The sequence below is a fragment of the Lynx canadensis genome, chromosome C1, assembly GCF_007474595.2.
Source record: "Lynx canadensis isolate LIC74 chromosome C1, mLynCan4.pri.v2, whole genome shotgun sequence".
Classification (NCBI taxonomy): Eukaryota; Metazoa; Chordata; class Mammalia; order Carnivora; family Felidae; genus Lynx; species Lynx canadensis.
Window position 1 is genome coordinate 80,865,036 of NC_044310.1, and position 72,089 is coordinate 80,937,124.

Below are 72,089 nucleotides of genomic sequence, written 5' to 3' on the forward strand. Positions count from 1 at the left end.
TGAGTCTTATCTCCCCTACTGAAATATAAAAAATCATCGATAATGGCAGATCCCATTCATCTTTACATACCTCACAGTGCACACAGTAGGCCTTTATTAATATTTTAAAAAGCAAAGAACATGCACTCACGCATGTACTTGTAAAGTTCTGCCGAAAACAAACACAAAAGACAAGGTGCTAGCCCTAATCATAGCTTTTCAATGTCCTTCACCTGGAGTGTATGAGTAACTGTGAATGTAGGTTGCTAAAACATTATGTAATCGTGCATAGCACACTTGCTTCACAGAGCCAAAATGCTTTTCAACCTCCTTTGTCACTTAGCTTATTTGAATATCTGATCTAGGCGTTAGAGATTGAAATCAGCTGATTTCTTAGTGCTGTAAAAGAAATTGAGCTGTAGCCACAGCCTTAATAAGCTTTCATTCCAGCTGAATGATCCTATCCAGAGAGACAGCTTTTTTTGAAGGCATGTTTACCTAGTTCTCAGTAATTAAAACCTCCTATACTCCAACCAGAACTTTGGAAAGTTCTCAAAAGAAATTCAAACACCTTGAGGTGCTGTGAGAAGGTCACCTTCTATAGCAAGTCGTTTAAGGTATGTGGGTTCTTTTTGCGCAGTGAGAAACAGAAAGGCAATAGGTGGTGATTTTTGCTTAGTATCCTCTTCCAAGAAGATTTAGGATTCAGTCACACAGTGCTCAACAAGGCAGAGTCTTTTCTTAGAGCTAATGAAATTGTCTTTCCAAGTCCCAGTTGTATAATAGTCATGAATTTAATTTTATGCCTGGATCTTTAGCTTGAGAGTAATGGAGAAAATATACTATGGGTTGGGAGGAGGATGCTTTAGGCATTGAAATGGAAATGTGGACTCTCAGCTGGGTTTGGAGACGGACTTCAGGTGAACATTGAATCCATCTATAGCTTATGCAGAGTTATTTGTGGATGTGCACATATAATTTTTTTTAGGTGGATGCATGGTTTTTATCAGATTCTCAAAGAGAATGCTCCCCAAAGAATTAGAACTGCTAATTCAAGGGACTCAGCTTGGTGGAGACATTCTAGTGGTTTGACAAGTCTCAGAAGTAATGTTCCTAGGGTTCCTTATGGATAATTGTAACACACTCCATGTGGATATTTTGATTAATCTGGAAAATAGGTAATATCACGGCTTTTGTGTATAGTCATACTCAGAGTGGTGCTGAGATCATGACTGTCACGAACATAGTCTTAAAGGGACAGACATTCAGGGGAGCAAAGTTAGGTAGGAAGACAGAAAATTCATGTGGAAGGTCAACAAAATGGAATCCAGTCAGAGAATAACAATTCGGGTGGTAGAGGGTCTAGAAATTATAGAACAGGATAAACACAACAGAGCAGAGAACATTTAGAGACCAGAAAGCTTTGCCTGAGAGAGGGGAAACGTGATAGCCATCTTCAAATGTCTTTCCGAAGAGAAGCTGTACTGTTTTTATTCTGGGGGTCTGAGAGGGGCAGAATCCAGGCAAGAGTGGGATTTGTAGGTTTGACATTAGCATAAGAAAGCTCTCCTGGTAGAACCATTTAACTGAGATGCCCTGTGGGAGTGAGTGTGCACGACCAGCCTGGGCAATTATCCCCAGGGAATGTGTTAGAAGGGACTCTTGCATTCAGAAGACTTGGACTGGATGATTTCCAGATTCATTAGTTCACTGCCAAGTCATCATCTCTACCTGGATGTCCAGAAGTCACCTTAAGTTCATTATATTGACATCAAACTCATGCATTTCCTCTTCAAACCTGACCTTCTCTAGTTCTCCTTTTTTCATTTTATGAAGATATTTTTGTTGTGTTTTTGTTTTTTTTAATTTTAAAAATTTAAATTGTAATTAATTCCAGTATAGTTAACATACAGTGTTATTATATTATTTTCAGGTGTACAATATAGTGATTAAACAATTATATACATAATTCAGTGCTCATCACGATAGAGGTACTCTTAATCCCCTTCATCTCTTTCACGCATGCCCCCTAACCACCTCCCCTCTGGCAATGATCAGTTTGTTTTCTATAGTTAAGAGTCTTTTATTGCTTTGTCTCTTTTTTTCTTTGTTCATTTGTTTGGTTTCCTAAATTCCACATATGAGTGAAATCTTATGGTATTTGTTTTTCCCTGACTGGTGCAAATGCAAGATTTCATTCTTTTTTACAGCTGAATAATATTCCATGCTCAAAGGTATATAGATCTATATCTGTGTCTATATCTATCTATCTATCTATATCACATCTTCTGTATCCATTAATCTATCAATAGACTCTTGGGCCGTTTCTATATCATGACTATTGTAAATAATGCAGCAGTAAACATAGGAGTGCATATATCTTTTGAAATTAGTGTTTTCATATTCTGTGGGTAAATATTCAGCAATGAAATTAGTGGATCCTGTGGTAATTCTATTTTCAACTTTTTGAGGAAGCTCCATACTGTTTTCCGCAGTGGCTGCACCAGTTTGCATCCCCACCAACAGTGCACAAGGGTTCCTTTTTCTCCACATCCTTGCCAACACCTGTTATTTCCTGTGTTGTTGATTTTAGCCATTCTGACTGCCATGAGGTGATATCTCATTGTGGTTTTGATTTGAATTTCCCTGATGATGAGGGATGTTGAGCATCTTTTCATTCTAGTTTTTTGTCTTAATGCATGGCACCACTATCCACTCAGTTATGTATGCCAGCAACCTGTCTATTGTCTCTCCTCCAATCCTCATTTCTGACCATCACCAAGTCCCATTGATTTACCTCCTTAATCTATCTCAGAATGTCGACCTCAAAGGGCCGTGGACCTGGGGCGGCTAAGGAACTGAGAAAAAGAGGACGGTCAAGTGAGTCACAGGGGACCCCGAGCCAACAGCCCGAGGCACCGAGGTTTATTGTACATCTTCTTATATACATTTTCAGGAAAAACGGATCAGCAATGATTAACAACAGAAGCTTAGCAAAGCATGTCAACAACGTACATCTGATTCAGCTATGTACGTATCTTGTGTATGAGAGCAGTCTTGCAGATACATATGTTCTGATAAGAATCTTTACGATAGAAGCAAAGACAAAGAAGGGAGTGAATGCACTGTGCTATATACAGCTGGCTTCCTTTAAGCAAAACATCCCTATCTGCGTACTAAAGAACAGACCACATTTTCCAAGGGCCATTCACTCAAGTCCTTTCAGGTTATTTTTAACCTTACGATCTCATTTTCTCGGAGATCTTGGAGCCTGAATGAATATGCACCTATGGTCATTGTGGTGTTCTGTTTCCCACAGTTCCCTCTTTCTTGTTTCCCACATCAGAAGTGATCCTTTTGCTCTGTTCCTATTGTTACTCCTATATCTTGCCACTAACATCTCTTCCAGGCCACTGCAGTAGCCTGCCCATTGTTTGTCTGCATCCACCCTTGCTCTTTTGAGCCATTTTTCATACTTAGCCAGCATGGTCCTATAAACACAGATCTGATTAGGTTCCTTCTCCATCCAACTCTCTCCTATGTCTGGTTACTTCTTAAAACTTTGGTGACTTCCCACCACTCTCTTTCTAGCCGTAGGACCTTGGTACATGTAGTTTCCCCTGCCTGGGATGCTCTTCTCACCCTGATGCCCCATCCTGCCACTACCCCTTTACTGCTTAATATCTACTTTTCTTTTAGAATTAAGTTCACCCATCACCTGTCCAGTTCATTTTCTGACCTTCCTGTTAAGCAGTTATCCCTCATGTAGCCCTCATGACATCCCACTGTATCCCTCATGACAGTGTGCTTTTCACAACGTGTCCCACAGGTGCCATGTAACATTTATTAGTGTGAGCCTTTGATTGATGTCATCTTTCCCAATAGACAGAAGTTTTATGGAGTCAGGGACTGTATATTTTAGTTGAAACGGAGCTTCATAGGTTCCTAGTAAATAACTGAAGTTTTATAATCCTAATCCAGGAGCTTGGGAATAGGACTGAGGTACAGGGGCACTGAGTGAGCCAAGGCTTGAGGAAGGGGCCTTGGACAAGAATAGTTGTGGAAGCTGAGGACAAAACTCACCCAATTCCCAGACTCACAGGAGATCCTCGTTAATGGCAGCCTCAGAATGGTTATGATTCTAGTAATTCCCAAGTCTACTGTTTGGTCCCTGCTCCCATCAGGGGTTTAGTGAGATGGAAGATAAGATCTTTCCTGTTTCTAAGACAGAAAATGAAGCTGGGAAGAGGGTACCTCCACTCTCAACCTGATGTGCAGTGCAGCCCGGTATGGCCCCCTTAAGTTCTCCCAGACCCCTAGAATAGAGGTTCTATTGGCTGCCCTGGGTCTAGTTCCTGAATTGCACCCCCCCCCCCCGACCCCATTGTACACCTCTGCTCCTTGTTTTGGCTGCTCGCCCTGGTGCCTCTGCTCCTGCCACACATCCTCTTAGACTCTTACATTTCCTGCAGGCAGAACTTCCAGCCAGTGGTCTAGCCTGGCGGTCAGGACCCCGAAACATCCCACCTGAGTCTAGCACCAGTCTATCTCCATTTCACTACATACCTTCATCAGACAAAGACCCACGGCCATCCATTCAATTCAGCTCCTGTAACATGCTTATTCTGAGAAACTTTCCATTTGGATTTTACTAATAAAGAAACAGGGACCTGAATGGGAAAATGGACTGCTGGAGGCCACTGGGGGTGATGAGTACTGAGTTCCATTTGTTTTTTGAGTGTTGCTGTAGCATAGTCACAGAGTTATGGTAAACCGCAGGCCCATCATTCATATCCTATATTCAGGTGTAAAGTGACTCTTTTCCCAGATTTCACAATGCAGTGAAATCTAGTGCGGCACACCGTAAGTCAGCCGGTAGCATCTGTGGCTCACATCGGAGTGTAGTGAAGTTCGGATTATATCCCTCAGGAGTGAAATGGCAGCCCGAGGACAAGGGTCCAAAGGCACTGCTCTCTAGGAGGAGACTTTGGAGGTGTTCACTCTGCCCCTGCTGGCTGCAGCTCCCCGTGTCTGGTCTGGTGGAACAACTGGTTTGTCCTGGGGGAAGTAGCAACGTGATTATTAAGGAGCATCTTTTGCTTCTCTGGGAGGTCAGAGATGATTCTTTGGGGTCAGAAGAAGCTCTGGTTTGGGTAGGGCATAGCCATAATGCCATGGCTCTTGGATGGTGTCCCCCTAAATGCAGATGATGGAGACGATGGTTCAAGTCAAGTATTTCATTTCAGAGGTAATCCTAGGACATGCTATGAGGCAAGACAGAAAAGTGAAGAAAGAGTTATTACTGTGGATGTAGGGCTCAGTCCCACGGGAGAGCCCTGAGAGAATGTAGAGTGTCCTGCGGAGCAACATGGAAACCCAGGAGGTTATCCTCTGACTCCTACCCCTTGGCAGCAGAACCTCTACCAGGCTGGCACACCCGTGCTCACTTGTCTTCTGCTTCTTTGCATCTACACAGGGCAGGAGAACTGGCACACTGCAGCTAACACGGCTGGGATGCATCACTGGGGTGTGGTAAAGTGGGCCCGTGTTTGGATCTCGGACTCTGCAACAGGGGCAGGAACTGAAGGAGCAGAAGGTGGGAGGAGAGATTGGATTGAGATGATGCTCTCAGGCAATGCTAAAGCAAAGGCCACGAGTGGAGATAGAGGTGTCTTTCCAGCTAACGACTACCATACTGCTCCCAGGCTCCAGTGAGGGGCTGGGGGCCTGGGGCTGACTCCCTGTTCATGGCACCCTCTTCAACACGTCCCCCTCAGGTTGTGCTTTTTTGTGACATTGCTCTTTATGGCCACCATGTTCCCTTTAACTAGATTCCCAGAAATACCAGGGAGAGAGGGAACAAAGAATGGGTGATAAGGGTAGAAGCTGTTTTGTGCTTTGCCACAGGCCTGCATCAGCCCTGCTGGGCACGGTCCTGCCTGTGCTGTGCTCTCAGAGTTGACCTAATTGAATTTTATCCAGGGAGTTCCAGGCAAGAAAACAGGCGTCCGCTCAGCTGGATTCTCGCTTATCCACGTAGCAGGTCAGCTAATGGAATTTATTCAAGCTCTTTAATAAATTTGTACTAACAACGACTGCCCCCTAAAACTCGGCCGAGGAATCAAACCAGGTTAAAGTGGGCCTTGTCAGCAATGTTCATTTTTCTTGTGGTTTTGGGATAAATATTCAAGGTGAATCAAGAAAATGGAACTAGCAGTGCTCACTTTTCATCAGGACTGCCATGTATACTTTTCCCCCTGCCCCACTCATGCCATGCCTCTCTCTTCCTGTGCCTCCTTTCATTCCATTCTTCACTGAGCGACCCTTTCAGAGAAGATATTTCAACGTTTATTTATTTTTGGGACAGAGAGAGACAGAGCATGAACGGGGGAGGGGCAGAGAGAGAGGGAGACACAGAATCGGAAATAGGCTCCAGGCTCTGAGCCATCAGCCCAGAGCCCGACGCGGGGCTCGAACTCACGGACCGCGAGATCGTGACCTGGCTGAAGTCGGACGCTTAACCGACTGCGCCACCCAGGCGCCCCCAGAGAAGATATTTCAAAAACGTGCTGACACAGAAACCGGAATCCCATGTTGCTTCTCTCCCCCAACCAAAAATTAGACTGCTCACTCCATTTAAAATGTCACTAATAGCAATTCAAGCCTCAGACAGAAGAATATAAAAATATTTCTCGACCCAACTTTTATTCAGGTGCGTAGCATACAGTGGAATGTTCTGGAAACTAGACAAAAATTCGAGTCATAAAAGCCTACCGTGACTTTTCTTGTGTATTATGCCTTCTAAATTTCAGGCCTCCTGACTGGCTTCATTTTAAGTAGCTGAGGAAAATATAATCTGCCAAAGATGGTTTCCAGTGTTCAAAGTCAACTGAGACTGAGCTGGTGTTCAGTAATTACAACCTTGCAATTTCTACGAGATTCTGTCCCCACCAGACCTGCCATCTCCTGTCCCCATTTGTAACATTGTTCATTATATTCAACCTGCTGCCATCACTCTAGAGCTTTCAAAGGTATTCTGGGGGCTATCTTGCTGTAGGACACGGATAATGAAATAGTTAGATGTGACTTGTATTATAATCGCCTCACCTAACCCCCATTTAGGTTGAAAAGTAGACTTAATAAAAGCAGGAGTGAAAGGCACTTTATGTTTTTAATAAGGAGTCTCGTATGGTATTACCTGCTGTTTTTCATTGTGTGTCTCATCACATGGTTTTCCTTTGAGATACATGACAGAAGAAAGCCAAGCACATCTCTTAATCTTAAAGCACTTTAAGAATCTATTGCAGTAATCTACCAAAATTGATCAATAACTTCCAGCTAACAGGGCTGATTTCTAAAGTACATATGTGTACTTACAGAGACAGGCACATTCGTTCACTAGCAAGTAAAGGCCATCTTATGTCCAAGAAACTAGAGGATTCCACTGTATAATAATTTAATGTTCTGTTTGCAAAAGGTAATTATAAAACTCTCATTCCATCTCCTGCTCTGATGGGCTCAGGATGAATTTAAAATGGATTAAGAGGAAATGGATAAGACGTTCTGTATTGCTGAACTCTGCCCGGTGTCATGATATGCAAACAGTGAGCAGAGCGCGGAAACTACTAAATACACACTGAAGAGATGACAGGCTCAAATGCGAGAACGCCCGGATCTGCCAGAGAAAAGGCCTCCTAAAAATAGTGCTAACAATTTACAGAAGAGAAAAATCTAACTGTGGTGTAAAAATCTTTGAAGGCAGAGCTGCTTGGAGCTGGATGCTATAAACAAATTCATGATGTGGTGTTTGGAGAGGCATCTATTTTCTATGCATTAATCTCAGATGAGAAAGGGTAATAGCATCTATGGACCTGAATATGTGAAGGATAAAGAATCGGGCTGATGGCACAAGGCTTTATTTCCAGATGAGTCTTTCCCACTAATGAGTTCTGTGACATTCAGCAGGGCACAATACCTCTTTAGGCCTTACCTATAAAATGGGTCTGTTAAACTGATCCGTGTGCTAAAAGATGTAGGCAGACTGGATATTCAGGAGTTTCCCTAAGTCTAGTCTAGTTATGATACAAAATTGTTTGTCAATGTTTAGGGATCACATTTCTCTAAAGATGTTTGGCACCTCCCTTTTTTTGGTCATTAGGTGTTTTTAAAATAAAAAAGAAATGCAGTCTCATTGTAACACGTCAGTAATATAGAGACACAGAAAGCAAAGGGCTCAACCTTAAGTGTCCCTCCCAAACCTTTCTTTAGAACCACCCTCTTTCACCCCACGTAAGGTCATCAGTGATAGCAGCTTAATATATATTATTCCATTATTTTCACCATCCTTTTAATATATGCTTATATATAGGTTGGTCTTTAAATAATTTCTTTGATTAAAATGACGTCACTTTTCTTTTCATAGTTCGTCATGGACATTCTTCCAGGTCAAGGGTAGGCAAACTATCTGGCCATACTAAATGGATTGTCCGTGGTGTTTTCGCACTAAAAAGGCAGAATTGAGAAGCTGTGGTGGAGACCACCTAAAGGCGGCAGAGCCAAAACTATATACTGTTTATCCCTTTAAAGAAAAAGTTTGCCAACTCTTTTCAATATGGGTAGTTCCATCTCCTTGCTTTTAGAAAGTTGCATAATATTCCATAGAATGGATATGCATCATCTATTCAATCTGATTGGCCCAGGTAGTTGAAAAGTGCAAAGGAATATAGGCTTTGGTACTGTTAGATCCAGGGACTGAAATGATGTATTCAGGAGTCTGTCTGCCTCTGGTTCTTATTTCAGCTTTCTTCTCTGTAAGCTCAATGCTCAATCTTTCCTCTTTTAGTTTTGACAAAATGGACTTCATCACTTCCAATCTTAAATCTCATTCTGCGGTGCTAAGAGAGCTTTTCTTTCCCAGTAGTTTTATCCAAAACCCTGGGTAGGATGTTCACTGGCCAGGTTGCTCAGCCCTGAACCAGCCTCTATGGCTGGGGCCAGTATTCTATTGGCCAGGCATAGAACACATGCTTTCCTCTGGGTCTTGGAGTGTGAGACCAGCCTTACCAAAACATATGGAGTGAAAATAACAGAAGTATGGTTACCCAAAGATTAACTGGGGTGCAGTTGTTGAAGAAAGGGAATGAATACCAAGAGCTTGAGACGACCAACTACAAGCAAGGATTTCCCAAAGTACGTTGCTCAGTTGGATATCTGTACTTTTAAAATTTCAGTCAACATCGCTAAAGTAGTTTCCAGAAAGTTTGTTGTGGTTAATCATATTCTGGCCAGCGATCCTTAGAGTGTTGAGTTTTCTGTATTTCCACTTGTACTGTTAGTACAACAAAAACATTTTTTTACTGATGTTTGGAAATGGCATCTCTTCCTTTTAAGTTTGCATTCCACTGACTACCAGTGAGATTGGGTATCTTTTTATAGCTATATTATCGGTAATATGTGTTTATTTTTATATGTCATATTAGTTTTACATCCTTTGCCCATTTTTCTATTGTTGCTTATCTTCTTAATGTATAGTAGAGGCTCTGAGTATATTAGGGATACAAATCTTCTGTTCACCATATATGTTGGAGAAATTTTTTCCATCAGTTATGTCTTGACCTACTTATGACATCATTTACTACATGTTATGTAGTATGTTATATGTATGCTAAGTCCTGTGAAGGAGTCTTTCCAAATGTAGAAATCAATTCAGTCTCCCTGGCCTGAGAGAATTGAAAGTATTATTCAAAGTTATGTTCATCTCTGTAAATATATTTAAAATGCTCATCTTCAGAAGTTACACGATTTACGGTGTGGAAATACAGCGTCATCCAGATTGTTCTATTGCTATGTGATGTTCAGAAAGAGATCTGGGCTCAGACATTCAGTCCCCTTCATTCCCAAGGGCTCATCTGTGCCTGGCCTGGCTCATCTCTACCACTTTTGCCAACTAACAGAAGCCAAGGAATGTTTTTGCTTAAAAGTAAAGACCCTGAATATATCATCTGTCATTCAGATCTTCAGTCTAAAGAAATTACTTCTGGGGCGCCTGGGTGGCGCAGTCGGTTAAGCGTCCGACTTCAGCCAGGTCACGATCTCGCGGTCCGTGAGTTCGAGCCCCGCGTCGGGCTCTGGGCTGATGGCTCAGAGCCTGGAGCCTGTTTCCGATTCTGTGTCTCCCTCTCTCTCTGTCCCTCCCCCGTTCATGCTCTGTCTCTCTCTGTCCCCCCCCCCAAAAAAAATAAACGTTGAAAAAAAAAATAAAAAAAAAAAGAAATTACTTCTAATTATGTAACATCTTTGCTTAATCATCCTACAAGACACTTTTCTTAAAGCTTTTTTTTCATTTAATTCTGAATAAAAATTATAATAGAAAAGAGTGTGTTAAAAGTAGAACAGTTTTGAGTCATTACTGTAAAGGTACAAGTACAGCATTTCTGTGTTCAGAGTAGATGTGCAATAATATACATTTACTTTAATTCTGGATTGGACGGGGTGCCTGGGTGGCTCAGTCGGTTAAGCGTCTGACTTCAGCTCAGGTCATGATCTTGTGGTTTGTGGGTTTGAGGCCCCCGTCTGGCTCTGCTTTGACAGCACAGAGCCTGGAGCCTGCTTTGGATTCTGTGTCTCCCTCTCTCTCTGCCCTTCCCCCATTTGCATTCTGTCTCTCTTAAAAATAAATAAATAAACAGTAAAAAAAACAATTCTGGACTGAACAATTGACATCATTGCACAGGAAACTGATAGACAAAAGGGATGTGGATCGTTTTTTTTTTTTTTCTATTCTTAATGACCTAAATTTCAAGAGTCTTAAAATAGTTTTAATTATCCAACATAGTTGTACTATTTCATTTTAGATTATGATCTTGTAGTGTTGACACAAGAACTTAGTGAAGAATTTTTTTCCGAAGCAGTGCTCATCCATAGCGTATAAATAGATACATTAAAAGATTTAGTTTCCCCGAAATAGATGAAGCTCACTTTTATATTGGATGTTGTTTTCCTTGACTGATTTTTTCAGCTCATTAAACAACCTGGTCGAAATTGTGGGTGGGATTTCCTCTACTGAAAGAGACAAGTGCTTTGCTATTAATCACAAACCAACACAGGGTAGTTGGCCAAAGGCCAACTCTATCTGTAGGCAGTCACTGGTTAACTTATTAATTAAGTGATGCATATTATGTATTAAGTGATCTCTATTATGTATTATGACCACAAATTAATGTTCTAGTCAATAGAATATCATATAAAGAAAGAATTATTGTAAAAGATAAACATAGGTCCCCCATCAGAAAGAATTAGATGACTGAATTGGAAAAAGTGATAAATGTGAATACGTTTTGCCTGATTTGTACCTGAGGGGCTCATGGTGTCTATCTCAGAGACATCATCAGCATAGACATCTGCATTTGGTGCACTTGCTCCAAGTGATGGTGAAGGGAGAATTCTGAATATTAGGATCTTGAAGCAAAATATGTCAGTCCTCAACCAAATTACATTCCTCCAATGCACATGCCTTCTGATTGAGGAATAGTAATAATAACAAATGTGTGAGCACACACACACACAATTAAACTCATTAATCCTCTCAACAACTCCATAAGACAAACACTGAGATTTCCCCCTTTTTACAGACGAGGAAGTAGAAGAGCAGACAGGGGAAGTGCCTTGTCTAAGGACACCACACCAGTAGGGAAGAACCAGGATTCAAACCCAGGCAGCCCTAGCTCCAGACACATTTAATTTATACACATCAGGATTGCCACACAAGTCATCGTAATGGTCTGGGTGGGATGCAGACTTATGCTCAGTGCTTTTAGGAATACTCTCTCCCTCCTTCCAACACATGTTCATTTGTTTTAGCTTCTGGTGGCGATGACTCATTTACCTCGACCATTGCCCTACTTTACGGATTGTGTGGATTGAAATATCACAACTGGTTGCTATACACACTGCTGCTCCTGACTTGCTAAGCTGTTGGCAGCCTTAATCTTCATATTTAGTTCCACCTGTTTTCTCTTATTCTGTGCACAGTAGGAATGAAAAGCAGCCGAGTTTCTATTTTTGTCTATTAATCAGCTCCACTACTTGGAAGCCATTTTTAAATAGACCGCCCTCCTTTTCCAAGTTCAGCAATCTGTTCATTGTTGTCCTTGTCCAACTCTTTAACCATCATCAGGGCTCACCTTCCAACCCCCTCCGACATCTCTTTATTCCTATGGAGCCCAGGATGGAATGAATATTCCAATAAGGCCTGACCACAGAGAATGGGTCAGCACTTGTGGCCCTCACGAACTATGTAATTCTTTGTAGTTTCCAGGTTTCCAGTTGACATTCCTCCCCTGCCTCTGTCTTCTGCATCTGTGGCGTTCTTATTCAGCAGCAGCCCTTTAACAATGAAATTATGCAAGATTCGCTGCATGGGAGAGAAGTTGCTCTGTTCCTCAACTCCCTACACATACCAGATGCAAACGGTGCCTGCATTGTATTTTGAATTTTGCTAAAGGGGTTATCAGCAGAACACATTTCAAAACAATAATTGGAACCACAACTATTCTAATGTCCCAACTGGGGGGTGTTCATGAATTCAGAGTCTCAGCTAGGATTTTTTAAGATTTTTAAATTTGAAATAGTTAATTTGGAAAAAAAAAGTGGCCAAATACTGTGATTTATTTTTGCATAAGTTATTTAGTTTGATGGCCAATAGTTATTTAAAAGGACTAAAGTTTAAACTTTGTGTGTGTGTGTGTGATTATGAGATTTTGCTATTATTACTTAAGTTTTTGGGTTTTGGTGGGGAGGGTGGTTCATCATTTGGTGAAATTGATAAAACACTAAAATCTATCTTTGTATAATCTAAGGCAAAATAATTAGCTTCAAATCTTGCCAGAAAATTGTTCAATGTAAATAAAGAGCTACTTGTCTTAATGAAGGAGTTTTTTAATACCAGAGGAAGTTGAGTAGAGTATTAAATATTTAAGAGACAGTGGGTAAAATTCTATGCCACAAGCTGGGTCTACATCTATAGGTAGCAAAATCTTTAGTATAGAACTAAAGAGACTGAACAGAGTAAGGGGTGATCATCAATCCAGATAATTTAATATGATTCCCCATTTATTGTCACTAATTTTTATGAATTGTCCTATATTTCATTTGAGAAATGAGAATATATATTTTCCTTCTCCTTACATTCACATCATTCTTTGTTGAAGGATCTGGAATTTACGACATCAGGTACTTAGAGATTAACGAGCAGTGCAAGATATATGGATCCTTTAAAATATCAAAGATAATCTCTTGATAATTATGTTGGTTATTTGGCAGCTATGTTATAGATGACAGACTAGATTATAAATTTTTACAGAGTAAAATAAGTCAGCATTAAGTACAACTATTATGTTTCATGTCTTTAAAACACTGTTTATTTTGAAAAATTTGCCCATACCGTATAAAGATACAATTAAATTAATCAGTTGCGTTAGCTTATCTGTGTTAGTTTAGTTTAAAAATAGTTCATTGAGGGGCGCCTGGGTGGCTCAGTTAAGTGTCGGACTCTTGATTTCGGCTCAGATCTTGGTCTCTCAGTTCTGTGGGATGAGGCCCCCGTGTGGGACTGTGCTGACAGCACAGAGCCTGACACGGGGATCGAACCCACAGACTGTGAGATCATGACCTGAGCTGAAGTCGGACGCTTAACTGACTGAGCCACCCAGGTGCCCCGTCACATAGGTATAATTAAGTAAAAAAAGAAATTGCCCCCTTACCCTTTTAATTTTAATTATCAAAATGAAAAGCCCACAAAAAGCAGGTTGATAATATCCACTGTAGAAGATACATAGGAAAGGACTGTGCTGTTGGTGGGTATGTAAATTGATGAAAATTTTCTGGAGATGAAAAATCAAAACTTTAAATGTATGTGCTGTTTGATCCAGAAATTTCACCTTAGTAATATACCCTATACAAAATTTCAAGGATGTTCATTACAGTATTATTTGTGATAGAAAAAAAAAGAACAGGGATAGCTGAAATATCTATCATAGTAGGGATGTTACATGAATTGTAATACATTCTTACTAAGAGATATGGCTTTAAAATATGTGGTAGGTCTCCATGTACATATGTGATGAATTATCAAGAGAAAAAACAGTACCTCATTCACGTAGTATGCCATAATTATTTTTCCTTTCTTGCACAACTTTTTGTTTTTCTTTTGGATTAATAATTGTCTTTTTTGTGTTCTTGATCTTCTGTGTACTTAGCCCTTGTTCACCTTCAATTACTCCCTCAATTGTTTCAGTCTCCTCTGATGAAACACATTGGATCATGTAAGCACATCTTTCCTGACCTCTCCAACTCTCAGCTGGCTGCTGTCTGGTTATCATCTTATCTCCATCTACCATCATCCCAAGAGGAGCCCTTCACCTTTCTCTAGAGTCGCATCCTCTGTTTCCTGCATTTTGATGAAGCATCTGCTTTTTATAACTTCGTGACTGTAGCAAATATTGTGGGTGCCCTCCCCAGATTCCTTTGATATTTGAAATTTTGTATCCATTGTTGGATAGACAGGCACCTCTGAGGGGTTTTCTTGGTCTATTCACCAGAGAAGCCCTCTCAGCCAGTGAGGGCAATTTTGGTGCCTGTTTTGTCTCTTGCAGTTTCTCATAAGGATTGAGTCCCAGTTGTCCATTGAGGTGACCTATCCAATAAAGCATTCTTGTTTTGTTTTTTTCTCTTCTTTGTCTTAGTCTACTATTCCCCTAACAGTGCTCCCTAGGATCACCTCCCAAATAAACTATTTGTACTAAAATCCTTGTCTCAGAGGTTGTTTCTGAGGGAACCCAAATTGGAGATATTTTGCATGTTTGGGAAAAGTCTTTAGTATTGATATAGTTGGATATAGAATTCTAGGTTGTAAGTCATCTTATGAAAGTTGAAGTCATTACTCCCTTATATATCAGCTTCTATTATTTTTGAAAAACTGAACACCATTCTGATTCTTGATCCTTTGCAATATAACTTGATTTTTTTCTTTCTGGAAATTTTAGATCTTTCTCTTTGTTTCAAGTGTTCCAAAATTTCATGATACTATGCTATGATGTAAGTCCATTTTTTTTTTTTTTTTTTTTTTTTTTTATTGTGATAGGTACTGGGTGAACTCTCAATTCTTGAAACTCCTACCTTACAAGTCTGGGATATTTGTCTGATTTATTTATTTATTTTATTGATAATATTCCTCATTCCATTTTCTCTGTGATGTCTATCTGGAACTTTTATTATCTGATGTTGAAGTTCCTGATCTACCCTTAATTTTCTTCATATTTTCTACTTCTTTTTCATCTCTCTTCCTCTCTCTCTCTCTCTCTCTCTCTCTGTGTCTCATTTTTTGCTTTACCTTTTTGGAGAAATTTTTTGAACTCTAATTTTTTTCCTTGAAAAATTATGAAATAATGTTTGTTCTTATTTTGTGGATGCTATTATCTTTCGATATCTCTCTAAGGTTATAAATGATAGCTTTTTATTTGAGGCTTTCCTCTTTCATAGTGTCTTTCCTCCAATCAGTTCCCCCCCCCCCTTTTTGTTTTGAGTTATGCATTCTATGTTAAAGCATTTTCTCAGCCATCTGATAATCCTTGGTTGTCTTTTTAGGGACACTCACAAGTTGATTGAAGGCTCTGTGTGCATGAATGAAGTTGTCACCTGTGTGTTTTGCTCTAGTATCCCATGGTCAGGCCACTATATAATCTTTGTGTTTGCTACTTTTGATAACTGAAAAATCTTTCATAGAGTAAATATAACATAATTGATTGATATTGAGCTACTGACTGATCTGAGTATGCATTTAAAGTTGTTACTAGAGGGGCGCCTGGGTGGCGCAGTCGGTTAAGCGTCCGACTTCAGCCAGGTCACGATCTCGCGGTCCGTGAGTTCGAGCCCCGCGTCAGGCTCTGGGCTGATGGCTCAGAGCCTGGAGCCTGTTTCCGATTCTGTGTCTCCCTCTCTCTCTGCCCCTCCCCCGTTCATGCTCTGTCTCTTGCTGTCCCAAAAATAAATAAACGTTGGAAAAAAAAAAAATAAAAATAAAGTTGTTACTAGAAATAATTCTCAGATGGACATCTTTTTACACGTATTGGATTATTTCCTTGGAAGAGAGTTTATTTTCTGAGTCTGTCATCTTCATGAAGATGCCACAGAGCAGAAAAGGGTCCACTGGCCTCCCATTGGGCCGCTATGATGGCAACATTGTGGTAAGGTTGTTGTCTGTCTTCAGAGTAAACATCCCTGTGGGCCCAGGTCAGTGGGGGAATGAGTCCAAGTGTCTTCAGACTTTTTTTAGATGCAAAGCCCAAATTCATCTTGATTTGATGCATTGCAGTATCATCCTCTTGTTCAGCTTTAGAGAGGAAGATATTTTGCTACTTTTTTAGAATGCCTAGGAATGTCAGTGATAGAGAAAATTTAATGTAGAATTCAGTAGTTTCACATTATTAGAACTTAAACATTTGGTGAGTTGTAATGGTCATAAATGACATAGCATGTGGTGTTATTTTCCCTAGTCGGCTTTACTGAGGCAATAATGGGGTTCATCTACAGGAAAATTACCTGTTAATATTTTTGTCCTTAAGGAACTGGACTGGCATTACCAATTCACTCCTCTTAGCTATTGAACTCCGTGGTAATGTATCTCTGATTTGTCTGTTTTACCTTGTTACCTGGGGAGAGTGGATAGCAGATAGCAGGTAAATGGATGGACTTGATGCCATTCATTTTCTCTCCCCCAAAAGATTATTCTAACCATTGTTATGGATTGAATTATGTCTCCCAAAAAAGAAATGCTAGAGTCCTAACCCATGGTACCTTAATATGTGACCTTATTTGGAGATAAGGTCTTTACACAAGTGATCAAGTTATAATGAGTCACTAGGTGGGCCTTAATCTAATGTGAATGGTGTCTTTATAAGTTGGGGAAATTTGGAACCAGACATTCATAGAGAGAAGATGGTGTGGAGAGACACAGGGAGAGATGCCCATCTATAGGCAAGGAGAGAAGACCTCAGAAGGAGCCAACCTCGGTGACATCTTGACTTTGGACTACTAGCTCCCATAGCTACAAAACGATAAATTTCTGTTGTTTAACCCACCTTGTTTGTGGCGTTGTGTTACAGCAGCCCTAGCAAACTAAAACAATCATTTATTTCATCCCAGTTTATTAATCCAGCTCTTTGTGCCATAGCCTCTGAGCACCTTTCCACGGAAGAAAATCTTAGCTTTAGGAGAATGTCAGGTTCATTTATGCTAAACAGACAATAATTTTCTAACCTCCTAATAGTAAGTATTAAGAAATTTTAAAACATAACTGTTGCTTTTTTTCTCCCCTTATTTCTGAATTTAGAAAAAATAATCTCATTCGAAATGTCGTTTTCATATATGTTAGCAAGCCAATTAAAATATAGGCTTCTGGGTTTTGCCTGGATTGTCGTGATAAAGTTAATTATGAACCCAACACCCCAACTTTCTAAGTTTCCTCTTCTCAAATCAAGCTGGCAGTTCTGTGAGTGTAAAAGCACCGAATGGTCATTACCAGTGTGTGATGAAATCATCGATGAAGAGTTGACAGTTCGTAAGGCAGAGTAATGGTACTCAGATGTTTTGTTTTCTCCTTGTGACATGAGCAAGATCATAATTACAGCATATTTCAAATCATTGCTTACACGGAAATGACTCACTCCATTATACAGTACTTCGTTGGGTCCCCAGCCATGGATAGAGACAAATATCTTCCTGTCCATGGTTTTCTCCGAGACAGGTGAAAGGCAAACAGAGGCTTATGTTTGGAAATTTTACAGTGTATTTTTCCTTTTAATGAGATGCCTGGTAAAATTCAAAACTAATATTTTGCACTGACACTTGGTAAGCAGTGACACATCATCATGTCACACACGTGCTAGCCAGGACTTAGAAAACACAACTCCAGAGTGGTCCCGGAGTCTCCAGATAGCTATGGAATGAGCATTATGCATGAGTAGGTGGAGCCTCTTTGCTTGTGCTCTTGCCATTTTTTACTGACCTTGTTTGGAGCTGAACACTGCTGCAGGCACCCTTAAATTGGTGCCTCATGACAGATTCTCAGTTGAGTAGTCATACAGCCAAATTTACTGTAAGTTCTTTTTCTATTCTTTCTGGACCATTTGCCCAACTAATAATAGTTACTGTTATTCTTTGACTCGACTAGTAACTGAACAGTCACTTTTTATCTAGTTTTTTTTTATTCGATAAAAATTCAATAAGAAACTGCCCACTTTATGGGAAAACTGATTGCATGAAGAAAGGAACTAAAATTTGATATTTTTATTATTCATTATGGTCAAAGACCTATTGCCATTTATATCCTCATTACATGTTATTTATGACGGCGTTGAAATTTACCATTCTCTGGGGCTGGTCTGTTGTTAGTTTTTACATTGGTCTCCCTTCCACCAGCTTCTCACTGTTCAATCCTTCTATCATGTAGATACCTGCCAAGCATCCTGAAATCTTTTTGTCTTTCAGTGGGTCTCCAGCATCAGAGGCTATAGTGGCTCCAATCGCAATCATCCACCTGCATCCAGCAACTCCTTAGACATCAGAGTTCCCCAAGGTGTCTTCCTTCTCTTCTTGTCTTTCCATTTGTTCCTGCTGGGCAATTACCACCCATTCCCTGGGCTCCAACAGATATTGATGACTCCCACAACTGCATCTCCTATTCCCAACTGTCTCCTCAACTCCAGACCTATCTCACGATTACAAAAAACATTACTGACTGCTTTCTGTGTCCCACAGGTATGTCAAACTTAACACGTCCACACCAAATATGTCATGTTTTCTCTGAAACTCCTCCTCTTCTCAAAGAGCAACCCTCCGTGAATGGAATCTCCTCTAGTCTCCTGAACTAGAATATCCAGCTCGTCTTCAGCACCTCTCTTTGCCTATTCCCCTCATGTGCAGTTATCATCAAAATCTATTGATTCTTTCCCCTAAGTCTCGATTCTGTTCCTTCCTCTGGAACCCCACTAGGCAATAAGCTTGCCTGGACAATTGAATTAATCTATTGTTTCATTGTTAGCCATTTTCTCTTTCAGTCTTCCTTCCACACTGTCTCCAGAGTTATCTTTTTACTTGAAATCAGATCATTTCAATCTCCTGGTCTGAATCTGGCAGATTCTGCCTTTCAATCCACTGCCTTCACATAGGCATTGAAAGGCATGTGCAATCTTAGCTGAAAACCAAATATCAAGTTTCACCTGCCTCCAGGTAGAGCTCCATTTCTTACTGTGTTGAGGGAATCTGGTTCTCTGCATATGTGATTCTTTTTTATTTTCATTGACTTGCAAATCCTGTGTCCCTATCTCACTGAATGGCACTGCTACATGTCCACTGGTCAAAATTTGAAAACAAAACTTCACAGTGATCCTCAGCTTTTCTCTATCTCTTCATACATAGCTCCAAATAAAATTACATCACTACTCTCAGTACTTCTCAAATATGCCCACGACTTTCTACCTCTACCGTTGTCTTTCTCCTGGATCCCTACAAAAGCCTCTGACCTAATCTCCCTATCTCTGGGTATGCTTCTTTGCCATTCTCCTGTCTGCCACACAAGATGTCTTCTAGAATGCACAGTTTATCATGCCCTCCTTTAAAAAATATTTCAGAGGCTCTCGTCAGAGTTTAGGATAAAAACTGCACTGCAGTTGGCTCCTGCCCTTTCCCCAGGTGCATGGTCCTCTACTGTCCTCCCCCACTTTAGCCACACTGGGCTTCTCATTTCTTTAGCATTGTATACTTTGCCTTATTTCCAAGTCTTCATGTAGGTGGGTCCTTTTCCCTGGAACTATCTTCCCTTTCCTTGTCACCTGGCTAGCTCCTATTGAGCTTTTAGATGTCAGCTCAAGGCAACTCCCTCTGGCAGTATTTCTCCTTGCCCTTTGACTTCATTAGGTGCCCTTGCTATGTTCTGGCATAGCTTTCCACTGTCAGAACACATGTCACAAATGAGTGCAATTACTTGTTTAATCAATTATCTCCTGTTTCCCAGGTGGAATGTGAAGCGAGGAAGGATATCCAAGTATCCTGAGCCAAACACAGTACCTTGCAGGTAGTAGGTGTTTGATAAATACCTACTAGCCTTGTAGTGAGACAAACACACAGGGCACTTTAAGAAAATGCCTACATAAAACTGATGTTGAAACAATGAGTAATGAATTGATATTCTTCACCTTGAAATATCTTTCCTTCCCTTATCTGTGTGCTAAATAATCCTTGAAGAATCTGTTCAAAAGTCATGTTTTATTTTGAAGCCTTACCAGATCCCATCATCTTCTCCTCATTTACACCCTTCCCTCTGTGTAAATCAACTCCTTCCTGGCTTGGATGTTTCTGGTAGCATAAACGTTTATAATAAATTATAAGCTTACCATATTGGGATCATTTGTTTATGTGAACCCTACAAAATGATGAGATCTAAATTAGTGATCATAATTCATTTCTTTTTGGTTTCCAAGCATCTGGCTAGCAGAGATCCTAGCTCATAATACTTACTGAATACATGAATGAATGACTGAACGAATGAGTGAGTAAAGAGGGATGAGTAAGTTAATATCAACGCCTGAGCTCCCTTGTCTGCATCCCCCTTTCAATTGCCTTTTCTTCCCCCCTCAAGTATTTCTGTTGTTAGTTCTTTGCCTCAACAAACAAATGTGGCTTTGCCACATTTCAAATGTGGCTTTGCTCATGTGACTTGTTTATTTCCTCCTTTGCACCTTTACACAAACCATTTCACACCTCCTCTTATTCCCTGTGCCTCCTGGATGCCTCACGTTGAAATTGCTCCCCATGTTTAACTGCCAACTATTATGATTATTCATTTAGCTATTGCTTTCCTCTTTTATCTTATGTTTACATAATTTCAATTTTCCATTTTTATTTAGTACTTTTTAAACTATTTTTTCCCCTTGGTGTGTTTTTAAAATTTTAAAAATCTCTTCAGAGACTTAACGGGTCAGAGAAAGTCATATCAGTCAGGATACAATTCCCAAGACTCAGTGGCTTAAAGCAACAGATAGTTTTTGTTTTTGTTTTTAATGATTCATACAGTCTCCCTGTTATAGGTCATTTAGGACTTTTTCCCACTTGGTCTTACTTTAAGACCCAAGCTGATAGAACACAGCAGAAAGAGAGCACTGCAAATCTCATACTGGCTCTTCAAATTTTACCTGGAAGTGACGCTGCTTATTTGCGAAGCAAGCCATTTTACCACGCCTAACTCTGAGGGGTAGAGAAATGCAACGTCACTGTACACATGGAAAGAGTAGAAGTCTTTGATGAACAGCACTAACGATCACATAAGACTTCTTTCTATTCCTTTTGAAGGTTTGTGTAGGTTCTAGTATAGAACAGTAAATGCTAACTCTTTGCTGGACCTAAAGGATGTTCATTCCACAGCTCTGCCTTGACTTGATTTTGAGTGGTGGTTCTCCTGGAGATGAAAGTTCTGCAAAAGCCAGAAAATGAACTGCACCCAAAATACAAAGGCAAAAGAAAACCCGTTTTAAATGCTTTAGCACTTTCTGAACCTGGCAGTGATAAAGACCTCACTAATAGTGTAGATGAACTTGATATTGTGGCCGTATTTAAAAGCACTAAATCCTCCCAGCTGGAGATAATTGATGAAATGGCTATATCTCCAAGTTTCTCTGGCCGCCACTAACAATGTTAAATTAGATACCTAGTAGCAGCATTTTGAGGAGACGGGAAGCCATCTGATACCAGAGAATAGAAAATAGAAACAGATAAAAGCATCAGAATCCTGAAAGCTATTGTGTGAATTTTCTGAAGTTCAAGCTGTACTACCTTAAGAAGTTGAGTTGTAAAGATAATGAACATGGAAAAGGTGATATATATTGTATAGTTCTTTAATTGTGCTCCATGTGGGGGGGATAAACATGATGTGAATAGAAATCTCCAAAGATGTCTTCCCTGTCTCGTCCCCTGATATGTCCATTAGTAGCCAGTAAGTCGTGGTAAGAAAAACTGGGGCAGTTGTGAACAATATAGTGTACTGTAGGGTTAAAACCCTCAATTCGATCATTTGTAAAATGGAAAATGTACTTTGGGAAGAGTACCTACCTCCTAGGTTTGCTGTGATGATTTAGTAAGATAAGGAATGCAAAGCATTTGCTCCATGCCCAGCACAGTAAATGTTAGCTGTTAGGATTACTGTACAGGTATTTTTTTATGCTGGTTATTGATTTGTTTTAAGATAGTGGCATTTGCTCTATTTCAGAAACAGGAGAAATAAACATTTTACCTTTGATAGGAAAAAGAAAAAGAACAAGGCAATTCCATATCACCACACAAAGATCAGCGTTTTTCCAACTGTCATTTGACTGGTTAGTGGGTCATGAAGTTAGTTTAGTAAGTCATGGCCAGTATTTAAAATAGGAAATAGGGGTTCTGGGTAGCTCAGTGAGTTGAATATCCAGCTCTTGATTTTGGCTAAGGTCATTATCTCTCAGTTCATGGGATTGACCCCTACGTCGGGCTCTGAGCTGACAGCACAGAGACTGCTTGGGACTCTCTCTCCCCTTCTCTCTGCCCCCACTCTCAAAATAAATAAGTAAACTTTAAAAAGTAAAATAGGAAATAGAGTACAAACTCGAGGGAGTATTTGACATCCATGAACAGATACTTTTTCATGAAAATGTTATTTCACGTGTGGAGCATGTGGCTTTGTTAATGTGTACTTACACTGAGTTAAAATGTAAAATGTATTTCTAATCCTGGGATGTGGTCAGAAAGCCCCCAGAGTCATAATTCTAAATAAATGTACATGGCTTCCAGCTTAGGAAAGACCCCACATCCCAAGGATAATTTTCTAAAAATGTTCTTATAAACCACATTTGACTTGTATAAGTGTAAAATACTAAATATGATGACAACTAGTTTTATAGGGTTTCTGGGGTCAAAAAAACAGTTGAGGAATTTTCTCCCTGTCTCCTTTCATACTCCCCAATCCGGTGAGATTTCTGTTATAATAATGTAAACTATAACACATTTCAAATATGAGAGTGCAAGCGCCATTCTGAAATCCTGATGAAATCTGCCTGGCTTAAACCCTTGGCCTAGCCACCCGGTAAGCATGCTAATCTAGTCAGCTCTCATCATCAGATGGCCTAGTCACTACTTGGGACCCAAGCTTCCATTTTATCTTTTTTAAGTTTTTTTTTTTATATTAACATTTTAAATTTTAAAAAAAAAAATTTTTTTTTCAACGTTTATTTATTTTTGGGACAGAGAGAGACAGAGCATGAACGGGGGAGGGACAGAGAGAGAGGGAGACACAGAATCGGAAACAGGCTCCAGGCTCTGAGCCATCAGCCCAGAGCCCGACGCGGGGCTCGAACTCCCGGACCGCGAGATCGTGACCTGGCTGAAGTCGGACGCTTAACCGACTGCGCCACCCAGGCGCCCCTATATTAACATTTTAAAAAATGTTTTATTTATTTTTGAGACAGAGAGAGAGACAGAGCATGAGTGGGGATGGGGCAGAGAGAGAGGGAGACACAGAATCTGAAGCAGGCTCCAGGCTCTGAGCTGTCAGCACAGAACCTGTCACGGGGCTCGAACTCCCCAACCATGAGATCATGACCTGAGCCGAATTCGGACGTTCACCTGACTGAGCCACGCAGGTGCCCCATCTTTTTCTTAATTTTTAAAGAATGTTTATTTCTATTGGAGAAAGAGAGAGAGAGAGACAGTGTGCAAGTGGGGGAGAGGCAGAGAGGCAAAAACAGAATCTGAAGCAGGCTCCAGGCTCCGAACTGTCAGCACAGAGCCCGACATGGGGCTTGAACTCACAAGCCGTGAGCCCATGACCTGAGCCGAAGTCTGACGCTCAACCGACTGAACCACCCAGGTGCCTCCCAAGCTTCCATTTTAACAAGCACTTCCCAAATATAAAACAAAAGCAAATGAAATTTGGAAAAAAAAAAAAAAAAAAGGTGATGTATCAGAATGGCCCCTGAATTGCCAAGATCGTTCACTAGCCTTGCAAGACTGGACATTCAGGCCTCAAATTTTCCTTGGCTCCTCTTTCTCAGAGTATGAAGAGTGTAAGAAAAGGAGTCTCAAATGGTTTTGCAGTCTTTTAGCACGTTTGAATGCACTGCTTAGTCATGGAAAGCATCGTGAAGCACCATTTAGCAAAGGCATCCCGCCAACTCCTGAAAGGCTATTCACGCAGAGAGAACACAATAGTCCGTCATTAACAAAATCTGCCATATTTTCCTGGTTTTCCCCTGAAGATGCTGCTCCCTCTGCAGCTCTATCATTTGGTGTCTGTTTTCTCTCACACACGTTTCCTCCCTCCTTGTATTTTCATTGATGTTTGCAAACCATTCTTAGCCCTCTAGGAAAAGCAAGCTTTGAATCTCATGTCCTCAGACTCTACCCACTACCCCCACGTCTCCGTGGCTGGTTATCTCCTGAGCCCTGGGTTCCTGTGTCTTTAGTTCCTGACTCCCTGTCAGTTAGCCAGCACCAGCTCTGCCTTCCTTCCTCACGAGTGGATTATTTGCAATATAGTCTTCCCAGTCAACTGACCTCTTAGTTGTTGGTCTGCTCTTCTCCAACCGTCTGGTCCTCGGTGCTGTCCTGGCCACTCACCCCATGACCACATCCTGGACCTTGTCTTTACTGTGACCTTCCATCAGACCCCTCACCTCAGCTTTACTGACACATGACTGACATGCAGAAATTGTGTATATTTAAAGTGCGCAGTGAGACGGTTTGATGTACGTATACTTTGTGAAATGATTACCACAGTCAATTTGTTAACACGTCAGTCACCTCACACAGTTGCCTTGTTTTGTTTTGTTTGTTTTTGGTGCGTGTGGTGAGAACACTTGAGATCTGCTCTCTCAGCAAGTTTCCACCATCACGGTTTTAAACAGCCCACTCGCGGATTCGCACTTTTTCTATCTGCTTCATGATACTGCTGTTAATCACAGTTTGATAAAGGGTGTTTGCTTCACATAGCTCTCAAACATCATTTTTTGTACTTATGTACCTCTACCCACAATCAATCCTTTTCTCTTGCTCTTTGGTTGTGTTTAACAGGTATAATATCTCATATTTAAACTACAGAAGGCAATGAACGACGTTTGGAATCTCTTTTTCATTCTTTCTCCAGACCACTGCTCGTTTGGTTTGCGGATTCACAAACCATGCCCCTCGTATAATTTTTTATCCATATATCTGAAGTTTCACCTCCTAAATTGGAGATTGAGGTGCCCCTGTAGCAGTTGCTATGTTTGAAGATTTATCTGTTTGGTTGATTTATGGGATTTGGATTTATTACATTAATGGTTTGCTGCAGCATACGTGCATAAACCTCACCTGATAAATGCTGCTTCTTTTGAGGCAAATTAGGAAATTACCAATTCATTGTATCATTAAACATTTCCTGCATGTTTCTATTCTCTTAAGAAAAATGAGAGAATGCTTATGTTTTGCAGTCTTTACCATTGCTTTTGCATTCAATAATAAAACAAATATTGAAATTCACTAACTCAGCTATTATTCGGAGTAACCAATTATGGGTTCATTGTATTGTAGTTATTTTAATAAAAATATAATCAGTTCAAAAATACTTGGCTTGATCTTTTCATTGAGGGAAGAGGTTATTTTTCACTCTGGTAGCTGCATTAATTTGCTTTTGCGACTAGAATATAATTAAGTAAATTAATTCCTTCAAGTTTTTTCTCCAACACCTCGTGTGCAAGTGAAGGAACTAAGAAAGCAAAGATATTTAAGCCATGTTTCCTGTCCCACAGCTACTTGCGGGCTAAATGATGAGATAGAGCTGAGCCAGTGGTTGACCACACTGCAAGTGTTTCACATTTTTGTCCTTAAAAAAACTTTAGGGGCGCCTGGGTGGCGCAGTCGGTTAAGCGTCCGACTTCAGCCAGGTCACGATCTCGCGGTCCGTGAGTTTGAGCCCCGCGTCAGGCTCTGGGCTGATGGCTCAGAGCCTGGAGCCTGTTTCCGATTCTGTGTCTCCCTCTCTCTCTGCCCCTCCCCCGTTCATGCTCTGTCTCTCTCTGTCCCAAAAATAAATAAACGTTGAAAAAAAAAAAAATTAAAAAAAAAAAAAAACTTTAAATAGCACTCTCGGGGCAGCTGGCTGGCTCAGTCAGTTAAGCGTCCTACTCTTGATTTCAGCTTGGGTCATGATCTTGTGGTTCGTGAGATCAGGCCCCACGTGGGACTCTGCGCTGACAGTGTGGAGCCTGCTTGGGATTCTCTCTCTTTCCATCTCTCTCTCTCTCTCTCTCTCTCTCTCTGCCCCTCCCTCTCTCTCTCTCTCTCTCTCTCTCTCTCTGAAAATAAACATTTACTAAAAACCCTTTAAATAACACTCTAAATTATGGCAAACTGGCTAGCTGTCCACCAAACCAGTTTTCCCTACCTCCTTGGCAATTTGCTAGACTGTATTTTCCAGATTCCCTTTATAATAAATGTGAACATATGACTATGTGAAGGCCAATGGAATGGAGATAGAAGTGATGAGGGGCAGCTGGGTTGCTCAGCTGGTTGAGCAGCACACTCTCGATTTTGGCTCAGATCATGATCCCAGGGTTGTGGGGTTATGGGATAGAGCCCCCGCATTGTGGTCGGTGCTGAGCATGGAGCCTGCTTGAGATTTTCTCTCTCTCCCCCTCTCCCCTGCTTGCACTCTCTTTCTGTCTCTCTAAAATAAATTAAAAAAAAAAAGTGATGAATCCCACTTTTTTTATCTGTCCCAGAAGACCCCCATACAACCCTTTATTCTCTCTTACGCCATCTGCTGGCCGGATGTCCACACCTGCCACTACCTGAAAGTCAAGTATTGAATGAAGATAGTAGAACCTGTTAGCGTAGGTCCCTAAATGAAGCTGAACTTTCTACACCACCACTCCCTGCTGAGCAAGCGATAAATCCATATGTGTTAGGCTGATGAGATTATAGGATTTATGTATTGTATATTCTAGGGTACAATAACTAATATGCTAAGGAACTTAAAGAGGTGATCCTGCTCATCAGAGTCGAGTGTACTTTTATCTTGTGAGAAAATGAGGCTCATAATATATTTGAGATACATCATTATGGAAGCTAAGTATGGACTCGGTTGTACAATTGAAGACTGCCATGAAATCTAGGAATCATAGATTATTTGTTATTGTGTGCTAGAGACTATGAGAAAAAGGAAAACAGTGAAGTCACAGAAAAGTAAGGAGCGAATGGGAACATTAGAGGTGTAGTAAATTATTTCTGTAATGATGTTTCTGTATGTTCAAATACCCATAGTTGGGGCTCCCTGGTGGCTTGGATATACTCTTGGCTGTCCTTATTCATTGCAAGAGAGGGTGGAATTAATGAGTTTTCAAACCTTTAAATCAATAATTCAAAGGATGCTTAATTAAATAAATGTCATTGCCAGGCCCCAGCTGACTCTATTTCCCAGTTGTGATATTCGGACTTCTGTATTACTTTTATATTAGTAATATTACTTAAATATTATAAAATTTCAAAACATTTAACTTCTGGTCTATAACTATAATTAAATTTTCTGTGTGCCATATGTAAGTCGATTTGAAAAGCTGAATACCCTTTAAATAGCATTTGCAATTGTATTATGATATACGTATTATTCACTGAAGAGCTAAGTAGTTTGATGGTATCCCAAAAGAAGGAAATGTAATCCTATGTCATTATATATGTGCATTTAATGGCACATGCTCCAAGCATCAAGGAAAAGTGGCATCTCTTGTCTTGAACTCAAAATCATGCCACATTATAATTTTATTCATACTTGAATGACTTTTAGATAAAGCATTTTGTTTCCCTTTCTGAGTTCCTAACTATTCTTCCCCTTTTTTTTTTTTTTTTTTTTGGTTATTGACAGAAGAGGCATATGCTTTTAGCATGGCATATCTTTACAGAAATACATGTGCAAATAATTTGTTTTTAAAGAGTATATGTGGGTGGTAAGCTTTTTAACTTCTTGCCTGTCAGAAAATGTCTTGGTTTTGCCATTACACTTTATTGATAATTAACTAGTTATAGAAATATAGGTTCAAAATAATTTTCCCTAGGAATCTCAAAGGAATTGTGACACTGTTTTAAACATTCAGAGTTCATATGTGAAGAAAGCTGATCCCACCCTGATTTCCAAATTTTAGATTTTCTTTTTATATTTGGATTTATGAAACCTTATCAGAGTATTTCTAAGTATGTATCTTTACTCTGTGCTTGGCACTCAGATGACATTTCAATATGGAAACTTAGAGAGAGAGACAGAGAGAGAGAGGTGTGTGTATGTGTGTGTTTGCATGCATGCATATGTGTGTGTATAAGCTCAGGGAAATGACCTCATTTCAATGCTTTTTTTCCTCCCTGGTCATTTATTGCTTTGGTTTCCTCTTTTTGTAATTGCTCTTAAATAGTTCTTGGATTTTTCTGGGTTTGTTGTCTATATTTCTTTAAAATTTTTTTTTTCATTTTATTTATTTGAGAGTGGTAAGAGTAGAGGAGAGGGAGAGGGAGAGAGAGAGAGAGAGAGAGAGGGAGAGAGAGAGAATGAGAATCTTAAGCAGGCTCCACGCTCAGTGCAGAGCCCAATGTCAGTCTTGATCCCACATTCCTGGGATCATGACTAGCTGAAATCAAGAGGTGGATGCTCAACCTACTGAGCCACCCAGGCACCTGAGTATTTCTTACCATATTTTTTCATCTTTTCTTTTTGCTTAATGTTCTGGGAGATCTTGTCTTTATCTGCTGTCATTCATAATGATTCTATCTATTAAGACTTTCTATTTTAGTTTTTAATTTCAGCAAACCTAACTAATGTCTAAACCCTCTTTCTTGTCTTTGGATTGCTCCTTTTTCATAGTAGACTATTCTTGTTTTATTAATGCCAGATCCTCTTGAATGTCTCTGAAATTAAAATGATCCTAAAATTTTCTCCTGTTATTATATCATTTTTGTTTCATAAGGGCCAGTCATTATGTTTATTTGGCTTGAATTTTTTTTTTCATGCTCTTTGTTTTCTACAAACACTAGCATTTTCGGTTCCCTTGTTATATGTATAAAGGGCTGTGCTGACTTTAATAAAGGTATTTGACATGTGCTTCCTGTGCTCGGTATTAGTCCGTTAGATTAAAGTCCTCTTTTGTGAGTGGAAGGATTGCCTGCAGACTCTGTATAGGTGGGTAGAGTGAGTCAGAAGATTGTAGAGGATGCAGAATATGTTGAAAGTCCCATAATAGCTAAAGGAAGACTTCATTCTGGGACGAAGTGCTTTCATGCATTTCACTCCTGTGTAGTGTGGCCATACTTCTCAATTTATGCCCATTGTTATATCATAATTACTCATAGTGCCCCCCTTCTAAAGAAGACTGATTCGGGTGATAGCTTACACAGTCACCCTCTCCTTAAGTGGAATGGTCTTTTTCCCTGTTCCAAGTCTCTGGTGGGGTCTGGAGTTACCACAGGCTCTGCTGCTGTGTATCTTTCCCTATTTCTAGCACATCATCTTGGGTCCTTTCTAAACAAAATCCCACTTTATTAAAAAACTATTTCTGAGGGTTTAGCTGGGCAAAATGCTGCTACTAGCTGTCTTATGTATACCAAGGAAGGGGAGGGAATCCCTGGCCCAGCGTTTCCATGGCCATCTCTCTATCATCGCTCCTGATTGCAGCCCCACAGCTCTCTCCTGTTCTATATTATCTATTGATTGCAAATTTGGAGCCTCTTTGAGACTTTTCCAAAGCCACCATTTCCTGTCTCTTCACAGCCATCTTCAGTGCTTGTTCTGGGTCTTGGCTGTCATTATTCATTTTTTTTATCAATATCATCTACCCCAGGCTGTGTTCTTGTATTAGTTTTCTGTTGCCACATGGCAAATTACCACAATGTTAACATGTTAAAATAACATCCACTTAATACGTCAGTTTTTGTGGATCCAAAGTCTGGACTCTGGACTAAAATCAAGAGTAGGGGTGCCCAGGTGACTCAGTCAAGTTAAGTGTCTGACTCTTGGTTTCAGCTCAGGTCATGATCTCATGGTTTCTGAGTTTGAGCCCCACATCAGGCTCAGCACTGACAGCGTAGAGCTGCTTGGGATTTTCTTTCTCCCCCCTCTTTCTGTCCCTACCCTGCTTGCACGCTCTCTCTCAAAATAAATAAATAAAAAATAAAATCAAGAGTAAAGTATGGTCTTATTTGGGTTGTATTCACCCTGGAAGTGTGATTAAGGAGGAGTCTATTTCTTTTTTTTTTTTTTTTAATGATTATTTACTTTTGAGTAATAAATCTGGGGGGAGGGGCACAGAGAGAGGAAGACACAGAATCCGAAGCAGGCTCCAGACTGAGCTTTCAGCACAGAGCCCAACATGGGGCTCTAACTCACTGACTATGAGATTATGACCTGAGCCTGAGTCAGATTCTTAACTGACTAAGCCACCCAGGTGCCCCAGGAGGAATCTATTGTTGAGCTCATTTAGGTTGTTAGCAGAATTCAATTCCTAGTGGCTAAAGGACAAAGAAACCTGTTTCTTCCTGGCTGTTGACTGAGAGTTGCTCTTGGCTTGAGGCTGCCTTCAGATCTTAGCCACATGGCTCTGCCACAGCATGGCAGCTGTCTTCTTCAAAGCCAGCATGAGGACATCTCTATCAAGGACTCACCTGATTAGGTCAGTCCCATCTGAGGTAATCTCCCTTCTTATTAATTTAGAGTGAATTGATTAGTGGTCTAATTACATCTGAAAAACTCCTTTACTGTTGCCATATAGTATAACCTACTCAGGACAGTGACATCCCATCACATTTCACAAGTTCTTTCAGCATTCAGTGGGAGGGGGTTATACCAGGTATGTATGCCAGGTGGCAGAAATCCTAGGGAGGACATCTTAGAATTCTGCCTACCACAGATCCCTACAGAGTAGACTCTGGGACAGACATTTCCATGCAGGAAGTTCACTTCTGAGTGCTTCAAAGATGACCGGTTGTGGAGTAGCATTGAGTGACCTGAGAAGTTAGCTATGTTATTGTCATAAGGCCTTGGCCAACAGCATGGGAGCTTCAGAAGCTGGGATGGCCCTTTAGATTTGTACTGAGTTGGGGGAGAGGCTGTGTTTTTATACCCTGTACTTGGCTAGTCATTGGATACAAGCTGTCCTGAGAGCTGACCTTGTAAGTTGAGAGTGGAGTCTACAACCTTCACAACAGCTGGGGGAATAAGGTTTCAGTCCTAATAGGGTGCTATGGTCTGAATGTGGCCCTCAAAGTTTATATGTTGAAATCCTCAAGCCCAATGTGATAGTTTTAGGAAGTGGGGCCTTTGGGAGGTGATTAGGTCATGAAGGCATTAAACAAAATTAAAAAAAATTTTTTTAATGTTTATTTATTTTTGAGAGAGAGAGACAGACTGCAAGCAGGGGAGGGGCAGAGAGAGAGGGAGACAGGATATGAAGTAGGCTCCAGCCTCTGAGCTGTTAGCGTGACCCAAGGTGGGGCTCAAACTCACAAACCACAAGATCATGACCTGAGCTGAAGTCATATGCTTAACCGACTGAGATACGCAGGCGCCCTGGCATTAAATAAAATTAATGCCCTTATAGAAAAGGTCCAAGAGAGCTCCCTTGGCCCTTATGCCATGTGAGAATATGAGAAGTTTGCATGCTTGGAGAGGCCCTTATCTGACCATCCTGGCACACTGATCTTGGACTTCAAGCCCCAGAACTATGAGAATAAAATTCCGTTGCTTATAAGCTATCTAGTCTGTAGAATTTTGTTGTAGCATACTGAATGTAGTCCATTCAGATACAGGGTGATCTGGGGTGTGCAGTACAGCATCTATAGCTTAATTTCACTTGTTTTACTGTCTTCAGGGCAATTATCACCTATGATCTTATTCACCTATTTACTTCTTTATTTAATTCCTACCGCCTTCACTAATTATAACCTTTATGAGCACAAGGTTGTTCTCTGTTTTATACTGCTCAAACCTCACATCCTACAATAGAGGTTGGCACTTAGTAGATGTTCAATAAATATTTGTTGATTCCACAAATGAATTGGCTTTCTATAGTTCAATCCAGAATGTATTAAAAATCTCTGGTCTTTGTTTTTTTTTGTTTTTTTTTCATTTAACGTATCTTTTCTTTCATTTCATGGAGTACGAGATTATAGAAAAATATTGAGTCAGCTATCTGGTACCTCTTTCCAGATCTCTGTGATGCTGCCATCAGCCTACAGCCTATTCATCATCTCTGACCTCCATGGACTGGTTTCCTCTTATCTCCCATCACCGGTAGCTAAGTCCAACTCCAAGAACTGGATTCTCCCCAGCGTGCTCATTTAGTTTATAGACCCAGGATCCTCTTAATCATTCCTGTTTAGATTTTATCACAAAATACAATTTTCTACCCCAATTTCTAGAAATTAATCCTTTTTTTCCTTCCCCCCCCCCTTTTTTTTTTTTGGACTGGGCTTAAACAGTTGTTTGGAAAAGTTGGCTCAAGTTCCAAAATACTGAATAGTATGGAAATGCTTGTTATCACTTATTGAGAGGTATCTATAGAAGTGACATTGTTGTAAGTTGTTCCATAAATCATTTTTAGTTTTTCAACAACCTTTCAAAGAAGAGCTCATCATTCCTATATTATAGGTGAGGAAACTGAGGCTTGGGAGCTTTTTGTAGTGTTAATATGTAGCGTAAAAAGTGTTGATGCTTCAAAACCTCAGTGTAACAGACTCCAATATCAATGGTCTTAACAACGCTGTTTCTGTTGCATGCCTCTCTCCCAGTCTGGAAGTCTGCTGCTTATTACCTTATTACCTACCTGTAAGAAACAGGTTCTTACAATTTCATGCTCATCAGTGATCAGATGCTCAGATATAGCTTAGCACTGTTCTTCCTCTGTGGAGGAAGAAAGACGTGGACCTGGTTGATGATACCGAACCCCTCCAGCCCCATGCAAGAACTGTTCTTTATGAATATCATCATTATGAAATGAGCTAAAGTTCCTTTTTGAGGGATCATAAGTGGCTGAAAGCTCAGGAACATTCTCTCTCTCCCTCTCTCTCCCTATATGTCTATGTCTATGTCTGTCTATGTCAATGTCTCTATCTATCTATCTTTCTATCTATCTATCTACTTTCACTGAGCCCGTATCACAACCTTCTAATACCTAACATATGAGTGTATCATGCTACTTTGCATCCATGTGCCTCTTTTGCAGTGTAAATCCAAGATCTCAAACATTTGATAGAAGCTTCACCGATTATTCAGCTGAAACAAATAGTAGAGTATCTCAGCAATAGATGTTAGTAGGACTTTTTATGAGAGCAGAGGTTTAACATATAAATTGTACTATGGAAAATTAATCGTTTAGATAATAAAGACAAATGGAGACTAATTTCTAAATAGCCTCCCTTCCTTGCTCCACCCCCACATCATAGAAACACACATTAGGAAGAGCATCTATTTGTCAGATTTGCTTGGTGTGTTGCTTCAGAGCCTCCAACAGTATTACCAACTTTCTGAAGGAGCTCATCGATCTAAATTGGTTTAATCTCGAGGTTTTCTTTATCATAAATAGCTCTAAAGCAGTGACATTGTACTTTCCTCAGCTGAGGGATAGCTGAGTAAATTCTATAGAATCAGGAGTCAGTGGATTTATTTGTTTGTTTGTTTGTTTGTTTATGTATTTAGAGCACGCAGGGGAGGGGCTGAGAGACAGGGAGACAAAATCCCAAGCCTGATGCAGGGCTCAAACCCTTGAACCACGAGATCATGACTTGAGCCGAAGTCAAGAGTTGGATGTTTAAAAGCCACCCAGGCGTGCCAGGAGTCAGTGGATTTAATGTGATCCAATAATTATTTTATTTATGAAAATATCAGCTATTTTAAACATTAGCATTGCTTTCTTCAAAAGTTACATATTCTATGAGAGGTTTTGAAAAATGTAATGTAAAACATTCAATGCAATTGAATGATGATTTCCTTTTTAGCATACTTTCACATTTGTACTAAGCATTTGATAGAAGGAATGGCTATCATAAACTGAAAGACATTTTAAGGGGGTACTTTTGATTCTACAGTAAATTAATGTGATAGCTATGGGAAAATGGCCAATGTCCCTCTGTGTAGTTTTACATCAAAAAATGATTAAGCGGACACTGAACTTGTAAGTAAATATGGTCAGCTATTCAGATGCCAGCAGCCTTTATTCCTAGAATGCTTCTCACAATGTGGAACATGACATGCAATGTTTTATTCTTGAGAATGCAAGCCTTCTCTTACCTATTTATCTAACATCATTACATACAGAGTAATCATCATGAAATAGAAACTTATGTTGGAAGCAAATACAAAATAAAAGGATCTGAAAAAGTATTAGCAGTTAGCCAGAAAATGTAAGATGTAAATGAGTTAGTGCATGGAATGTTGAAGTTGGTGGTAGCTTGATCTGTGCTCTGAGCCATCTTAGAAGATGAAAACAGTGATTCATGATGCAGTTTGGGCAAGTATTCAAGCTGATACAAACCGCTCCAAAATGTAGTAAAAGTCGAAAAGGCAGTTTGAGGAAGTACACAGGAAACCTGGAATTCTCTATTGGCAGTGTGATCTGGAAAAACTCCAGGAACCTGAGTACCCATTTCCACATTCTTGGATTAGGAATTGAAGGTGTTCAGCATGGTTCTTTCAAATGTTGGGCTTGCATTGTACTTGGCTGTCTAGTCTCGCTCTATGTCCACATCAGTCAATAAATAAAAACCTCCAATTTTTCTTTAAAAAATTTTCTAAAGAATACAATAGTTACTGTGTTCTCTTTGGTTTCTGGGCATTCAGATTTTCATTATATGCCCAGCTAATTTCTTTGGATAGCACGCAAGTATGTGACAGCCTATGATGAATGTCATAATAAGACTGTGCAGCACCTGTGACCCGGAAGTGAAATGTGCAAATCATAACTGCTTGAGCAGCCACGGGGGGAGGACATTTTACAGTGGCTCTCACATTTATTTCAATTAAGGTTTTTATAGAATGTTTATTGCGTAATTTAGTGATTCCAATTTCTTCCCAAACTTAGTTAGAAACCTATAAACTATATGAACTTGCTACCCAATTTGGACTTACTAGGGAGGTCTGTTCTCGTGGTTCTCCATGTGAATCCTGGGGTGGGAAACAGGTCAATGATTCCTCTAAGAAAGTATCAGCCCAAATGGCCGACCTCCCCCTATCTCAGGGGGTCCAGAAAGCAGTTGTTTGTGACAACCATATACGAATTTATGCCAGAGTGGACCTCCCACATCTGTGGCCAACTTTCTACTGTTTCCTAGTGTGATGTTTCCTAGTCACAACTATTTCTGTCAATATAACTTACCATTTAACTGACACCTGCATGTTGGTGGTTCATCCACCAAGGTGTGACTATAGGAAGCACATCCTCTGTTTCCCTACAGGATTGAGGTGGGCCATGCTGAGCCACAGCCCATGGGGAGAGAGTAAGCCTGGCAGATATGATGACTGCTAATGCTTGGTGTTCTGGCAGCGGCTTTGTGTTTCATTAATGATCGCTTTGATGTAGGTTGAAGGACCCCCAGTGTCTCCTGGGATGTATCTCACTCTCAGAAGGTAAATCGAAGCAATCTGCTCACTTGGAAGTTTGGCTTGTATTTGTGCAACACATCTATTGTTCTTGCGAAGAAATAACCCTTAAAAGTTTTTTTAAGGTAACAGAGTAAAATCTGATTTCTAAATCTATGTTGCTGGCTCAGACTTTGTTGACAAGTAAAATTATTTTTTTGAGGACAAAGTAGCTAAAAGACTCTATTTGTGATTATTAAAAATTAAATTATATATGAAGTGATTCACCTTGGAATCAAACTTTATTCCCAGGTCATCCAAACAACTCTCCAAAATTGCCAAAGGAACACGATAATACAAGTTCTTGGAGAGTGTCATTTGGCAAGGTGACCAATAAATGAAATGAAATGTCAGGAGTTTAGAGCAGTAATAGGGATATCAATATACTTCAGGTTGTATAAAATCTCACCAGGAACTTTCACTGGACAGAAGCCAAAGCTAAGAAAGAACCCTGATATCAGGCAGTCTTATAAAGACTGACTGACAAGAAATCAAGACCTGTAGGAAGAAGTTTCAAGTGTCCTCCAAGAACCTCAAAAACCTTAATATAGAGTATTTTCAGGATTTAAGGTCTGTAAAGCATTCTTTTATGACTTCTTATCGGACACTGAGTTCTGTACCAATTACACTTTCACTTGTTCACTTATTTCTTCATTTATTAAATTTTTTATTATGTTTTGGAGACTGTGGCAGGCTTTAGTGATACATAGTTCTGGCATTCGAGGTTCACAATGCTGGGTAGGAGACATATGAATCACATTTTTGTAATTTTTGAAGTATAATTTGCATAAGATGAAATTTGCCTTTTTTTAAATCTGAGTATAGTTGATACTAATGTTACATTATTTTCAGGAGTACAACTTAGTGATTTAACAAGTTTATACATTATGCTATTCTCACCATAAGTGTAGCTCCCATCTGTCCCCATACATGAATTCACCAATTTTAAGTGTACAATAGAAGTTAGCAATGTATACAGCTGCGTAACTGTACAATCATGACATTAGTCACATTTTTTATCACCCCAAAGTCTCTAGTTCCTCCTTATAGTCAATCTACCCCATCTACCCTATGTCCATGGCAATCACTATTCAGTTTTTCCTCACAAGAGTTTTGATTTTTTCTAGAACTTTATGTAAAGGGAATCATATAATACATAGTCTTCTGGGTCTAGCCTTTTGCATTTAGCATAATGTTTTTGAGATTCATCCATTTTATTGAAAATATCCATAGATTTTTTTTTCTTTTACGAGCAGCATTACTTACATGGCTATGCCAAAATTTTTGTAGCAATTCATCAGTTGATAGATTAGTAAGGTTGTTTTCAGTTTTGGGCTGTTATGAATAAACTTGTTACAAATCTTTGTGTATGGGTCTTTGTGTATTTGTTTTCATTTCTTTTGGGTAAATACCTAGGAGTAATAAATTCTGGGTATTATTTTCTTATGAGGTTGTTGGCATTTATTATGCTGTCCCCAGAGTTTGATTTAATCCCCATTTAATCTCCATGTTTTACACTCAACCTTCCTCATACATGCCATGTTTGTGCATTAGGCCTCTCTAGACCTCGGCAGGGTAGGTCAGGTCCCCACCTACCTGTAATTTCCTCTGTGCCTACACTGTAATGTGACTTCCTTGGTCCTTTTTTCTCAGTAATCACTTCTCTGTACTCTATCCATATTGATAGCCAGGAATTAGTTGAAATATTTTGGCTATCAACAGTTCCTTTCCCATGCTCATGAAAGACGGAACTCAAATAGCCTTCTCTGACTACCCTAGCCTTTATTAAACTTTCCTAGTCATTGACATGTTTTACATCTCTTAAGATCCGTGTTAACTGTTGATACGATGTTTAAAAAATTTTTTTTAAATATTTATTTATTTTTGAGAAAGAGAGAGAGAGACAGAGTGCAAGCAGGGGAGGGGTAGAGAGAGAGAATCCGAAGCAGGCTCGAGGCTCTGAGCTGTTAACACAGAGCCTGACATGGGACTCAAACCCATGAACCACAAGATCATGACCTGAGCTGACACTGGATGTTTAACCAACTGAGCCACCTAGGCGTCCCTCATGAGAGGGTTTTATTTGTTCATGTGTTTCTTATCTATCTCTCCTACCAGAATGTGAGCTTCATGAAGGCAGGGAATTTATCGCATTCACTTTCTTTCTATTTTTTTTTTAATTAAAAAAAATGCTTATTTATTTTTGAGAGAGAACAGACATAGCCTGATGCGGGGTTCGAACACATGAGCAGCAAGATCACAACCTGAGCCAAAGTGGGACACTTAGCAGACTGAGCCACTCAGGTGCTCCTATTGTGTTCACTTTCTGATCCCAGCACTTAGCACTGTTCTTGGCATATAGTAAACACTGCATAGATATTTCTGATGAATCAGAGATGCATGAATCCTTATCCTGACAGTAAGAATATATCATAATCTGGTGTCCCTTAATTTCTTTAATGTGAATCTCTGGATCTCCTCAAGCTTATACTCTTATTGGATTTTACCATGAATCATGATTTCAAAACTTGTATACGCTCTTTGCTTTTCTTTTTCTGTACTGAAGTTATACTTATCCTTCAAGGCCTGATTCAAGTCTTCTCCCCAAAGTTTTCCATGAAGATAACATTGCTTTTCTTCCTCCTGTGAACATTGACTGTATAGATGGTCTAAGTAACTATTTCATGGTTTCGTTATATTTCTTTATTCTCTAATTATGTCATGGGTTAGTTTTGTCTCCCTGACAGAACTATAAGCTCCTCATAGCCAGAATCCCCTTTTATATCTGCTAAGAAGTGTTGGTCTGTATATTAGCTTTTAAGCAAATTTATGGTGCTCATATTTATGTAGATATATGAGGATTATAGATTACATAGAAGGCTACTAACAGTATCATCCATCCATCCGTCTATTCATTCCATAAATATTTATTCAGTGTTTTTTATGTGCCAAGTAGTGCTTTATATTTTGAGGATACATAAGTGAATAAAACAGCAATAGAGACAAAAAATCTCTGAACTTTTTGAACCTATGTGTTTTAGGTTGACAGCAAAGACAATTTAATAAAAAAAAATACATTCTATGTTAAGTAGCCATATATAAAATAGGATCTTCAAATTTGAGGGAGAAAAGGAACTCAATAATTGAATTAAAATGTAATCATCAGGCCTTCAACAGCTTATAAAAGACATTTGACCTTATCTTCTATTTAGAAATGGAGTCCCTGGTTTGAGGAGGGGCAAAGAAGGCAGAGAAACATGGACATTTGCTGCTTCTCTGATCCCTGAAATGCATCCAGGTCAGCACCAGACCATTTTGCACAAATAGAAAATTGATCTGAGGACTCACACAACAATCTACATAACTTGGGCCACAGAACTTGACAGGTACACAGCACAAAGAGGTGAACTGGGGGAGAAAAGCTGCAGAGGGTGCAGAGCTGTTTTTGTTTGCGAAGAGAGGATGGAGACGGGGTGGGGGGGGGGGGGGAGAGTACAGGAAAAGTACTCTCCGTGAAAGCAGCTAGAATTAAAGAGTAGAAACGGCCACAAGGAACTTAACAAGAAAGGGACAAAGGAGAAAGGAAAGGGTTTCAATACTATTAAGACTGTATAAACAGGGGAGCACAGAGTCAGAAACTCTGCAGCTCACTATCTGGCAGAGCTCTGGTGGTAAGGGCAAATCCCCAGGAGCAGACAGCGTGGTCCTCAGGGTCCTTGGGCCACACGGGGAGAGGTGGCTCCTCTGCTGGGAGGACATTTGGTAGAAGCCATGAAGTCTCCCCACAAAGGTCCCAGCGAACCCCAGATTACAGCCACATTTTCTGGTGTTGGAACAAGGATGCTAGGGTGTGGTGAAGACTGGTGCCAGATGTGTGTTGTGATTTACCGTAGTCCCTAAACCGCTGCTGCTATAGGATCATGCGAAATTTTTCTGGAGTGGGCTGGCACTCAGCCACAGTCTCTGGGCCTCTACAGTGGCATAGTCACATGAGTGTTCCTGGGGACGGCTGGCACCCAGCCATTTTTTGGTGAGACCCTCCCCCAGAGAGTCAGAGCAGGTCAAAGCCTCAGGGAACCTCAGAAGTGAGGGGTTTGGAAACAGCCCCATCTGAGATAAAATTATGGAGGGAGGTACTGCTTGGCAGGCTGACTGCTTGGACATGGACAGTATAGAAGCAAGGAATGGATAGAAGCCTGAGACAAAGGAGGGGTGCATGATGGCTGGTTGGTAAGAGCACAGAGTTCTAATGCTAGAGACTGGGAAGCTGTGTGATGCCGTTTTCACCTCTCCCATGCATCCTTACACATGTACCTGTGACCCTCACTGATCCACCACAGTAAGCTAAGCAGCGCCACCTCGTGGAGAATGGAGCAGTTATACGAAGCCTTGTCCAACTGCGCCAACCAAGCCCTAGAGGATCACCACAAGTCTCTCTACCTGCTTACTTTATGGACTATAAAGTTCTTCATAGTTTTACTTCTAAAGGAAACTGGATGTAATTTCATGTAGATTTCATTCTGTTCTCTGGTCCATCTATTCATTTTTTTGTTTAGTTTCTTATGCTTCGACACAGAAAGAGAAAAAATTATTTTTCGTTAAATTTTTCTACTATATTTTAAATTTTTTTATAAAAATTTTTAGTCTATTTTACCTTATTCATCTCATTTTATTCTATTTTATTGTATACATCTTTTTCCAATTTTAAATTTTTTCCTACTGTTTTTCCTTTTTAAAATTTTCATTTGTTTTCCCTTATTTCTCTACTCTATCAAGCTTCCTTCAACAATCAGACCAAAACACACTTAGAATATAGCTTTCTTTATTTGATTTTTTGTGTGTTGCTTTAAATTTTTTAAATTTTATTTTAAATTTTATTATTTTCTTCCTCCAAAATGATGAAATGAAGCAACTCACCCCAAAAGAAAGAGCAGGAAGAGATAATAGCCAGGGACTTAATCAATGCAGATATAAGCAAGATGGCTGAACTAGAATTTAGAATCACGATAATAAGAATACTAGTGGGGGTCGAAAAAAAGCATAGAATCTCTTTCTGTGGAGATAAAAGAAATAAAATCTAGTCAGGATGCAATTAAAAATGTTATAAGTGAGTTGAAATCTCAGATGGATGCCATGGTGGCAAAGATGGATGAAGCAGAGCAGCAAATATAGAGGACAAGTATATGGAGAATAATGAAGAAGAAAAAAAAGAGGGAAAATAAGGCAAAAGAGCACAAAGAAGAATTAGAGAACTCAGTGACTCATTAAAAAGGAATAACATCCGAATCATAGGGGTACCAGAAGATGAAGAGAGAGCAAAAGGGATAGAAGATTTATATGAGCAAATCATAGCAGAAAACTCCTGACCTGGGGAAAGACACAGACATCAAAATCAAGGAAGTATAAAGAACTCTCACTAGATTCAACAAAACTGACCATCAACAAGGCGTATCATAGTCAAAGTCACAAAATACACAGACAAGGAAAGAATTATGAAAGGAGCAAAGGAAAACAGGTCCTTAACCTATAAGGGAGACAGATCAGGTTTGCAGCAGTCCTATCCACAGAAACTTGGCAGGCCAGAAAGGAGTGGCAGGATATATACAACATGATGAAATGGAAAAATATGCAGCCAAAACTTTATCCAGCAAAGCTGTCATTCAAAATAGAGGGAGAGATAAATAGTTTCCCAGACAAAAAAAACTAAAAAATTTTGTAACCACTAAACCAGCCCTGCAAGAAATTTTAAGGGGGACACTCTGAGGGGAGATAGATAAAACAAAACAAAAAAGACCAAAACCACAAAGACTAGAAAGGACCAGAGAACACCACCTACTCTCCAGGAGAACACCTCCTACTCTCCAGGCAACACAATGGCAATAAATTCATATCTTTCAGTACTCACTGTAAATGTCAATGGATTAAATGCTCCAATCAAAAGACATAAGGTAACAGAATGGATAAGAAAACAATATCCGTCTATATGTTGTTTACAAGAGACCCATTTTAGACCTAAACACACCTTCAGATTGAAAGTAAGGGGATGGAAAACCATCTATCATGCTAATGGTCACCAAAAGAAAGCTGGAGTAGCCATACTTATATCAGAAAATCTAGACTTTAAATAAAGACTGTAACAAGAGATGAAGAAGGACATTACATCATAATTAAGGGGTCTTTCCACCAAGAAGTTCTAACAGTTGAAAACATTTATGCTCCAAATGTGGAGAAACCCAAATACATAAATCAATTAATCTCAAACATAAAGAAACTCATTGATAATAGTGCCATAAAGGTAGGGGACTTCAACACCCCACTTACAACAATGGACCGATTATCTAAGCAGAAAATCAAGGAAACGATAGCTTTGAACGACACACCAGACGGATAGACTTAACAGATATATTCAGAACATTTCATCCTAAAGCAGCGGAATACACATTCTTCTTGAGTGCACATGGAAAATTGTCCAGAATAGATCACATACTGGGACACAAATCAGCCCTCAACAAGTACAAAAAGATCAAGATCATACTGTGCATATTTTTAGACCACAATGGTATGAAACTTGAAATCCACCACAAGAAAAAATTTGGAAAGGTAACAAATACTTGGAGACTAAAGACCATCCTACTAAAGAATTAATGGGTTAACCAAGAAGTTAAAGAGGAAATTAAAAAGTACATGGAAGCCAATGAAAATGATAACACCACAGCCCCAAACCTCTGGGATACAGCAAAAGCAGCCATAAGATGGAGGTATATAGCAATCCAGGCCTTCCTAATGAAGGAAGAAAAGTCTCAGATACACAACCTGACCTTACAACTCAAAAAGGTGCTGGAAAAAGAACAGCAAATAAAACCCCAAAACAGCAGAAGATAGGAAATAATAAAGATTAGAGCATAAATCCGTGCTATTGAAATGAAAAAACAAAAACAAAACAGTAGAACAAATTAATGAAACCAGGAACTGGTTCTTTGAAAGAACTAACAAAATTGATAAATCCCTAGCCAGTTTAATCAAAAAGAAAAAGGATAAATAAATAAATAAATAAATAAATAAATAAAATCAATAAATAAAATCAAGAATGAAAGAAGAGAGATGACAACCAACACTGCAGAAATACAAACAATAATAAGAGAATGTTATGAGCAATTATATGCCAATAAAATGGGAAGAAATTCCTAGAAACATATACAGTACCAAAACTGAAACAGGAAGAAATAGAAAATGTGAACAGACCCATAACCAGTAAAGAAATCGAATTAGTACTCAAAAATCTCCCAAAAAACCAAGAATCCAAGGCCAGATGCTTTCCAGGGGAATTCTACCAAACATTTAAAGAAGAGTTAACACTTACTGTTTTGAAGCTGTTTCAAAAAATAGAAATTGAAGGAAAACTTCCAACTCATTTTATGAGGCCAGCATTACCTTGATTCCAAACCAGACAAAGAACCCACTAAAAAGGAGAACTACGGACAAATATCCCTGATGAACATGAATGCAACAATTCTCAACAAGATACTAGCCAACCAGATCCAACAATATATTAAAAGAATCCTTCACAATGACCAAGTGGGATTTATACCTGGGATGCAGGGCTGGTTCAATACCCACGAAACAATCAATGTGATACATCACATCAATAAAAGAAAGGACAAGAACCACATGATCCTCTCAATAGATGCAGAGTAAGCATTTGACAAAATATAGCATCCTTTCTTGATTAAAACCCTCAAGAAAGTAGGGATAGAAGGATCATACCTCAAGATCATAAAAGCCATAAATTAGAGACCGACTGCTAATATCATCCTCAATTGGGAAAAACTGAGAGCTTTCCCCCTAAGGTCAGGAACACTACAGGGATTTGCACTCTTGCCACTGTTTTCAACATAGTACTGGAAGTCCTAACCTCAGCAATCAGACAACACAAAGGAATAAAAGGCATCCAAATCGGCAAGGAGGAAGTCAAACTTTCACTCTTTGCAGACGACATGATACCCTATATGGAAAACCCAAACAATTCCACCAAAAAACTGCTAGAACTGATCCATGAATTCAGCAATGTGGTAGGATATAAAATCAATACACAGAAATTGGTTGCATTTCTATACACCAATAATGAAGCAACAGAAAGAAAAATCAAGGAATTGCACCATTTATGATTGCACCAAAAGCCATAAAATACCTAGGAATAAACCTAACCAAAGAGGTGAAAAATCTATACACTGAAAACTATAGAAAGCTTATGAAAGAAATTGAAGAAGTGACACAAAAAATGGAAAAGTATTCCATGCTTATTAATTGGAAGAATAAATATTGTTAAAATGCTGATACTACCCAAAGCAATTTCCATATTGAATGCAATACCTATCAAAATAACACCAGCATTCTTCACAGAGCTAGAACAAGCAATCCTAAAATTTGTATGGAACCAGAAAAGACCCTGATAACCAAAGCGATCTTGAAAAAGAAAACCAAAGCAGTAGGCATCACAATCCCAGACTTCAAGCTGTATTACAAAGCTGCAATCATCAAGACAGTACGGTACTGGCACAAAAACACAGATCAAGGGAACAGAATAGAGAACCCAGAAATGGACCCACAAATGTATGGCAAACTAATCATTGACAAAGCAGGAAAGAATATCCTATGGAATTAAGACAATCTCTTCAGCAAGTGGTGCTGGGAAAATTGGACAGCAACGTGTAGAAGAATGAACCTAGACCACTTTCTTACACCACACACAAAAATAAACTCAAAATGGATGCAAGACCTAAACAGAGGACAGGAAGCCATCAAAATCCTCGAGGAGAAAGCAGGCAAAAACCTTTGTGACCTCAGCCACAGCAACTTTTTACTCAACATGTCTCCAGAGGCAAGGGAAACAAAAGCAAAAATGAACTATTGGGACCTCATCGAGATCAAACAAACAAACAAACAAACACCTTCTGCATAGTGAAGGAAACAATCAGTAGAACTAAAAGGCAACTGATGGAATGGGAGATGATATTTGCAAATGACATATCAGATAAAGGGTTAGTATCCAAAATATATAAGAACCTATCAAACTCAACACCCAAAAAACAAATAATCCAGTGAAGCAAAGAACAAAAGACATGAACAGACACTTCTCCGACGAAGACATCAAGATGGCCAACCGACACATGAAAAGATGCTCAATATCACTCATCATCAGGGAAATACAAATCAAAACCACACTGAGATACCACCTCACCCCTGTCAGAATGGATAACATGAACAACTCAGACAAAACAGATGTTGGCAAGGATGCAGAGAAAGAGGATCTCTTTTGCATTATTGGTGGGAATGCAAGCTGGTGCAGCCACTCTGGAAAACAGTATGGAGGTTCCTCAAAAAATTAAAAATAGAACTACCCTACAACCCAGCAATTGCACTACTAGGTATTTATCCAAAGGATACAGGTGTGCTGTTTCGAAAGGGCACATGCATCCTGGTGTTTATAGCAGCACTATTGACAATAGCCAAAGTATGGGAAGAACCCAAATGTCCATTGACAGATGAATGGATAAAGTTGTGGTATATACATACAATGGAATACCACTTGGCAATCAAAAAGAATGATATCTTGCCATTTGCAACAACGTGGATGGAACTAGAGGGTATAATGCTAAGTGAAATTAGTCAGAGAAAGACAAATATCATATGACCTCACTCATGTGGAATTTAAGATACAAAACAGATGAACATAGGGAGAGGAAGCAAAAATAACATACAAACAGGCAGGGGGACAGAACATAGGAGTCTTAAATATAGAGAACAAACTGAGCTGGAGAGGTTGTGGGTTGGGGATGGCTAAATGGGCTAAGGGGATTTAAGGAAGACACTTGTTGGTATGAATACTTGGTGTTATATGTAGGGAATGAATCACTGGATTCTACTCCTGAAATCGTCATTGCACTATATGCTAACTAACTTGGGTGTAAATTTTTAAAAATAATAAATAATTTAATTAAAAAAATAAACCTCAAAAAATGCTTCTCTGTTCTATTTTAAAACAATGAAAAATAACTATGTGGGGTCAAAAAGGGAAAAATATTATTGCATTTGCTTCAATGAGGAGTAGTTTGCAAACAATGAGTATGGTCTTCTAATGTGATCCGAATAATCTCTGCTTCATTGTGAGCCACAAAAGTTGATTTAATGTAACTCTGAAAACTGCTAAAGTTGAAATTTCGTTCCTGACTCTAAAGCAACACATCATCAGGAGAGAAGGTTTGTACCTTGAATTGCTTGGGGCATGTTGGTTGCAGTCATTGCTTTCTGTATCCCTAGGCCATTCTCTCCTAAATCCCCTAAATCTAAAATCTCAAAATAATCCTCTTACTGTCTTCTTTTCCAAAAATCCACTCAGAGTGGATCACATGAGTGGACTTCCTTGTGGAATTCTATCTCAATCTCTTCTCGGGACCTCTGTCCATTAAGAACCCTTAACAGGCATGTCAACAGTAGGTTTATAGCTAAAAGTTTTGGTCCAGCGGCAATGTTTACACAATTGCATATTTTGGGTCATTCACATTGTATAAATATTGTCAGGCTTTGCTATTCAACAGCTTGCCTGTATTTTGTAGAGTATATGGTTTACTTTCAGAAAGTAGCCCTTGGAGGAAAGTTAAAAATTGAGTATTAAAATTTTTTAATAGTACTGGCAAAGAATGAAAAAGAGTATTATTAGATTAGCAAATATATTGGTCAGAAATATTAATGACTATCAAAAGTAAATATCCATTGATATAAAAATTCTACAGTGGGAAGCAGTAATGGATTTTAAAGCTAAAACTTATATGAACTTTTAAAATGTGTGATGTAAATATACTCCAATAGGAGTATAGGAATATAGAATTCATATTTTAAAGATGGGATTAATTTCTATTTGTTTTTAATTTTTATAAATGTCAAAGTATAATGTGTTATGAACAATGCAGAGAATAGAATTTTTGAAATTTCCTAGAGCATTCATAATTTATCAGTGCTGGCTGTCTTCTCCCCAAACACCTTGGTATTTTTGAAATAAAATTATAAAACAGAGTGTATTCAAGATCTGGATAAAAGGTTTCCTGGGATAAGGAGGAAAGAGAAAAGATTTGAAGGCTATACACCGTATCTTCCTGACATTTTTCATTTCACATTTTTAACTTGATTGCATGTCCATTTATTCATTCAACAGATATTTATTGATCTGTTATTTGCTTGGCACCATTCTAAAGGATGAAGATATAGTAATGAAAAAATATTCCTGTCTTCACAGAGTTCTTAGTGCGGCAGGGGAGATATACAATGGAATAAAAAGGTAAAAAAAATGTAGGATACGTTAGATGGCAATATGTACTGAGGTTATAAGACGAATAAAGGAGGGAAGTGGGTTGAACTTTTAGTTAGGCTGCCCAGGGAGGGCTTCACTGGGAAAGTGACTTGAAATACTTGAAGGAGTTAGAGAGCACATATCTGGGGAAAGAGTGTTCATGGCAAGGAAACAGCAAATGTAAAAATCTTAGGTGGGAACAGGTTTGGGATGTGGACAAAAGGAGGTCAGCATGACTGGAAAAGAGTGATTGTGTCAGTGAAGCCACTGATACTCTTCTCTGCCTGTATAACTGTAAGAATACAGATAGTCTAACAGGTACTCTTTTCCTACTATTCATTAGTGGTTCCAGATCTATGTCAACTGAAAACAATGCCCTATTTCAGGCCAGTGCTTACTTTCTATGTTTTTATTTTTTTAAAGACTTAATTTTTTAGATTAGTTTTAGGTTTAAAATATCATTACAAGGGAAGTTGAGGGATTTTTCATTTACCCCATCCCTGCATAGCTTCCTCTGTTATCAACATCATGCACCAGAACGGATTTTATTAAGTTTTTTAACCAAGGATGAACCTACATTGACACGTCATAAACACTCAAATTCCATATATACCTTAGGGTTCTTTCTTGGTATTGTATATTCTATGAGTTTAGACCAATGTGTAGTAACCTATATCCATCATTGCAATATCATACAGAGTATTTTCACTGCCCTAAAAATCTTCTGTGCTCCATTTATTTGTCTCCCCTCTTCTGTACTGCACACATTGATTTATTTACTACCTCCTCAGTTTTTCCTTTTCCTAGATGTCATACAGGCAGAATCAAACAGCATTTAGCCTTTTTAGACTGGCTTCTTTCACTTACTAACATGCATTTAAGGTTCCTCCATGTCCTTTTATGTCTTGATAGCTCATTTATTTTTAGTGCTGAATAATATTCCCTTGTCTGGATGTACCACAGTTTATTTATCCATTCACCTACTGAAGGACATCTTGGTTGTTTCCACGTTTTGGCAATTATGAGGAAAGCTGCTATAAACATCCTTGTGCAGGTTTTTGTGTGAACATAAATTTTCAACTCTTGTGGGTAAATACCAAAGAGTGTGATTGCTGGATCATATGGTAAGAATATGTTTAGTTTTCTAAGAACCCGCCAAACTGTCTTCCAAAGTGGCTGTACCATTTTACAATTCCACCAGCAACGTATGAGAGTTCCTATTGCTCCACATCCTTGCCAGCGTTTGGTGTTGCTTTCTTACTTTTCATTTCTAAGAGAAGTGTTGCTTCTGACATGAATTAGAATAGAATTAATTTGTCAGTCTATTCCTTGCTTTGATCAAAGAAAGGATTTGGGGAAATGAAAAGCTCTAATGTCTTTGTTAAATTAATTGAAATATGTAAAAATTTAAAAAGCAAAACTGAAAAAAATTAATTGACATTTTGCCAATGCCAATTTAATTCAACACACATTTTATTGAGATCCTCTACTGTAAAAAGTTTGCTGCTTGTTCCTTTGGGGGATATGGTTAGCAAAGAGCCATGGACTACAACTTTCTCAGTTCCAACCTTCTCAGGGCTCTTTAACAGAAGAACCCAATAATCTGTTCTAATAATACTGTCCCATTTATCTGTTGCTTTGGTCTGAGTGTCTTGCTTAATTTGCTTGCGAGCTGTGTTTTCTTAATACAGAAATTTATTATGCCTCAGTGAAGTAGATATTAAATACTACTCTCATTTTTTTTCAGAATAGTAGAAAGATTTCCAATGTTTGTCCTCAGATGCCTGTGAGATCCTTGTTATTCTGTGTCTGGTGCAGATGCTTCTAGGCGTCCACTTTGCACCTGCAGAAATGGGCAAACCGATGCCTAACTCCCACATAACTTCAGAACATGGCTCCTCTTCAGAACATGGTTCCTCTATCCCGGAAGTACTTCAGTGTTAAACAGATGAGTTTTCTTCAGAAAGAATTTTCTGTGTATCCATTGTCAGAGCTAACATATCTGTGATAGTTCTTTCCCTGACTACACTGGATACTGTGGGTCTTTTCCTTTGTCTTTTACTAAGGTTTATATAGATTTTACCCTTCACTTTTCTCCCTCTTCCTCTCATTTGGTTTTTGTGATTTCCATCCAATATGCTTGCACCTGGATTCCCTCTATTTTGAAAGAAAGTTTTATTTCTCACAATGCATTGGTGAATATTATTTGCTACACTGTGTTTGGAAGGATTCTGTGACTGAGTCCAGGTTCAGGAGGAGAGAGTGTTGGGATTAATTAGTAATGAGAGAGTGTCAGGAAATAGTAGTTGTTGCAGAACCTCACTGTCTGTACTGTTGGCTTGCACAGATGGTGTAATCCCCTTGTACCAAGCCTACCATTCTTCTTGTTTTTATGGTTTATTTATTTTGAGAGAGAGAGAGAGAGAGAGAACACAACTGGGGGAGGGGCAGAGGGTGGGGGGAGAGAGTCCCAAGCAGGCTCCACACTCATCATGGAGCCCAATGCAGGCTCAATCTCACAACAATGAGATCATGACCTGAGCCAAAATCAAGAGTCGGACACTTACCCAACTGATCTACCCAGGCGCCCCCCAAACCTAATCCTACAGACTGCAGCATGAGGTCATGTCATGCACAGTTCAGGTCCTTGAACTACTATATCTCAGCAAATGTTCAATATTTGGAAGGAACTACTTGCTCACTTTGGATACAGAATATACTCAAGATATGCAAATTTGTCATATATGATTTTTAATGGGATGAAGCCTTTAATAGTTGATATCACTTGGGATCATCTATTTCAGACTTTCTGTTTAGTAGACTATCTATGGTCAATGGTATTAGCAAGTGGGCTGGGTATCTGAAAGACTCATTAAGTTTCAGATTCCTGAAAACTTGAGGGATTTATTTCCCACTTTCTGGAATGCATGCTACTAAGGCATTTATAGTGCCTGCTAGTTCCTGTTCATAAGGCTCAATAACATGATGTCATCAAGGTAGTTAACGTGATATTGTGTAAAATTCCAAGACGATCAACATCTTTGAGTGCTAGATCATGTCAGACAATGGGAAAGTTGGTATAGTTGTGATGCAAGAGTGTGAAGGTGAGTTGCTGTCCTTGCTAAGTGAGAACAAACTGTTTCTGGTGGGACCTGCAATTTGGTATAGACAAAAAGTCATTTTCTGGATCAATAGCTGCTTACCAGGATCCAGAGGTTGTATTTATTTACCCCTTGAAAAATGAAATACTGTATCTGAAGTAGCTGCCGCATTTGGAATAATGACCTGCCTGACATTATAACAACCCACTATCCACCTGCATTTTGCATAGGAAAAAAAGGAGAATTACATTGGAATGTGATATGAGTTATCATGCTTTCACCTTTCAGATTTTTGGTGAACTCCATGCTCTCTGTAATTCCATCGTGTTCAGTTGTGGCTTACTGCTCTGGTTGAGAGAGACTGTTTCAGAGGCCACTACCTCATCATCATACCATAACAGCCCTACCTCCAGAGGTAAGAGAGGTCACATGGTGATTCTGTTATAAACATGACTATTCAATTTATATATGCAAGGTCTGGGGATACAAATATAGGCCCCCAAATCCACTTTATCAGTTGACCTCCATAAGCCCCACATTGACCAGTGGACCACAGTGGCAGTATAAATCAAGAGAGCTAGAATCTAGTAATCTTGAGATAGGACCGGATGTTTTCCTTTTCCCAGAGCGTGATCACCCTATATATAAGCACCTTTTGGAAGGCTTAGAAAATATTTCAGAATATAATTATGGTGATTCTGGATAAAGCCCCTGTACTCTGAGCTTATGAACTCGGTTAGGGCTGCACTGGGGGAGAAGAGGTGCTTCACCATTGTGGTGATCCCAGATAGATTTCTGCTCACTTGGGCTAGAATTTTTATACTTGATCTTAGCCAAAAGGCCGAGAAGCGATGGGCTAGAATTTTTAATTATAATTATGATATAGTATATACTTAATATAGATATATTAATATAGATATAATACAGATATATATAATTATTTAGTGGGCTACCTATTTGTCTTATTGAAACATTGTGATCAATAAGCCTTACTGCAGATACCTGCAGGTCAAATATAATTGTTTATTATGGTAATTATGCAAACCTTGCCTTTAGAGGTTAAGTTGGCCCCTAACATTCCAGAATTTCACTATCCACTTTAAAATCAGAAAGCCCATTTCAGTTGTGGCTTTTCTCACCATTATCCCTAGCTTATGAAAGACAGCCATCCACCATAAAGCTCTTCTAAGCATATAGTGGCCGCATCATTAATGCATTTCTCAACACTTAAGGGAAGAGGGAGTACTCTGGACTCTCAAGGGACATGTTTGTGTGGATATTCAGGTTTACTCCAGGGTTCTTATCTTTCTAAGCCTTTTGGTCTTTTCTTCTATTTTATGCCAAGGAAGTTCTGGCATCTCATCCTGACTGAATTAGGTCCATGTTTCAGTAATCATCCAAGCCAACTGTTGAAACTCCTCACATTTACCTCATTCTCTGTTAAGTTAAACCATAATAATATACTTGACTTCATCCAATATTATGTTTTACCCTTCTTGGTCTAATATGTATAGAATCTACTCCCATAGTCATCCTCTAAGTTTCTGCCAATGTCTATTTGCAAAAGTCTTGCTATTATTTTGGAATATGAACTCTCTTCTCCCACATGTGACTTGGCACTTGCCTCCATGGACTGTGTTGAGATACAACTCTAGTTGCAGGTCTTGAGGCAGTGAGAGATGATGAGGAGAATACACATCCTCTTTGAAGGCATCAGCCATAGAGAAGCTTATAGAGTCTTCAGGAAAGTTAAGGCTATGCACCTCAGAACCTAAGGAGCTGCTTCTGATGGCAAGTGAGGCTCAGAGATATCAGATTAAAAGTACTCAACTTTGTCTAAGTTGAACAAAATTTCCTCCTCCCAAGTTCAGGCATTCATTCCTTCTAAACAATTCCTAAATTTTTACATAAGAAACTCTGTCTGTTAATTCATCTCATATTGTAATTATGTAACTCGCAAAATTATATTTTGACTAGTCATGCCTGCCTTATGAATCCAAGAAATAAGAGGTTCTTTCATGGCTACTAGAGATACTTCCTTGTCTTCTGTGACTTGATGGCAGAGAGAAAGCTCGTTCCCAGTTCTTATAATTACATTTACTACTGTAACTGTCAAGGACTTCAGGTACTTTGTTACTCAAAGACTTGCCTTCCGTATGAAATTCATCCCAAGAAGCCACAGCCATAATTTAAGTCATTTTGCTATTGTTGCCTGTTACAGATTACCAGCATCCCATTTGTCATTGGCAACGAGATTTCACGCTAAATTGTAAAGCTAAAGAGGTAAATAACCCAATTATAGAATCCTATCTTTGAGGGTCAGCTTCCTGGGTCCACTCATGCTACCAAGTCTTCTATCAATCAAGAGCCAACAACAGATATTTCAAATGGAGAACTTTAATATAAGGAATTGGTTACTTGGTATTTTAATTATGTGTTGTAACCAATAAACCAGTTACCTCAAAATTTAATAACTTGAAACAGCAATAATACAGTTATTGTCTCACATAGCTTCTGAGGTTCAGGAATCCAGGAGAAACCTAGGATCCCTCATGAGATTGCAGTCGAACTGTGAGATGGCATTGCAGTTATCTGAAGGCTTGGCTGAAGGTGGAGGATCCGCTTCCAAGATGGCGCTCTCATGTAGCTATTGGCAGGAAGACCTCCGCTTCTTGCTGGCAGTTGGCAAAAAGTTTCAGTTTCTCACCACGTGGGCCTCCCCACAAGGCTGCTTGAGTGTCCTCATGACAGAGCAGTTGGCTTCTCTCAGGCAGTGATCTAAGAGAGAGAGCAGGATGAAGCTGTGATACCTTTGATGACCTAGCCATACACCATCGTGTCTGTCACAGTGTACTCATCTGAAGCAAGTCGCTAAGTCCAGCCCACAATCAAGGGGAGGGGAATTAGGGTCCACCCTTTAGAGACAACAGTGTTGAAAAATTTGTGACATATTTTAAAACCACCACTCACCAGTATTAGAAGCCTTAAAGAGCAGAAAAGGAATGTGAAGGTTAAGTCCAATATTAGTATGTGTGAAAGTAGCTACTACTCTTGGTGTTGAAGGAACAAAAGGGCGCTGGTATAGGTAGTGGCTCAGAGGTCTGGTCTGTGTGGCTGGCGCTTTGAGTGATGAATACCATGTGGCTGCTGTGTGGATCTCTAAGGAGGCTACCCTGTGACTATTGTTCAGCTCTCTGGGGGAGAGACTCATGCTTTCTGAAAAGTGCATGGTGTCGCTGGTACTCTGTCACTGAAGGGGCACAGCCAGCCCTGAGGGGCTGAAGCAATGTTGGTATGGTATTTGTTTTCTGCTTCTAGAGGAAAACTTATAGGAACTGTAAATAGAAAAAGAGTTCATTCTTCCCTCCTCCTGTCTTTCAATTTCACACTAGTCTCTTTCACTGACAGAAACTAACAGGAATCCATCTGGCAAGGGAATATTGAAAATATAGTGCAAAGAAGCAGAGAGGATGGGTTGACTTGGCACTGAGAGATAATAGGTAACTAACTGGCATAGCCTGATTTTGGCTTATGTTTTTCTTGCAGGTACTATGTCTCAAATTGCCGTTCTTAATTCTTCACAATGAACTATGAAAACCATCATATCTGGTCCAGATCCCTGCATAACCTCTTCCCAGTAAGTGGCTGGTGGCTGTGTGAATTGGGTACTCTGTATTTTTTTTTTGATACTCTGTATTTTAAAAGTACTTAAGCAGATTTGTGGTAGATGGCTTTTAATAGGATAAAAGCTTGAAAAGTGGAAATCATTTGACATCGTCATCAATTTCAGAACCCCAGTAGCCATTTGCAAATTGATGGTATACATAGGTTGGATATCTAGACGTCTCCATCATGTCACCAATAATGGTCCAACTTGTCTTTCTTCCCCTTTTGTGTGTTCTGCTGGCAAATATGGTAAATATTCCCCAGTTTATAGTTGTCCTGTAAGGTTTTTTCCAGGCCAGAGCTGAACCAAATGACCCCTTGAAAGTTCACAGCTCTAGATAAGATTATGAATTGGGCACTGTTTTAGATCTCTGCAAAAGAATATTGTCATTGCATGAGTAGTTCAGAATCTTGCCCCTTCCCAAATATTTTTTGAACAATTAACCTGAAATGTGAAAGTTCTTCCCGTTCACTTTGCCCAACACCATATCATATCCCAGTTGTTTCATATCCTGAACAGGTTTTGTTCCCAATCTAAATTCTAGGAGCTGCCACCAGGGACGCTAAGTTGCTCTGGCATTTGATATGCAAGGAGTGTCTGCAGTCCATGTGGGTAAAAGAGTTCAAATAGATTTCTGCCATCTTCACTTATACCATTCTCCCTTTACATTCTCATTGCACAACCCTTAAAGAATGTTCCATGTTAAAATAAATTTAGTAGACACAATCAGGAACTTAATGGAAAAATGCACAGTAGAAACTAGCAATTGAATGACATTTTGCAGTTTCGCTCATGGTTTATGAGGCTTCAGTTTGGTCTGGCCACTCACTTCCTGGCCAAACAATGAGGAAGGCAGAATCTGTCATTGTCTCAGTCTTTCTTTTCCCTTTAGAGTTCTATTTCTTCCCTCCAGGGTGCGATTTTATGTCCCACTCTGATGGTGCCTTTGTGATTGGATGACCTGATATAATTCACAGCTTCCCTGTTTATACACTTTCTCATTTAAATAATCAACTCCTCTCTTTGGATGTCCACTAGGTACTTCTCACTTAAAATGCCCCGACTAGCTCCTGATCATTGCACTCCCTTCCCCAAAACACACATTACCCTCAATCTTTCCACTTCAGTTCATGAAAACACCATCCTCCCAGTTGCTCAGGCCAGAAACCTGAGCTTTTCGTTTTTTCTAATGTTTATTTTTGAGAGTGGGGGGGGGGGGGAAGGGACAGAGAGAAATGGAGACCCAGAATCTGAAAAAGACTCCCAGCTCTGAGCTGTTAGCACAGAACCCGACACAGGGCTCCAACTCGTGAGCCGTGAGATCAGGACCTGAGCTGAAGTCAGACACTTAACCAGCTGAGCCACCCAGGTGCCCCTAAATCAGAGCTATTCTTGTCACTTTTCTTTCTTGCAATCCTCATAATCAATATGTTAGCCAATCCTATTGGCTCCACTATCAAAATGTATCCAGAATCTGTCTACGTCTCACCATCCACTACCACTACCACTCATCCACACTGCTGTCTCCTCTCACCTTAATCAGTGCAACAGACTCCTGCATGGTTTATCTGCTTCTGTCTTTGCCCCAGTTCAGTCTCTTCTCAACATAGCAGCAGCATGGTCCTTTACATGTACAGTCAGTCCAAGCATGGCACTCTTCTGCTCAAACCCTCCAATTGCTTCTCATCTCACTCAGCCTATTTTTCTTAATGTTTATTTATTTTTAAGAGGGAGAGAGAGAGAGATACGGAGCACAAGTGAGGGAAGAGCAGACAGAGAGGGTGACAGAATCCAAAGCAGGCTCCAGGCTCTGAGCTGTCAGCACTGAGCCTGATGCGGAGCTCAAACCCACAAACCGTGAGATCATGACTTGAGCCGAAGTTGGACGCTTACCCGACTGAGCCACCCAGGAGCCCCAGCCTAAACCTATCTTGAAAATGTCCCCCAGGGTTCTGTGATGACTGGACTCCCTCACTCATCCTCTGATCTCATCTTCTACTTCTCTTCCCTTTGTTCTCTCGGGACGAAACACACTGTTCTCTTTGTTCTTTTCTTTTAACAAATCATATGAATTCCTCTCTCATGATATTTGGATTAGCTTTCCCCTCTACCTGGAAAACCCCTCGTGCTCTGGTATTTGCAATCTTTGCTCCAACCCACCACCAGTCTTCTCTCAAATGTTATCCTCTCAGTGATGACCTCCTGATCGCTGAAATTAAATTGGAAGCCACCTTCACTTTCTGCCTCACATGTTCTCTCCCTCTTCCCAATTTTATTTTTATTCATTAATCACTATTTGGCAAACCCGAGAAGCCAAGAAAAAATACATTTTACTGATATATTGTTGATTGTCTATCTCTCCCCAATATAATGCAAGCTATATGAGGTCTTGGATTTTTGTCTGTTTTGTTCATTCCTGTGTCTCGAGTTCCTTGAGAAGTGCTTGGCACATAGGAGGCCTTCGGCAAAGATTGGCTGAATGAAAAAATGTGTAAGTACATGCATGAAAAAATCAATCTCTTAAACATAATATGGGGGGGACTAGATGATCTATAAAGCCCTTTCAATCTAAATCTAGGAAAATGAGGCTCAGGGTGGGATTCCTTCCTGGCTGCAGTATAGGCAATATATTTAACATCTGGTAATTTACTAGCACTGAATAATAAAAACCATTACCAGTCACAAACAACCACCCTCTCCTTATTGATCATGTATACAGGCTACCTACCAACCCTGCTTCTACCCAGGAGTATCTACATTTTAAAAGGTTCTGTTAAAGATCGAGAAGCCAAAGGTTATCATTTTGTAATAGAAATTTCAGCATTCTAGTGTGCCAGTAGTAGTAAATATTTGACAATTCATCACACCTCTAGAAAGTATGTCTTTTCTGTACACTCATAAGGTTAACCCTGAATTTTTATATAAATCTCAGAGATCTAAACATACTAGAAGTAGAATTTGTATGATGTTTTCTCCCTGGGGTAGTATAATTTTTCCTGCTCTGGTTTGGTAGTTGTTTAGCAGTTGAGTGGAAAAACAAAGCAGTTTGGTGGGTTTTTGTTTTTTGGGGGGGTTTTTTGTTTGGTTTTTTTTTGAGTCCTTACGAATATATTTGAGGAGGTTGACACTAAGAAGGAAGCCCTCAAGGAGCTCTCAGTAATGAATTAGCCAGCAAGGTCATCTCCAATCTATGTCGGCATTTGATAGTGGCATAATACACCCTGCTTTAGCCTACTTTGCGCATCATTATTTTAGACAAAGAATATATATGGAGAAGGACTACATAAAAGACAGTGACCAGATCTCCAGTTCAATGGCAAAATATGAAAGGATTCGTTCATTCATTCATTCAACAAATATTTATTGACTGCTTACTATATGCAAGTCACTTTTTTAGGCTTTTGTGACCTTTTTCACAGAATGGGTTGCACATTTTATTCATTCATTCACACAACATCAGTTGAGTGCCAAACATGTCAGATACTGTGCCAGGTACTGGCTATACAAAATTAACTCATTATGGACCTTGTCATTGGGAGTTTTATTTCCAGGAGGAGGGAGACATGTTTTTGATATCTGGGCAAAGTGCAGGGGGAGGGCCTAACGGAAGGGGTGGTCAATTCTATCTCAAAGTTCTGGTAAGATAAATAAAGAATTCCTAGAGAAGAGGGTGACCGAATGAGTCTTGGCAAATGAGTAGGTGTTTGGACAGGAGGTTGAAGACAGGAGGCAGACTTCTCAGGCAAAGGGATTCAGTAAGAGCAAAGGCAGGGAGTTATGAAACCACATAGAAGAGTCAGAGTTGTAAGAATTGTGAGGTCAAGACAACTGTGAGGACGGATAATTTAGGGTCTTCTATGTCATTTTAAGAATTTTGCTCTTTGTTCTGTAAACTATGGAGAGCCTTTGAAGGATTTTAAGAAAGAGGGATACATGGTCTTTCTTAGCTTTTAAAGATCACTATCACTTTGGTAGCATTTGGAGAATGAATTACAGGAAGTGAGGTTAGACACGGGGAGACAGTTAGGGGGCTATTTCCAAACTGAGATAAAGGGTGACGCAGCTGAACTCTGGCAATCAAAGGGGGAAGGAGAGGATGGTATAGGTATGAAAAATGGTAAGGACACAGGGTTGACACAGTTAGCGGAGGGAGGTGAGATGAAGAGAGAAGAAAAGAAGAAATTCTTGCTTTCTTGCTTGAGTAAAGGAGAAAGTGGTGGTATCTTCTACAGAGACAAGAAACTTAGGAGGAGAGCAGTTGTCAGTCTTGACAGGAAGTCTGGTTTTGGAGTTGTCTGTGTGGTCCAGCTAGAGATCCATACATAGCATCCGCCAGTGGGCACTGGTAATCTCAGTCAGAAGGTGTTTGTGGAGGAGACAAGTTTGGGGATCGGTAGCAACACGAGGGTGGGCTGGGGAAGAGTCTGCTCAACACTGTCCCCGCAGGACTTCCCAAACCTCTAAACCAGAAATAGGTTCATCATCTAAAGTAGACTTTTTTCAGTTAATGTATTTGAATCAAGATCCAAAAAATGCAGCTGAATAAATGGTATAAAATGACTTAAGGTGGTTCTAACCATTCACTTCCATGGTTACAAGCAGGGAGTCTACCTTAACTGCAGTGATCATGTCCATGTGACTTGGAGGCCGTGAGCAGGAGCTGACTAGGCCCTGGTGGTCCTTTTCCACCTCCTCTGATTGCGGGTTAAGACTCAATATTGAAGTATTAGAATTCTATTTCTTGAGTTTCAGACTAACTACAGTTAAAATCTATTCTGCCCTGTTAAGTGGTAGGGCTTAACATTTGCCTATTATATATATGCACTATAATAATAAAGTTTTGGGGCGCTTGGGTGGCTCAGTCGGTTAAGCGACTAACTTCAGCTCAGGTCATGATCTTGCAGTTCCTGAGTTTGAGACTCACATCAGGCCCCCTGCTGTCAGCACAGAGCCTGCTTTGAATCCTTTGTCACCTCTCTCTGCTCCTCCCCTTCTTGTATTCTCTCTCTCTCTCTCTCTCTCCCTCTCAAAAATAAACATTAAAAAATAATAACAAAGTTTCCATGACTTGCCTCCAAAATATTTAGTTGCTTCCATACCTGTGGCTCCATAACACTTCTTAATACTCTATTATGGTTCCAATCTTATGCTATTCAAAGTATGCTTTCCATGACATTCTCTGTTAGACTGTGTCTCCAAGCACAGGGGGCCCACCATATTCATCACTGTATCCAGTCTTAAATATAGTAGGTATTCAGTTATATTTTTGAGTGAATGAACAACGTTTTGTGGAAATAGCACCTGATTGGCCCCTGAAGTTTCAAAATACTTCAATTTGTTTTTTTGTAACTGCAGCATGTATACCCTCCTTGGGAAGTAAGTGATTTTATTATCCCTATTTTACAACCGAGGAATGGCTCTGAAGAGGTTAAGTGGCTTGGACAAGGTTATGCAGCCAGCGAGAGATGGGACCCGAACCTGGGTTTTTTCATCCCAACTCCTTCCCTTTGCTCTCTGCATTGCTGTGCCTGCCCAAGGAGAGGTTTTAAAAGAGCACTGGGCCCTTCAGAGAAGTATGGGGTAAATGAGATTTTGTCTCAGAACATGGACGCTGGGAATAGAGGTGAAACACTACATCCACTGCCAATTTTGTCTAGAGTAGCCTTGAAAGCTAACATGTTATAAAGACACCACTGAGCTCAGATTTCCACAGAGGGCAGGTCAGCAGTAATCCTGGCATGATGTGCTCTCAGGCCTGTGACCACAACATAATGCTAAGGAAAGAAGTCTTACAGTCAGTTTGGGGACTCCATTTGAAAGAGCAGGTGTGGTTGTAAAGAGCCAGGAATACAGGGAGTGTGAGTTACAGGGCAGATGTTAAATATTCATCTCCAGAAAGGATCATTGCGGTTTATAATAGTATTGACTGCACTCTAGTTTTTTCTTCTTGGTTCAGAAAAAGGCTTCTGTTGCTGTAGACTCCAAGTGCAAGATTTAAGAATTCTGTGTTAAAGGCAAATAAACATTTTTCGTGGTGGCAGAATTGAGGACACTTAAATGAAACGCTGAGATGGTTAAATTAGTCTAAAAGGGGATGTGCCCTCTACCATTTTTAGGGCAAGAGCTCTTTCACTTAGGCTCTGTGGGGTGGTGCATAATGGTCAGATTTAAAAAAAGAAGGAAGGCAGGAAGGAAGGAAGAAAGGAAGGGAAGGAGAATGTAGTGGGAACAAGGCTTCTTGTTCCCCTTCTGGTCCTATTGTGGGCTGGTGTACATTGTATATTACAGGAAGAGTTTAAAGATGGCAGCGAGTAAATGTTAAAGCCTTGTTTTCTTGCAACTTCTAAAGAATTGGAATTTGCCATTCTGCTTCCTAGTGTTTACGTGTGTATGGGGGTCTCCAGCAGGGTCTCTGTGATTTCTCTTTTTGTATGTTCTTTAGTTACATCTCCCAGTACAGACACTTTTTTCAAAGATCTTTGGGAGAGGGAATGCCACTATGTGCAGTCATTATCCTCATAAAAGAAGTCACCAAATGGTGTCACCTCATTTCTTCTTCCTGCTTCCCTTGCTTCATCTCCCTGACGACAGTTTCTAAGCACGTACCTCGGCTCTGTTCTTTCTTTTACTGCGTTTCCCTTCATCACTCAGTCGCTCATCAGCAAGAAACAACAACAGCAACAACAACAAACCTGCATGTTTGGCCAAATGACCTTTCCACTGTCTTACCGGTTTTTGTCTGGTTCCACTTTTCGATGACAGAATGGAAAATCCTTGAAGGCAGGTGCCATACTTACCCATAATTTAGAATCAAAACCAGGCATCTTTTGAGTACTTATTAAATTTTATATACAAAGCATTATACAACTTTGATGGAATGACCCCAGACATACTTTATTCTTTCTTTTTATTTTATTACTGTTTTTCTTTTTTAGTGGCTGCTGAAAATAGGAAAAGGTGGGGGTGGGCATTTAGATGGGCAAAGACATTTCTCTAAATGTCAATACTTATGAAACGCCATTTTAAACCTTTATAAATGATTATCTTCCTCAGTACTGATGAGGCTGTTTCACATTGCTGCTCAATTTATTTACTCAGGAGACCAATTTATTCCACTACCTCTGTACTAACTGTTTGCACTGACATCTAGGTCTGCTTTGAGCAAGCAACTGTGACAAGTTGTTTATTGAACTGTAAACAGGTATTGTCTGAATCTAAACAATGGCTTTATCTAATTAGGAGACCCTGGGCATCATCTTAGCCCCATGTGGCTATTCTAACCCAGTCTAGCATCTCCTGCAGATTCCCTATGCCTTTTCAAATCCTCACGCTCACATTAAAACCCTTCATCACAAAGTGAAGAATAATCCTTATTTTGTCCTATAACTTTACATACTGGTGCTTTGTGCGAAAGGGCCTGACTATAATAAGCCAAACAAGGATGGCCCAATTTAGAATGGTTGAATAAGAAAAGGAAGACATGAATGAGACATAAAAAGAAAAGAAGGATGAATAAAGATGAACTGGGTCTGTTACTTAGGCTGTAAAAATATCTTGTATAAATTAAAAAACATTTTCTTTACCAAAAGGGGTCTCGCTGAAACGATGGCTATCCGAATGTTCAGAAAAAAATACAGGTATGATTCTGGGAAGCCTGGTGGGAGAGCTGAGGGGGAAAAGTTAATTTCCCCGGGCTCCGATTGAAATAGAACACGTTCAAAAGCGCTCGGGGACCCTCATCTTACCCGCCATTGCTTTGTGTCTGAAGATGCTAATTGGGTGCAGCAATCAATGTCTTTTGTTTTCAGCTGTCAGCACTTTTCTGAAAGGCTTTGCCCAATAGTGGAGAGAGGAAGCTCTTAACGAAGCTTCCCTTTTTGGTTGCTATTATTATTACAGTTTCCTCTCGGAAGGGGAGAATTAATTGCAATTTTGAAAAAAAAAATGTCACTGCGGTGAAGTTTTCAAATGTGAGGCCAAACATAGATATCTTTCTAAAAAAAAAAAAAAAAAAAAATTGACAGGGGGATGCCCCGCTGGCATGCATTAAAAAGAAAAAGCTGTATCAAAGCGAGCAGGGAGATGAGATTTCTTTTCCAGTCACTGTACAGATACTCTGTGTATTTTATCATAAAGCCAGACTTTCACGTTCTTTTTGTCTCCTCCCAGGCATCGAAGAGTTGCTTTCTTGGTCGCTTCCTTAACGATTTGTGTAATTGGTTTCACTCACTGAGGCCCAATTGGTGGGCTCATCGTGAGTGCCTCATGAAATATGAATCTATTTAAAAATTAATCGTAAATCAATATTAATTCAATAAAATATTTTAATCTGAGGCATGAATATTTTATGCCTTCCCCCAGACATGCAGATTTCAAAAGCCGTTTTCATGTTTCTGACAGGCCGTCCGGTTTTGCCAGGACGACGTTGAAACCTCCCTCCTGGCGGGGGCGCGGGCCACGTTCTTGGCGCCAGAGCCGCCGGGTCAGCGCTCGTGTTTATTCAGATGCAAATGAGCCGGCGGCGGCGGCGGAGGGACGCGCGGGCAAGTTTACCCGGTTTCAGTTCCTCGTGTCTCCGCCCCGCGGCGCGCGGAAAGGGAGTCTGGCGCAGCCCTCCGGGCTAATCCTTGTTCACACCAGGTTGGACTCCCGTCAGACCTGGCGGGCCGAGGCACCTGAAGGCTGTCCCTGACAAGGGGCTGTACAGAGATGGACTGCCACCGATCTGGGCGAAATGAGCCAGTTGCACCCAGCTGATAAAACCTGAGATTTACTGGAGCAGACAGGCCGGGGCTTACACAGGCTTCTCTCTCTATTGAAACCCTGTCTGTCACCTGCCTCAGTCATCTGCCCTGTCAGGCATCATCAGCTAAAACAATGGAGTGGTGTCTGAGTTTAGCTGAAAAGAGGGCGATGTCAGATTACAGACAGGAATGTGTTATTCTGATCAGTGGGGTTGGGTCCGCCTGTGTTTCCCTGTCTGATTTCGCAGAGGGTGGTTGCTCCTCCGGGTGCAGAAGAAAGGCGTGAAGACCTTAGGGCTGAGGTAATGATAATGAATCAGGAGGGGGGGGGTTCCCCGTACTGATGCAGTACAAGAAATGGTAGGTAGGTAATGGCTACAACAATAATTTTCTTCCTGTCGGGCTTTCCCTCTTCATTTGTCTTTAATACGTCTCTGCGGTTACCTGATGCCCAAGCTATGCTGGTGGACAGAAATAAGCTCCCAAAGAAGAAAACGTAAGCTGGATGCATTAAAAATTCGTTGGCTATGGCTCTTCTTAGGGGAGCCATGGTAAGTGAGGCAATTGAATTACTGAATGTTTTCTGTGCACGGCCCAAGCCCTGGAGAACAAGTCTATATAGGTTAGAATAGCCCCAAACTAGGAAGTGGAGATTATGAACACGGTGGAGGATTTAAATAAGATGCCTGACAGAAAAGAGCGGAGTCCTTCGCATCCCTGTAGGTCCCCAGAGCCCGCGAGGAGACTTGTGTGTAGTAGGCCCTCAGCAGACGTTGCTGAAGGAATGAATATGTATATATTCGTCTTTGACAGTTATTGAATTTGCCTTCGCAGCGTACTCTGGACACAAAACTGAGCCCTAGAATGATATATACGCTTAAGTGTTCAGTAATTTACTATTGTATTTTCCTTCTCGAGGAGAAGGTTGTAGCTTCGTAAAAACATATTGCTGCTGTATATTGAAGCTCAGGGAATGTCAGCACATCAATCAGTTCCCATGACAGGGCTCTCTCTTCTGTGTGTGGGACGGCACTGGCAATAAATGTTCCTTCTGAGGTGTCCCCTGGCACCCAGACTACCCGCCTCTTCCATTTCCCTCTTATTTGATTGGTTGGTTTGTTTCTGAGTGTGCCTGCGTAGGGTCCCTTGTTGCCTTTCCTAAGCCTATTGAATGGGAGGTGTGGATCAGTGCCCCCAGAAGACCTGGGTCGGCTGTGAAATCTAGAGACGGCGTGTCAGGTTAACCAACTGTTTGGTTTTGCCCAAGAGGGTCCCAGTTTTTGTTTTTTTTTTTTAATTTTTTTTTAATGTTTATTTTTTTTTGAGATAGAGAGAGACAGAGCATGAATGGGGGAGGGTCAGAGAGAGAGGGAAACACAGAATCTGAAACAGGCTCCGGGCTCTGAGCTGTCAGCACAGAGCCGGACGCGGGGCTCGAACTCACGGACCGCGAGATCATGACCTGAGCCCAAGTCAGACGCTTAACCGACTGAGACACCCAGGCGCCCCAAGAGGGTCCCAGTTTTAGCACTGATGTTCCCACATCCTGGGAAGCCTCTTGGTCCCAGGCAGAAAGAGACGGTTGGTTACACTAGCCTTATAAGTTTATGACCTTTATGTTGTTCAGGGTTTGGGGTAAATGCTGAAATTTTGGAAGTTACATGGGTTTGAAGACTGAGAAAGACTGTGATACACATTATGATTTTGCTACTGATAATATATAAAATAACAGTCATGTAGCTAGAAATCACCCACCTGGTGATCTTCTTGACCTCCATTCAGACCCCCTCACCATGATCATCTTGACCGCCATTCAGACCCCCTAATTGTATTAAGAGTCAGTTTACAAGGAGTACCAAGTGTAGGAACCATAGCTTGGTAGCAGAGTGGGGTCAGCAGTAGTCTCCACTGGTAGAGCCGGCTTTCAAACCCAACCTCCTTGCTTCCAACCACTCTGCTGAGGGCACCCTGTGGTTAACAGGGACTAAAGATATTAATTGTAGTGTGCATGCTTCCGGTAGAGTTATTTATTGGTGTTTTCTCACTAGACCATGACTTCCTTAGTGGCAAGGATCTGGCCTTATTCAGCCTTACGGACTCCCCCCAGACCTTGTGAGCTCTGTGGGGTGGGGCACTGTTGGGTTCTTCAGGAAGCTGCACCTGGCAGTGGGTTGGTTTATAAGAGCCTTACATTTGAAGTGCTTCCCCCTCCCCTTGCCCCTCTGCTTCGTCATTTCCCACCTACCACCGCCATTGCGGTTCACTTTGGCTCTTGCCCACGGTAAGTGGGTGGGGGAAACCTCAGTCATTCTTGTAAGGATGAAAAATCAGGTCTTCTTGATTCTTGTTGTGTGCATAGGTGTTTATGTGTATATGTGTGTGGGTGTGTGTGTTTATGTTTGTACATAGATGAGAAGAGAGACACATGGCGGTCCTATTCATATTCATATATCTTTGCATACAGACAGGTTTTAATACCCAGACATTTGTCTGTTTCTCCAAAACCCTTCAGATTTACTGGGAGTAAAAAAATAGATCATCATTCTGTTGCCTGAAAGCAACTGTTCCAGCTGTGTGGAGAAAGGGCATATGTAAATATCCCAAAGGTATGACACTTTAAAGGATGATGCTTTATTTAATAGTTAATGTTTTCATTTCCAAGAATTTAATTTCTTTGTTGTTGGAGGCGGTGTGGCATATTAGGGAAAACCACAGTGGGTGCAAACACTTGCTTTGTTGTGATCTTAGGCAGGTAAATGAAATTTTCTGAGCTTTATTTTTCACAACTAGAAGTGGGATAATGTCTACCTTGTAGGGTTTCTGTGAGGTTTAGTTAGAAGTACTGCATGAAATAACAATCTTTGGCACATCACGATGACTCTATAAATGATAGCTATTAAAAGTAAGAGAGAGAATTTAGTTCAGCCTAAGAAAGTGCTTTCAAATATTAACACTGTCTAGCAATGAAATGGCTGGCTTGGGAGCTGGCGAGCTCCACATCATTGGAGGCACTGAAAACAAGGCGGATGATTATCTTTCTGGGATGTAATAAAGGAAATGTCTATGCAATGTAGATTTCTATTGTTTAGTAAACCATATTAAGAGTTTGGTCATTCTTACTTGAAGTTCTTTTAATAAAAACACTGGAATTAAAAGAAACACTTTCTGATAGTTCTCAGTGTAAATGTATGAAGTTGGTAGACTCAGCAGACAAGAGCCTGTTTCCCAGTGGGGAGACCAGACAAGCAGTGCTCTTCGTAAAATTGCATTTTGTGTCCCACCCATCTGTGCTATATTAGGGGGAAGTGGAGAACAGAAGATCAGGAACCTGGATGGCTTACTTCCATTTTGTCCCCACAGCGTCCTGCCTTCTTCAAGTCTATCCCTAGGATTACCTCTGCTGTCAGAGGTCTAGTAAAGGACTTTCAGAAAGGAAATCTCTAAGGACTCTGTGGTCATTTAGCCATAGAGCCCAGGAAGCACATGGTGAAGTGGCTGGTTATTCCAGAAGGGCTGAGAGAAAGCTTTAGCGAGAATGAGTATTAACTTCCAATGCTTATGTCACTGTGAGCTCCTATGAGATACCTCTGCTCTTGAAGTGTCCAAGGGACTTCCAGTCATAGCCTTCTTTTTTTTAGTGTTTTTATTTGTTTTTGAGAGAGCTAGCACAAGAGAGGGAGGGGCACAGAGAGAGGTGGGGACAGAGGATCTGAAGCGGGTTCCACGCTGACAGCAGTGAGCCTGATGTGAGGCTTGAACTCACCAACCTCGAGATCACGACCTGAGTCAGACGCTCAACCGACTGAGCCTCCCAGGGACCCCCCCAGTCATAGCCTTCTTATAGGGAGCTTAAGATAATTACATCTTTGATGACTTTTGAGTGTTTGTATATGATGTGGGGTAAAAAGTGGCAGTTTTACTGAATTTTAAAAAGCAATGTTTTGCTAATTTTAGGGTTCTGCATCCCCTGGACTGTAAAGCTATTGGGCTGTTGGCTTCATGTCAGCAGCAATGTTCTTTCTGTTTTTAACATCAATTTATATAAAATATAACTTCCTTTTAAATGATGATGCTTTAAAGACTGTCAAGGAACTTAAGACCTCAAGTTATCTACAGAAGGGATTGAATTTTTTCTTACTAAGGCATCCTTAACATACATATGGTATATTAGTTCTAGGTGTACAATGTAATGATTCAATATTTTTATATATTTAGATTAAATTTTTTAACATAAAAATTTGAAGCATACAGGAATTTTCTTTAAAACATCTAGATTCTTTAAATTGTTTTAGAATAGTTGACACACAATGTTACATTAGTTTCAGGTGTTCAACATCATGATTTGACATCTTTACAGATTATGTTATGCTCACCGTAAGTGTAGCTACCATCTGTCACCATACAACACTACTGTAATACCCCTGACTATATTCCCTCCACTGTACCTTTCATCCCCATGACTTATATACTCCATAACTGAAAACCTGTATCTCTCACTCCCCTTTACCCATTTTGCCCATTCACCCACCCTTGCCCCCCCACCTCCACAGCCGTCATCAGTTTGTTCTCTGTATTTATAGGTCTGATTCTGCTTTTTTAAAAACATTTTTTTAATATGTATTTATTTTTAAGAGAGAGAGAGAGAGAGAGAGACAGAGTGTGAGTGGGGGAGGGGCAGAGAGAGAGGGAGACACAGAATCTGAAACAGGCTCCAGGCTCTGAACTGTCAGCACATAGCCCGTTACCGGGCTCAAACCCACGAACCTGAGATCATGACCTGAGCCAAAGTCGGATGCTTAACCGACTGAGCCACCCGGGTGCCCTGGTCTGATTCTGCTTTTTGTTTGTTTATTCATTTGCCTTGTAAAACATCTAGATGCTTAAATATTCAGAAAATTTTGGAAACACGGAAGTTTTTTGCCACTTCACCGAGTCCAAGTTATTTGAAATTTGCTCAGGACCATTTGGTCAACGTCTAGTAACTTTCTACCTGAAATAATGTCTTGGGTTCTCCAATACAAGATGTGATAGTCTTAGGTCTGGGCTTTCCAGTTTGCCCTCAGACTCTCCTTCCTACTTATCCTGTGACTTCCATTTTAAGATTTCAATTTGTAATGGGATTTTTATTAAAATATGAATCAGAACTATTATTCTTTCACATTTTTAACTAAAAAAGCACAAAATGGAATTCCAAATAAGTACCGCAGGTTGAGGGGGTAGAAGACAAATATTATCAATGATTTATAGTTATTTTACATCAAGGATTTAAGATATTTAAAATATTATTTACTTTAAAAGATTTATTTGTTGAACATTTTGGATTTTTCCAGATATGAATAAGTAGGGTCCAGTCAGGGAAACATAAGGCTCTCTAACTGTTTCAACAGAGAGAGTTTAATATTGAAAATTGCTTCCACAGATGATGGCTTTCCACAAAAGCCACCTAGGGGTTGGTGTAGCATCCCAGACAGTAAGAAGAACAGGAAACCACTACCATCCCTAGGGCTGAAATAATCAAAGAAGTTGATGTTGTCAAAATTTAGAAGGTGGGCTGTGTGGTGGGAAATGGAACTCCCAGCAGCAGAAAAAAAGGACTCTCTGGTCAAATCTAGTTTCTCTGGAGCTACAGGGAGGACTTATCCCTGACACCATTCAAAGGAATCTGGGAAATATGATTTATTGGGATTCAGAACAGAGCAGGAGCACAGTGGTGAATTATCTCAGAACAGACAAGCTAATGGCCAGGACAATGGGAACCGGGGTAGATGTTGTCTGATACATGAAGCTATGTGACATTTTTGGTACCAGAGATGAGACAGCAGGCCTATCATCGCCTTGCATCTCGGAGAGCATCTCCAGAATGGTGGCTGATTTGCACTGATTACTCCTTCCTCACTCCTTATTTTGTAAAGGTGCAACAAAACCCATCCATAATGGGCATGACATAATTAAATAGTTTAAGCCCATGTGGCTGTAGCCAAGTGTGAAACAAAGTGTAAAAGTGTGAGATGCCAAGTATTGTGCTCACTCTAGATAATACTCTTTGCATCCCAATGATGTGAATACTGAAAAATCCACTGACTGACAAGCATATCTATTCCTTTAAGATACAGGCCACATAGACTCAACAGAGAGGTGTGGCTCAGGGAAATGGACAAACTCTGTTTGTAGCTGAAGAGGTAACAGGCATCTGAAGAGAGACAGAAGGAGAGGAAGTCTCATATTTCAGCACTTGTGTGGGTCTGAACAATAGCTGGTAGGAACAGGATGTGCCAAATCTACAGAGATACAGTTATTAAAGACCTGACACTTCAAGTGTAAACGTTGAGCAATTGCTGACAGAGAGGCTCAGAAGTCTTTACAGTTGTAATAAAAGCTCTCATGAAAGAAAACAGCAATTCCAGTTTTGGATACTATAGCATGCAGAAGAGGATCTGTGGATAATTTGGAAAAATAATGAAAGGTAAAGGATCCAAACAGAATCGGAACATTAACATTTTCTGTAAAGATTCATCAGTTCCCTGGTGGGAAAGAATGGGAAGGAAAGGCCTGGACAATGCCATACATTTTGTTTATATTTTTAAAGATGAGTTAACTTTTAGTTCATTTATGCATTCAACAACTATTAAATGCCCATTATGTGCCAGAAGATAATGAGAAACTGGATTAAACACGTTCTACGTCCTCTGGGGGTTTGTAATCTAGAGGAAGATACTAACTAGTAAGCAGAAAGCTCCAGAAAACCTTAAGAAGTGTCCTTAAGTGAGTGTCTTGGCAAAGAACCTCAGAGGAGCACGTAATTGAGGTGGGAAAGAAGGGAGGGCAGGGAAAGGTGGGGAGAGGAAGCCAACAAAATTGAGCTCTCAAGGATGAGTGGGACGTGTTCTGGAGAAAGGTAATTGGGGAGTTAGCATATGTTATAAATGAAATAACTCAAAATGACTGGTAGGTACATGGTTTTGTAGTAAGTGGCAAGATGAGATACCGGAAAGGTAAGCAGGCTTCAGGTCCTTATACGTCATATTGAGGAATTTAGATTTGACCCATTCATTCATTCATCTAACTAAATAGTAACTAAGTAGTTTTTAGTTACTCTTATGGGACCTATATGCTAGGGGCTTGGGAAAATGTAAAGGTAAACATGTCTTCTACACTCACAGAACCTAATAGTCTATCAGGGAAATACTGAAAAAAAGTAATTTCAATCAGGCATGAATAGTTCTATGATGAGGCAACTATGTTCACATGTAGGGTTGCCATGCAAACACGCAGCAGAGGCGCTCAATCTGATTTTGTTGGTGGATGTGGTGGTGGGGGGTGGTGGCAGGGGAGATAAAGATGTTCCAGGAGAAATGATGTTTAACCTAAAACCTAAAGAATTATTAGGAGTGAGGGAGAAAGGGATACAGGAGTACTGATGCACAGGGGCACTTGTACCCCAATGTTTATAGCAGCACTCTCAACAATAGCCAAATTGTGGAAAGAGCCTAAATGTCCATCAACTGATGAATGGATAAAGAAATTGTGGTTTATATACACAATGGAGTACTACGTGGCAATGAGAAAGAATGAAATATGGCCCTTTGTAGCAATGTGGATGAAACTAGAGAGTGTGATGCTGAGTGAAATAAGCCATACAGAGAAAGACAGATACCATATATTTTCACTCTTATGTGGATCCTGAGAAACTTAACAAGAACCCATGGGGGAGGGGAAGGGGAAAAAAAAAGAGTGGGAGAGAGCCAAAGCATAAGAGACTCTTAAAAACTGAGAACAAACTGAGGGTTGATGGGAGGGAGGGGTGGGTAGTTGATGGGCATTGAAGAGGGCATCTTTTGGGATGAGCACTGGGTGTTGTATGGAAACCAATTTGACAATAAATTTCATATATTAAAAAAAAAAGGGAGTGAGGGAGAGAAGATGGAGGTAGCAGTGTTCTAAGCAGAGGGAAGAGCCAGTGTAAAGAACTCAAAAGAAGCAGAACAGAAAAGGCAGAACATGCCTTTTCTGAAGACGTGGGAGAATTTCTAAAGAATTTCTAAAGTTATTCTAAAGAATAACTGGTTTGAAAGCATGTTGAGTTTGGATATATCCTAGAGGCATTGGCAAGAAACATTTGGAGCATTCAATAAAATAACTGGATATACATTTGAAGAAATCAATAGATATCCTATATATTAGCAATAATCATTTAAAAATATAATTGAGAAAAAAATGTCAACAATAATATTGATAGTAATAGCAAATACATATGAAATCCAATTACTGGTATGACTGGTGCCAAAGCCTCTACTGTGAAACACTCTACAGAATATAAATCTCCTACTCCAGTGCCCTTCACTGCACTACACTGTTTCTAGCAACTTCACTGTGTAATTCATATCTGCATTGGAAAGTTTTCTCTCCCAGATGACTTCTCAGCCCACCCTCCTTCCATTTACTGTAGGGGCACAGGCATTTAGCTCTGCCCTTGCCTAGAGGCAGCCCCGTGACATGCGGTCAGCAGCATCTCTGAGCACAGTTCCTTGGGTTAGGGCCTGGGTCCTGTCCTAATGCCCTGTCCTGAATCTCGCTGGCTTCCTTTCCAGCGTCTTCTACCTGTTCTCATTGCTACTTTTTACACTTCTCCCCTGACTTAAAGCCTCTATTGCTTCCCTGCACTCCTGGATCATTTCCATTCTGCACGTACTATGTTGGCTAACATACTGACATTTTAAAATGCAATTTTATGATTCTATGGACATGCATATAAGTTTCCCGGCATGCTGGCCTCAATGAACACATTTCCAACAGTAAAGGCAAGGTGCATGGACAGCCCAGATGTCAGCTAGTTTAAGAAACTCTCTAAACCTTAGTTAAATGACCTAACATGCCACTTTGGAATTACCATGATGCCTTTGGGAAAGACATTTATCTGGCTATGTTTAATTTTCTAAGGCAATAGCTTCAAGTAAAAAAAACAACAACCCAGGGAGGATTTATTTGCGCAATTCTTTCTGTGGTGGTATTTTTATTTTGTATTAAACATACGCACTATATAAATTCAGTGCTTCCACGTTTTATCATAGTTTAGGTATATTTAAAATATCACATGCTATCAGCATAAGCGTGAAACTTGTTTACTGAATTTCTTCCTGAGCTGAGTCCAGACACTCCTTAACTTAGAACAAATCACACATACAAAATGAAGATAAAATGCCAACATCCAGAGCAAGGCGAGTAAATATTGTCACGAACACTGCTTGAATAGAGGAAAGAGCACTGGGCTTGGAGTAAGAAAAACTGGGTTTGCTACTCAGCTTTTCTCATTAGTAGCAGTGGGACCTCAGATAAAACTCACTTTTCTCATACAAGATTAGGACAGTGGATCTTGCCTTACTTCCTTTTATTTGTTCACTTATGAATTTATTACTCATGAAACCAACATTTACTGAATGCCTACTATGAGGCAGGCATTTTGGTAGGTAAACACAGTCCCTGTCCTCACAGGTTGTTATAAAAGTCAAATGTGATAATAGTAGCAGGTGCT